This window comes from Anser cygnoides, chromosome 30 (genome assembly GCF_040182565.1).
Source record: "Anser cygnoides isolate HZ-2024a breed goose chromosome 30, Taihu_goose_T2T_genome, whole genome shotgun sequence".
NCBI lineage: Eukaryota > Metazoa > Chordata > Aves > Anseriformes > Anatidae > Anser > Anser cygnoides.
In genome coordinates this window covers 1,160,015-1,228,039 of record NC_089902.1, presented here as the reverse complement: position 1 = coordinate 1,228,039, position 68,025 = coordinate 1,160,015, and the positions used below count along the sequence as shown (strand labels likewise).

At 51.0% G+C, this 68,025-nt stretch overlaps 6 protein-coding genes across 6 annotated transcripts; 2 read left to right on the top strand and 4 right to left on the bottom strand.

The window, feature by feature from the left end:
- Positions 1 to 3,100: 3,100 nt before the first annotated feature.
- Positions 3,101 to 4,030, bottom strand: LOC125181631 (olfactory receptor 14J1-like). The gene has a single exon (XM_066984911.1). The coding sequence runs from the start codon at positions 4,028 to 4,030 to the stop codon at positions 3,101 to 3,103; it is 930 nt and encodes a 309-aa protein (XP_066841012.1).
- A 15,923-nt stretch (positions 4,031 to 19,953) lies between these two features.
- Positions 19,954 to 20,916, bottom strand: LOC136787598 (olfactory receptor 14C36-like). The gene has a single exon (XM_066984910.1). The coding sequence runs from the start codon at positions 20,914 to 20,916 to the stop codon at positions 19,954 to 19,956; it is 963 nt and encodes a 320-aa protein (XP_066841011.1).
- A 2,501-nt stretch (positions 20,917 to 23,417) lies between these two features.
- LOC136787597 (olfactory receptor 14J1-like) lies at positions 23,418 to 33,899 on the bottom strand. Its single transcript, XM_066984909.1, has 2 exons — positions 32,986 to 33,899; positions 23,418 to 23,553 (listed from the first exon to the last, which is right to left on the bottom strand). Exons 1-2 carry the CDS (start codon positions 33,897 to 33,899, stop codon positions 23,418 to 23,420), a joined length of 1,050 nt encoding a protein of 349 aa, XP_066841010.1.
- An 8,145-nt stretch (positions 33,900 to 42,044) lies between these two features.
- LOC136787596 (olfactory receptor 14J1-like) lies at positions 42,045 to 42,629 on the top strand. Its single transcript, XM_066984908.1, has one exon. It carries the CDS (start codon positions 42,045 to 42,047, stop codon positions 42,627 to 42,629), a length of 585 nt encoding a protein of 194 aa, XP_066841009.1.
- Positions 42,630 to 48,438: 5,809 nt separating this feature from the next.
- LOC136787595 (olfactory receptor 14A16-like) lies at positions 48,439 to 49,401 on the bottom strand. The gene has a single exon (XM_066984907.1). The coding sequence runs from the start codon at positions 49,399 to 49,401 to the stop codon at positions 48,439 to 48,441; it is 963 nt and encodes a 320-aa protein (XP_066841008.1).
- A 15,750-nt stretch (positions 49,402 to 65,151) lies between these two features.
- On the top strand, positions 65,152 to 65,721 carry LOC136787594 (olfactory receptor 14J1-like). Its single transcript, XM_066984906.1, has one exon. It carries the CDS (start codon positions 65,152 to 65,154, stop codon positions 65,719 to 65,721), a length of 570 nt encoding a protein of 189 aa, XP_066841007.1.
- The last annotated feature ends 2,304 nt before the right edge of the window (positions 65,722 to 68,025 follow it).

Genomic DNA, 68,025 nt, shown 5'->3' with positions numbered 1-68,025 from the left:
ACCCCAAGAAGAGCCCTGAGCCAGACGTGGAGGTGCAGGATCTCCCCTCCCAGGCGCTGGGGTCAGGCCTTGGCCCTTCTGCTACACCGAAACCAACCAAGACTTTTCTCAGCACAGCGCTTTGCCTGTCTGCAATCATGGCCTCCAATTATGTGCCCTAACAAGTCCCTGGGGAGGCTTTGTTAGGAACAGCCCTCAGTGGGGCCCATTAATACTCCAAGTCACTTCAACTTTTCCTCCTGACTTTACTTTCTCAAGCAGTTGCATCATTCTCCTCTCAGTACCTGAGCTTCATAGGCTGAGCACCAAAATACACCATGGAACTCATTAAAATGCAGAACGTCCTAAGCAGCCATATCTCTCCGATAATTTTCTTCACGTCTTCAAGACTTGTAGAGCTAATTGGAGAGCTTTCATGGTGTAGTTAAGGAGGAGGATTTCAAAGAGCATCTAATAGAAATCTTTCCTCATTTTAAAGGATGAATTTTGTTGCATTTCACTTTGGAGCATCATTTTCCTAAAGATAGTGGTCTAGGGTTACTCCTTCGAAGCCCTGCTTAGGTAGGAAGAGTAGGGTTTTTTGTATTAAAAAAAAAACAAAGAAACAAAAAAAAAACCAACACAGGAAATCATGTTGCAATTTAAAAAAAAAAAAAAAAAAGAACAAAGTTCAAGTTCTTCATTTTGTTGCCTCCAGTGACGTTTACCTTCCCAAAAGGATGATGGTACTTGATGTATTTTACACTGATTAATAGAAAATTTAAAATCATAGTGTTAGTATTAATCCATATCTTACTAATTCAATGATAAATGATGAGTTTCTTGCTAAGGAAACCATTAGACAGACTGCTGAGAGATGGGCGAGCTGGAACTCACTGAAACTCAAAGCAGCAACTGGGTTGGTGAGGGCGGTCTGAATGATCCAAGAGTAAGGGGAGGGCAAAGCAGGAGAACCCCTGGGGAGTGCATAGGTCCAGACAGGCAGCTGGAAAGGCGGCATTCAGCAGGGTCTTTGTAATGAAGACGGCTTTTGAGCCTGGAAGATGAGGGAGCACACCATGATAGACAAAGTGATGATAATGGAAGTACAGGTGAACACCAGTATTTCTCCTCCTGTAATGAATACACATCCTGAAAATTAACATTTCATCATGATAGAAATTATCGTTCACGTGAGACATTTAATGGAAGGGGTTGAATCATTTGAGCTGAAGAGTAGTTGCTTTATTAGTTAAGTACTAAAAAAATTACTGGGTATTGAGGCAGAGCTTTGCTGTCTGACCATAAGCATAACCAGGGAAAACCTCCTGTGGCCCCGTTGTGTTTGAGGCACTTCCCTGGACCAGCAGATGTCAGAAAAGACCTGCAGGAGACCGGAGCCCTTTGGGAAAATCAGGTGGAGCCAGGTGGAATTCCCAAGGCACCTCCACTGTCAGCAGTGGTCTTTGTCCCTGTAACTGCAGCCCAGCACAGCACAGGAAACCCCTTCAAAGACAAACCCCTTCTTCAGTGGGTTCCTGGGATTGACCTAGATTTGAAATGGCCTTTGGAAACCTGAGATACTTTCCCTTATTCGTACTAGACACCTAAACATCCATTTACCGTCCTGGGTCATCTTTAGCAAACTCAGGATGAAAAACTCAACTATAGCATGCTTCAAATGGCTGAGCCAGAACCCATCAGCTGCCCCACTTTGGGGAATCATCCCCTTCCAACTAGGGATATGAAAGTGAAAAATGTGAAATGACCCGTCAGGTCAATGCACAGAGTAAGGGAAAGTCACACATATTGTGCTGCAGTGTCAGAAGGCAAAAAGCACTGCACTGTGCCTCAGAGTAATCAAGGAGACCTAATCCAGTTCATCTGTGAGATAAAGCAGAGTGAAGGACGTTGAGTTGTGTCCTAATATGAAGAAGGATGTACATCACTGGTGAAGGAGCTGTCTTTTTGTGCCATCACCAATGCAAATTACACAAGAACTACATCAAATAAAGGTAACTTGTCCCACCCTGGCCCTGTCACACCACAGGGCAGGGGAGGGACCTTTTTCACTTTCAGCCTCTTCTTCAGAGAGGCTTTGCCCTCTCCCTGCGCACCACGGGGCACAGCCTGGCCCTGGACGCTGCGTGAGTGCCGTGCAGGTCGTGGCAGGCTGCGGTGAGGGGACGAATGCCCTGGGCCCCCTTCCTGCTCTGCCCAGGCCAGCAAGGGCCCCGAGCGGCCTCGTGTCCCCTGCCCCTGCAGCTCGGGGCTCCCTTCCCCAGCCCTGGCTCTGCAGCACCAAGCCCTGCTGGGAGCCCTCCCCTGCATGCTGCCACCGCTCCCTGACGCTGCTGGTGCCCTCTGCCGGGCACTGCCCAGCCCAGCCCAGCCCCTGCCCACCTCTCCCCAGCCCCCGGACCTTGCCTGGTCACCCAGTCTTGGCCCTTTCCTACTGTTCACTGAAGGCCTCTGAGACCTTTGTGCTGTGGCCTCGCTGTGTGTCCTGGCATTGCAGAGCTCCCATCAGCCCGTGCATCCTTTGGCTTAGCTTTACTGTGAAGACCCACTCGCTGCCCACCCAACACAAGGCACACAACATCCCAGGAGAACCCTTAGGATATCCTGGTGGCTCCCGATACCTCCCTGATGCCGCCAGCCCTCTCACGTTTCAGTCCCAGGAAGCTGCTTCTTGACCAGTCAGGGCCTCCAGGGGCACTGGGCATCCACCAGTGACAACTCAGTCCAGCCCTGACTCCCTCACCCAGCACCCCGTGCCCTCCATCCCCTGTGTCCAGGTGGCACCCAAGCACAAGAGTGAGGCCTTGATCATGGCATTCCCTGAGCGCCTTCTGCACTCCAGTTTGGGAAGAAGAGCCCTGAGCAATGAGCAACTTCACTTTTATTGACAAGATGCCACAACAGAGGCCAGGTCTCATTTAGGAATAAACACATTCAGAGAAAGCCTCTGGGTCACACAGAGGGTTGGTCATCTGGAAAAGAGGAATGAAAACAAATATTTAACTGCAAACAAAATTACAATCAATACTATACATAAAGGTCAAAAATTGCCTGAGATTAACCTCAGTTAAACAAGAAAAGTGAGACAGCCAATTCATTGCTAAGTAAATATTACCACTAGAATCATTTTCTTCAGTGTGTCTTTGAGGTCCTGGTTCCTCATGCTGTAGATGACGGGGTTCACTGCTGGAGGTACTACCACATATAAAACTGCCACCACCAGGTCCAGGGATGGGGTGGAGATGGAGGGGGGTTTCAGGTGTGCAAATATGATAGTGCTGATAAAGAGGGAGACCACGGCCAGGTGAGGGAGGCACGTGGAAAAGGCTTTGTGCCGGCCCTGCTCAGAGGGCATCCTCAGCACAGCCCTGAAAATCTGCACATAGGACAGCACAATGAAAACAAAACAGCCAAATGCTAAACAAACACTAAACACAAGTGCCCAAACTTCCTTTAGGTAGGTGTCTGAGCAGGAGAGCTTGAGGATCTGGGGGATTTCACAGAAGAACTGGTCCACAGCATTGCCTTGGCAGAGGGGCAGGGAAAATGTTGTGGCCGTGTGCAGGACAGCATTGAGAAAGCCACTGCCCCAGGCAGCTGCTGCCATCTGGGCACAAGCTCTGCTGCCCACGAGGCTCCCGTAGTGCAGGGGCTTGCAGATGGCAACGTAGCGGTCGTAGGACATGACAGTGAGAACTGAATATTCTGCTGATATGAAGAAGAGAAAGAAAAAGACCTGGGCAGCACACCCTTGACAGGAGATGGCCCTGGAGTCCCAGAGGACATTGGCCATGGCTTTGGGCAGAGTGGTGGAGATGCAGCCCAGGTCGAGGAGGGCGAGGTTGAGGAGGAAGAAGTACATGGGGTTGTGGAGGCGGTGGTTGCAGGCTACGGCGGTGAGGATGAGGCCGTTGCCCAGGAGGGCAGCCAGGTAGATGCCCAGGAAGAGCCCGAAGTGCAGGAGCTGCAGCTCCCGTGTGTCTGTGAATGCCAGCAGGAGGAACCCGCTCACAGAGCTGCTGTTGGGCATTTGCTGGTTCTTGGCATGCGTTTCTGTCCCAGGGGGATAAAAAGCATTAATAAATCCAAAAACTTTTATGAGAAAATCTTTTTCTCTTTCTCAATTAATCCAATGTAATGACTGTCCTCTTTCAGGATTACAGTTGGCAGGTGCCTTTCAGGAGGTCTTACTGACACTGCCTGAGGATATCCCACTGAATAGGGGATTCTGCTGTGAGCAACACGAGGCAGTCCTGCCCAACAACAAGAGGTTAAGAGGAACATTGGCTCATTTCACATTCAAGTCACCTGCTAATAAGGAGCTTTTTCATATTGTTGCTCACAATTCATCCATTTGCAGAGCATGGCTGTGGGGATTTATTTTTGTATTTTTTTTTTATTTTTTTATTTTTTTATTTTTTCTAGCTGCCCACCCCAATCCTGAGGACTTTTTCTAAGGCAGAAATCCTGGGCATTTCTGCTGCAATCCAAGAGAAAACCTGTGGATCATCAGAGGCAAAGGGACTGTCCCTTCAATACAGAGTGTTCTTTAGAGAGGCCAGCCAGTCTGTCCATCACAGCTGGTCACAGCTGCCCTGTACTGGCATCCACCTGAGATGCAGGACAATTGCACTCAGAGGTTCATAGAGTCATAGACTCATAGAATATCCTGACTTGGAAGGGTTCCACAAGGATCGTCAAATCCCACCCCTGAATCTGTATATAAGCACCCAAAAATTGGTCCACATGCCTGAGGGTGTTGTCCAAATATTTCTTAAATTGTCATAGCCTCAGTGCTGTGACCACTTCCCTGCGGTGTTTGCTCCTGTGCCTAAAAAACCTGGACACTTCAGGGAGCAAAAGAATCCAGGCTCAACGTGCCCATCTCCAGACCCCTCACCCTGTCCCCGTACTCCCCTTCCCCCAAGCACCCCGAGGGCTCACTCCATGGGCAGGTGAAACCCCCATCCCCAGGCAGCCTGGGAACAAGAGCAGCAGCAGCACGGCCAGGTGGAGAAGCCAGGAGGAATGGCAGCGTGCTGCTGCCAGGGGAGGCAAGGCCAGGGAGGGACAGACGGACACTCAGCACACCCTCCTGTGCTGCAGCTCTGCCTGCAGAGGAGGCAGCTCCTGCTCATTGCAAACTATCTCTGCTCCCCTCAAGCCCCCAGACACCACCCAAAGGCAGGGCACTGGGCATCGGAGGGTTTGCAGCTCCTAAAGATCAGCTAGGATAAAGTCTGAGAGGACCACAATGATGATGTTGGTGCAGTCTGTGGGCTGAGGAGTGGGAAGGGACTTTATGATAAAGTTCATTGATGGCATATTGGTCCCTCACTGCAATGCTCTAGGAGTCTCAGTCTCCTGTACAATCCTGACAAACCATTACCATGGAACCTGCCTCCCCTCCACCGCAGGATTCTTCAGGCACAGAGTGCAAAAAAGCCTTGCCTTTCTGGTAGCCCCTGCCTTGATCTTTCTCTTGAAAAATGCAATCATAAATGCCATTCACTAAAGCATTTTCTACTCCTCGCTGGAGAAACAGTGAGACCCATCCCAACAGATGCTATCAACCATCGGATGTTCCAGCTGTAGAAGACCCCTATGGCAACCCCACCTGCACGACCCTGCTGCCACAGACTGACGGTGCCAAGAGCCTGCAGATCTGTCCTGCCACACGCTGCCCTCTGTTGCTGCGCTCCTCACTGCCTCCAAGCCCTCTCTCCTTCTCTCCTGTCCCCGTGCCAGCTGCGGTCAGAGCCCCCAGCCCTGCTGCGCTGTGCACAGGAGCTGCTCCTGGGCACAGCTGTCTCTCTGCACCACGGCCCTCTTGCCACGAGCTCCCTCTGTCCCACGAGCCCGGCCCAGCTCAGCACCAGACGCCCAGCCCAAGGCATTGGAATCCCCCCTTGGGGGGCTTTGGTGAGGAGCCCACGAACCTCAGGCACTGAGAGACAATTGAAGACATCTCTCAACAAGTCCAAGTCAGAGGCAAGTTTCCTGCAGTGTCCCCCCGAGGGCCAGCACTGACACAGCCTCCCTTGGAGCTCGTTAGAGCAGAGCATTGGAGGCAGTGAGGACAAGGAGGCAAAGGCACTGTAAAGGTGACCCTGATGTGTAGGAAAACTGGATGTGTTTCACTAAGCACAAGGGCCCAGACAATAGTGAATGATTGAAAATTTGAAAAGACAGAAAAAGGAGTTAAAACAGTAATAATAACAATAATAACAATAACAAGAATAACAATAATATGTACAAAGCAAGTGATGCACCATGCAATCCCTGAGAAGCCCCTCACCGATGCTCAACCTGTCCCTGAGCATTGGTCCCCCTGACCCTGGCCAGCCTGCAGCAGGATCTCTTGTGCACGTCCCTTCACCTTCATTTCTTTTACTGCAAAATCAGCTTTCAGAGGAATTTGGAGTATTTTCTTCCCTTTCTCAAACACTTCCTCTGCTGTGTCACCCCACACAACAATGCCATCGATGTACTGCAGGTGTTCAGGAGCTTCCTCCTCTTCCAGGGCACTCTGGATCAGTCCATGGCAAATGGTAGGGCTGAGTTTCCTGCCCTGGGGCAGTCGATGCCAGGTTGAAAGCAAGCTGTGACCTTCCATCTGCTGGTAAACGCATGGAGAAAAATGCATTAGCGACATCAGTTGTGGCAAAACGCTTGGGTGCCTTTGATCCCAGTGTGCATGGAAGCTCTAGCGTGTCCGGCATGGCAGCACTCAGCACTGCATGACTTCCTTCAGGCCACGACAATCCTCTGTCCGCGGACTCGGTTGGTGCTCTACTGACTGAGGTGCACGGCTGTGGCAGTGATTGGCACCAGCTGTCCTTCAGCCCTCATCAACCCCACAACAGAAGGGTCCTGTGAGAGATCAAGGCAAGGCAGACAACAGCATCATGTCCTCCGCATCCAAGGCAGCTGTGCCAAAAGCCCACCCATACCCTTTTGGGTCTTTGAAATATCTCTCCTCTCCTGAAGCAGTCTCTTCCAAGGATGCACAGAGTCCGGGGCCAGTCCCAGTGGGGTGCTTTTGCCACTCCTTCCCACTGAGACTCACTTCAGCCTCCAGTACAGGTCAGTGTTGGCATCCCCCTGTCACTCCAGACATACAAATGGGTTCACCCCTCCACAGCTTGATGGCACTAGGGTACGCTGTGCAGTGGTGTCCACTGGAGCCTGAGACTTCTGGGGGCCTGATGTGCAAGGCCATCGAATCCACACAGTCCAATACAGCCGATCGTCCCCTTCCTCCCCCTGGCTGGAGGCAGGGCCCCTCTCGTCCTGCTCATAGTATTCCTTACTGTGTCTGCAGGACTGCCCGCTGGAAAGTGGAGCAGCAGTTCTCTAAGAACCCCTTTTAGGGATTGTTTTTCCTTGCCACTCACATACCCGTGCCTCTAGGGTTGAGGCAGATTTTCCATCCCACTTTCTCATGTCCTCTCCATGGTCACACAGGTGAAACCACAGGGTGACACATCGTGTGTACCCACCATCTCTCCTTTCCTGCCCTCTGAGTCCAGGGAGGGGCCCCGTTTCTCCCAGCACCAGAGCAGCATAGGGATAGGGATCGCGTGGTTACTGATGCTCTTAGGACCTCTTCCTCTTGGTCCTCCTACTCACATGATGGCCCAGCTTTTCTGAAGCCTGCCTCATCTTCTTTCTCCTCCTTTCTTGTCTGGGTAGGAGTTTCTCTCCTTTCTTAAAAACAAACAAACAAACAAACAAAAAACAACCTGACTTTCATATCTATTTTTTTTTCTTGCATATAGGAGCAACTGATACAGACACAGGTTGCTTCTCTGGCCCAGACACAGGGCCCATAAAGGGAGCTGGAGTTGCTGCAGGGCATTTTGCAGATGCTGTAGTGGCTGCAGGGTCTGTCAGAGGGGTTGGAGTGGCTGCAGGGCTTGTCACAGGGGTTGGAGTGGCATTGATTGTGGCTCTGTAGGCATAGGCCGAGACCCAACACACTGCAGTGGTATGTGTCTCTTTGGAAATGCCAGGGTGATAACACCACTTTTCCAAGCATTTAACCATTTTTTTTAGGGTTCTACCTTTGCTCAGAGGTGAAGTTCCAAAGCACTGGAGGTGCCCCCTGCTCTAGGTGCCTGCCCAGATCCTCCCACTCTCCCTGCCACTCCTAACTCTCCTGTCTCCATACACATCTGTGGATGGCATGCTTAAGTGGTTGTTTGACATCAAACAGAAGCTGAAACACACTCAGGAGACATAACAATAGGAACATGCTGGTTTGGCCATCCCAAGGATATTCAAAGCTTTGAAGAGCTATTGTAATTAGCGGGGAGGAGAAGGGGGAGGTGAAGGAGAAAGGGAGAGTGAAGAAGTGGGGAAAGGCCTCCCCCACTGTCCATACCAGTTCCACCCCCCCACCTCCTGCCCCACCCCACATAGATTTACTCCCTGAGGAGAAAAGGCAAAAAGTGTAAAAGAGTGCAATTATTAAGAGTTTCTAAGAGATGGAGAGATGGTTCCCGAGGTACAGAGGTGGCAATAATTTTATCCTATCAGAAGTCAGTGTTATCCAATATAGCAAAAGATTAACCTTAAACCTGCCCCCAGAATTGATGAACAGCATGACATGGAAGACAGACTCTTAGCAATGTGCTATACAACACAATTCTGAAAACAAGCACAACAGACCCCAGATCAAAAAGATCGACATTGTGATCAGCAACTGCTAAACTGATCTAATGCTTATTACAACTTACTTTTAAAGCGCTGTGGTCAGATCTGTCGTCTCAACCTTTGTGCTCCACGCTAGGCACCAAGAAGACTTGCAGTGGTCTGACCCGGCAGGCAGCTCAGCACTACAAAGCTATTCATCCACTGGGATGGAGGAGAGAACTGGGAGGAAAAAAAAATGTAAAAGTTCACAGGTTGAGATAAAGGCAGTTTAATAGGACACAGAAGGTATTTTTATTATTATTATTATTGTTGTTGTTGTTGTTGTTATTGACACCAATAGACTAAGGTCATATTTTTATGTGCATATCAAAAGACAGGAAAGGTGGTGGTGATTAATTAGAAAATGTCAGACCTGAGCATGACAGAGACAGTATGGAATAAGTGGTGGATATTGTCCTAGTTTTGGCTGTGATAGAGTTAGTTTTTCTTCCTAGTAGCTGGTATGGTGCTGTGTTTCATATTTACAGAATTACAGAACAGTTTGGGTATGAAAGAACCTTAAAGATCACATCATTCCAACTCCCCTGCCATGGGCAGAGACACCTTCCACTAGACCAGGTTGCTCAAAGTCCCATCTGGCCTTGAACACCTCCAGGGATGGGGCATCCACAAGTTCTCTGGGCAGCCTGTTCCTCCCCACCCTCTGAGTAAAGAACTTCTTTCTAATGTCTAATCTGAATCTACTCTCTTTCAGTTTAAACCATTACCCCTAGTCCTATCGCTACTCTCTTTGATGAAGAGTCCCTCCCCAGCTTTCCTGTAGGCCCCTTTAGGTACTGGAAGACCGCTGTAAGGTCTCCCCGGAGCCTTCTCTTCTCCAGGCTGAACAACCCCAACTCCCTCAGCCTGTCTTCACAGGAGAGGTGCTCCAGCCCCTTAATCATCCTCGTGGCCCTCCTTTGGACTCATTCGAATAGATCCATGTCCTTCTTGTGCTGGGGGCCCCAGAGCTGAGTGCAGTACTCAAGGTGTGGCCTCACCAGGGCTGAGCACAGAGGGACAATCACTTCCCTACTCCTGCTGGCCACAGTATTCCTGGTACAAGCCCGGATGCTGTTGGCCTTCTTGGCCACCTGAGCACACTGCTGGCTCATATTCGGCCAACGATCTACCACTATCCCCAGGGCCCTTATCACCAGCCAGCTGTCCAGCTTCTCTGCTCCCTGTATGGGTGGGGTTGTTATTCCCCAAGAGCAGGGCTCAGCACTTGGGCTTGTTGAACCTCAGAGAGTTGGCCTCAGCCCATGGGTGCAGCCTATCCAGATCCCTCTGCAGAGCCCTCCTACCCTCGAGCAGATCAACACTCTTTCTGAACTTGGTGTCACCTGCAAACTTACTGAGGGTGCACTCGATCCCCTCATCCAGATCACTGTTAAAGATATTGAAGAGAACTGGCCCCACTACTAGGCCCTGGGGGACACCACTAGTGACTGGCCTCCAGTTACCTTTGGCTCCATTCACCACAGCGCTTTGGACTTGGAGACTCAGACAGTCTTTAACCCAATGAAGTCTACGTCCATCCAGGCCTTGAGTTTCTCTGGGAGAATGCTTTGGGAAGTGGTTTCAAAAACCTTATTGAAGCCTAGGTAGCCAACATCCACAGCCTTTCCCTTGTCCCCTGACCACATCACCTTGTCATAGATTGAGATCTGACTTGTCAAGCAGGGCCTGCTTTGGTAAACTCATGCTGACTGGGCCTGATCACCTGGTTGCCCTGGAAAAGTGTTGCGTGATGGTACTCAAGATAATCTACTCCATGAGTTTACCTGGCAAAGAGGTCACACTGACAGGCCTGTAGTTCCCCGGATCATAACAATCAGGGTGAGCCATCTGCCTGCAGACACTAACAGCTGACAGAATGGAGCAACTGTCCAGGGGAACCTTGAGAAACTGCAGGATTTTGCCTACAGAAACATCTTGACATTTAAAAGAAGGAGAGCCCAGTCCCGCACCAGAGGAAGAGGAACCCCACACATCAGGGCAGACTGGGACCCTGCTGAGTGAGCAGTGCCCAGGAGGAGGAGGGCCTGGGCACCACGAGGGATGCCATACGAGCAGTGGTGCTGCTCCCCAGGAACCAGGCCAGCTCCCTACAGAGCTGCCTTACGAGGAGCATGGCCACCAAGAAGATCTGACTTAACATACTCAGCTCAAATTCAGTGAGACACCACCACACAGTGGTCTACATGAGCAGATAACGAGTTACAGGTCTGGGATTCCCTAGGACAGCCTGGTATGGAGAGGATCAAGGATTCTACCAAGGTTGAGAGTCCCAACAGGACCCAGGGCTTTGTGTCCATGGCTCTGGCTGTTGTCTCTGCCACTGAGGCCCAGGAGGAGACAGCTTATCGTGAAAGCACCAGGGCCTCATTGCCTCCTCGCCCCCACCCATGAACCAGGCAGGGCTCGTACCATTCTCCTGCTCTTGGCCATGCACATCCCCATCTCCTCCTGCCCCAGGAAGAGCCCTGAGCAGGGTGTGAAGGGAAAGAATCTCCCTTCCCAGGGGCTGGGGGTCAACGCCTGACCCTTGTGCTTGGTGACACACATCCAGTTTTCCTACACATTAGGGTCACTTTCACACTGCCTTTGTCTCCTTGTCCTCACTGCCTCCAATGCTCTGCTCTAACGAGCTCCAAGGGAGGCTGTGTCAGTGCTGGCCCTCAGGGGGACACTGCAGGAAACTTGCCTCTGACTTGGACTTGTTGAGAGATGGCTTCAATTGTCTCTCAGTGCCTGAGGTTCGTGGGCTCCTCAGCAATGCCCCCCGAGGGAGGATTCCAATGCCTTGGGCTGGGCGTCTGGTGCTGAGCTGGGCCGGGCTCGTGGGACAGAGAGAGCTCGTGGCAAGAGGGCCCTGGTGCAGAGAGACAGCTGTGCCCAGGAGCAGCTCCTGTGCACAGCGCAGCAGGGCTGGGGGCTCTGACCGCAGCTGGCACGGAGACAGGAGAGAAGGAGAGAGGGCTTGGAGGCAGTGAGGAGCCAACAACAGAGGGCAGCGTGTGGCAGGACAGATCTGCAGGCTCTTGGCACCGTGAGGCTCTGGCAGCAGAACATGTAAATGGGATTTCCAAAGAGTTTTTCTGAAGCCAACACATCTCATGGCTGATAGCATGTGACAGGATATATCTCTGTGTTTCTCCAATATGAGGTAGACGCTGCCATTCCTCCTGGCTTCTTTACCTGGCCATGCTGCTGCTGCTCTTGTTCCCAGGCTGCCTGGGGATGGGGGTTTCACCTGCCCATGGAGTGAGCCCTCGGGGTGCTTAGGGGAAGGGGAGTATGGGGACAGGGTGAGGGGTCTGGAGATGGGCACTTGGAGCCCTGATTCAGCAGTGTCCTGGTTCTTTTCAGGTGAACATGTAGTTATCCTGCAGCTCATAGACATGCCAGCAGAAGAGACCAGCCTTTTTTGACAGACTGGCTGTCCCCTTGGAAGGGCAGTCTGCACTAAAGGGACAGTCCCTTTGTATCTGAGGATCAACAAGGTTTCACTTGGAGTACAGAAGAAATGAAAATATATATATAAAAAAAAAAGAATTTCTCACAGCTCTGCTATGCAGTTGAGTGAATTTGGAACGGCAATGTGGATAATCACTTGATATCAGGAGTGAATTTAATCAGGGATTACCGCATGTTCCCCTTTCCTTATTGTTATAGGTGAGGACTGGTTACTACACTGACCACAGCAAAGTTCCCTTATTCCAGGGACACCCTCACTCAGCGTCAGTTAAAACTCATGAAAGGGACCTGACCAATGTCTGCTTGAGAGGACAAAATGGAATTAGTTATTATCAGGTAATTCTGTACTATCCTACTGTGCTTTTGCTCCTTTGGCAGGACCCCATGCCCAGAAGCAGGAAATGCCCAACAGCAGATCTGTGCCTCCTGCTGGCATTTGCAGACACGCACGAGCTGCAGCTCCTGCACTTCGGGCTCTTCCTGGGCATCTACCTGGCTGCCCTCCTGGGCAACGGCCTCATCCTCACCGCCGTAGCCTGCGACCACCGCCTCCACACCCCCATGTACTTCTTCCTCCTCAACCTCGCCCTCCTTGACCTGGGCTGCATCTCCACCACTCTCCCCAAAGCCATGGCCAATTCCCCCTGGGACACCAGGGTCATCTCCTATCAAGGATGTGCTGCACAGGTCTTCTTTTTTGTCTTCTTCATTGGAGCGGAGTATTGTTTTCTCACCATCATGGCCTACGACCGCTACGTTGCCATCTGCAAGCCCCTGCACTACGGGAGCCTCGTGGGCAGCAGAGCTTGTGCCCAGATGGCAGCAGCTGCCTGGGGCAGTGGCTTTCTCAATGCTGTCCTGCACACGGACACTACATTTTCCCTGCCTCTCTGCCAAGGCAATGCTGTGGACCAGTTCTTCTGTGAAATCCCCCAAATCCTCAAGCTCTCCTGCTCAGATGCCTACCTCAGGGAAGTTGGGGCACTTGTGTTTAATGTTTCTTTAGTCTTTGGTTGTTTTGTCTTCATTGTGGTGTCCTATGTGCAGATCTTCAGGGCTGTGCTGAGGTTGCCCTCTGAGGAGGGCCGGCACAAAACCTTTTACACGTCTCCCTCACCTGGCCGTGGTCTCTCTCTTTATCAGCACTATCATGTTTGCACACCTGAAGCCCCCCTCCATTTCTTCCCCATCCCTGGACCTGGTGGTGGCAGTTTTATATGTAGTAGTACCTCCAGCAGTGACCCCCTCATCTACAGCATGAGGAACCAGGACCTGAAAGCCACACTGAAGAAAATGATTCTAGTGGTAATATTTACTTAGTAATGAGTTGGCTATCTCACTTTTCTAGTTTTATTCAAGTTAATCTGAGCCAATTTTTGACCTTTATGTGTAGTATTGTTTGCAATTCTGTTTTCAGTTAAATGTTTGCTTTCATTCCTCTTTTCCAAATGACCAACCCTCTGTGTGACCGAGACGTTTTCTGTAAACATGTTTATTCCTAAATGACACCTGGCCTCCACTGTGGCATCTCGGTACTAAAAGTGAAGTTGCTCAGTGCTCAGGGCTCTTCTTCCCAAACTGGAGTGCAGAAGGCGCTCAGAGAATGCCAGGCTCAAGGCCTCACTCTTGTGCTTGGGTGCCACCTGGACACAGGGGCAGGAGGACACGGAGTGCTGGGTGAGGGAGTCAGGGCTGGACTGAGTCACCACTAGTGGATTCCCAGTGCCCCTGGAGGCGCTGACTGGTCAAGAAGCAGCTTCCTGGGATTGAAACGTGACAGGGCTGGCGGCATCAGGGAGGTATCGGGAGCCACCAGGATACCCTAAGGGTTCACCTGGGATGCTGTGTGCCTTGTGTTGGGTGGGCAGCAAGTGGGTCTTCACAGTAGAGCTAAGCCAAAGGATGCACGGGCTGATGGGAGCTCTGCAATGCCAGGACACACAGCGAGGCCACAGCACAAAGGTCTCAAAGTCCTTCAGTGAACAGTAGGAAAGGGCCAAGACTGGGTGACCAGGAAAGGTCCGGGAGGTGTGGAGAGGTGGGCAGGGGCTGGGCTGGGCTGGGCAGTGCCCGGCAGAGGGCAGCAGCAGCGTCAGGGAGCGGTGGCAGCATGCAGGGGAGGGCTCCCAGCAGGGCTTGGTGCTGCAGAGCCAGGGCTGGGGAAGGGAGCCCCGAGCTGCAGGGGCAGGGGACACGAGGCCGCTCGGGGCCCTTGCTGGCCTGGGCAGAGCAGGAAGGGGGCCCAGGGCATTCGTCCCCTCACCGCAGCCTGCCACGACCTGCACGGCGCTCACGCAGCGTCCAGGGCCAGGCTCTGCCCCGTGGTGCGCAGGGAGAGGGCAAAGCCTCTCTGAAAAAGAGGCTGAAACTGAAAAAGGTCCCTCCGCTGCCCTGTGGTGTGACAGGGCCAGGGTGGGACAGCTTACCTATATTTGAGGTAGTTCTTGTGTAATTTGCATTGGTGATGACACAAAAAGAGTCCTTCTGCAACAATGTACATCCTTCTTCATGTTAGGACACAACTCAACGTCCTTCACTCTGCTTTATCTCACAGATGAACTGGATTAGGTCTCCTTGATTATTCTGAGGCACAATGCAGTGCTTTTTGCCTTCTGACACTCCAGCACAATATGTGTGACTTTCCCTTCCTCTGTGCATTGACCTGACGGGTCATTTCACATTTTTCACTTTCAAATCCCTAGTTGAAAGGGGGTGAGTCCCCAAAGTGGGGCAAGCTGATGGGTTCTGCCTCAGCCCTTTGAAGTGTCCTGCTCTTGAGTCTTTCAGGCTGAGTTTTCCACACATGACCTAGGATGGTAAATGGATATTTAGGTGCCTACTAGGAAGGAGGGAGAGTGTCTTGGGATCCCAATGGCCATTTCAAATTTAGGTCTATCCCAAGAAAGAGCTGAAGAAGGAATTTGCCTTGAAGGGATTTCCTGTGCTGGGCTGGGCTGCAGTTTCAAGGAGAAACACCACTGCTGGCAGTGGAGGTGCCCGGGAAACATCACCTGTCCCCACCGTATCCACCAACGGGCTCTGGTCTCCTGCAGGTCCTTTCAGACAGCTTCCATTCCAGGGAATTACTGTGATTAAATGTGATTTCAAGGAAATATTTCAAAAGTGTGTAAACTACTCTGAAGACCTTGGCACTGGTTGCTTATGGTCAGACAGCAAAGCTCTGCCTCAATACCCAGTATTTTCTTCAGTACCTAAGTCATAAAGCAACTACTCATTACCTCAATTGATTCAATCCGTTCTGTAAAATGTCACACAGTGTAGTTTCTCTCATGAAGAAATAGGCATTTTCAGGATGTATTTTCATCACAGAAAAAGAAATACTGGTGTTCACCTGTACTTGCATTGTCATCGCTTTGTCTATCATGGTGTGCTCCCTCATCTTCCAGGTACATCCACCCATCTTGATTAAACAGTCCATGCTGAATGTCCCCTTTCCAGCTGCGTGTCTGGACCTATGCACTTTCCATAGTTCTCCTGGCTTGCCCTCCCCTTCCTCTTGGATCACTCAGAGCGCCCTCACCAACCCAGGTGCTGCTTTGAGCTTCAGGGAGTTGAAGCTTGCCCAGCTATCTGCAGTCTGTCTAATTGTGTCCTTAGAAAGCTCATCATCATTTATCATTGAGTTAATATCATATGGATTAATTCTAATCTTAACACTTATAATTTCCGGTCTGTCAGTATAAAAGACTTCTGGTCCAGTCATCCTTTTGGGAACATAAACCTCACAGGAGGCATACAGGATGAGGAGCTTGCTTTGCTTTTGGAAGATTGCTGCATGTTTTCCTGTTGTTTGGTTTGAAATAAGGAGAAACCCTTCTGCGCCTGTGTGCATCCAGGTCTCTAAGGCAAGCAGGAGGGAACTGGTGCAAAGGAGCTGTAACATCCAGCTGCAGACCTCTGTGCCAAAGTCTGGTGGAAGGAGAAGTGATGCAAGTGCCAAAGAGAGAAATGTCAGGGCTGGGGTGGTGAGGAGCAAGGTTCTCCATGCAGTGTCAGACCTCAAGAGTCTGTTTTTCCTCCCTGTGCAGATCTCCAAAGGAGACACCCTGGACCAGTATCACTTAGAGAATAATGCTCCAAACTGAAATTCCACTAAACACATCCTTTAAGATGAGAAAAGATTTTTTTCAGGTGCTTCTTGATATCTTCCTCCTTAACTACACCATGAAAGCTCTCCAATTAGCTGTACAAGTCTTGAAGACATGAAGAAAATTCTGGGAGAGATATGTCTGCTTAGGACGTTCTGCATTTTAATGAGTTCCATGGTGTATTTTGGTGCTCAGTCTATGAAGCTCAGGTACTGAGAGGAGAATGATGTAACCGCTTGAGAAGGTAAAGTCAGAAGGAAAAGTTGAAGTGACTTGGAGTATTAATGGGCCCCACTGAGGGCTGTTCCTAACAAAGCCTCCCCAGGGACTTCTTAGGGCAGATAATTGGAGGCCATGATTACAGACAGGCAAAGCGCTGTGCTGAGAAAAGTCTTGGTTGGTTTTGGTGAAGCAGAAGGGCCAAGGCCTGACCCCAGCCACTGGGAGGGGAGATCCTGCACCCCCACGTCTGGCTCAGGGCTCTTCTTGGGGTCTGTATGATGTGGTGGGCAGCGTGATGCCACGAGAACTTCATTATGACAACTCCCCAACCCTGCACAGGGTATCAAGGAAGCAGTGAGGCCCCATTGCAATGACTCTATCTCGTCTCCTCACAAGCTCTAGGCAAAGGGACAAAAACGTCAGGGCTGTTGGGGCCTTCCATTCCTGCCAGCACCCTCTGCCTTCTCCTCTGCAGGCTTTCCTATGCTGTTCCACACTTTGCCCTATTTCCTTGAAGTCTGCAGACACCCATCTCTGTCCACCACCTTGCTCTCATCCCGGCATTTCCATCATCTCACCCATGTCTCTTCAACCTTAACCAGCTTTCCTTGAAACTCAAAGCCATGGTGTGATCACAGATACTCTTTGGGTGACCTCTGTCACTACAGCACTACACTTTGAGGGATATTTTTTCCTCTATGTGGCCAGTGCCACCCTTCCAAGGTGCACTTTGTGGCAGTTTCTCTCTCCTGCTCTTTCCTAATACCAAAGAAAGGTCCATCAGGGTGGAAACCACTCCTAAAGTAGGCATCCCAACCCATCAGGCTCCTTGCGGCCTGTCAGCCAAGCAGACAGAAGTCACCTCACCAGCATCTCCCAAGGCCTGGGCCTGCTGCTGGCCTTGCAGCTTCTTGGCTAGACACAGCCAAGCCTTGTGCCTCCTGCTGTCCAGTTCTGGCCTCAAGCAGAAGGGACAGGACAACCCCTGTGCGGGCATTCTTTCTGTCTGGGTCGTCCTGGGGATGGAGGCAGAGGGGATCCCACAGGCAGCATGCCAAGCAGGGGCCTTCTGCTGGCCTAGCAGGGCCACTGGCAGATGTCAGTCCTAAAGTGCACATCCCAGGGAGAAGCCAAGGGTGACCTGCCACCTCCAGACACAAGGGACCTCACAGTCCCTTTGCGTGACACGTTCCTGCTGCTGCCCTATCAGCTGCAGAGACAGAAGTGACCTCCCAGTCACTGCCCCAGTCCCATTCCTCCTGCTGGGGCAGGAGATCCTGAGGCAGAGCTGAGCTCATCAGAGCATTCCTACCCATCTCCTCCTTGTGGCCCACAAGCTGATCAGATCCATGGCCCCTCACATCCATCTCTGAATGCCATGTGACTGTACGACATCCTCACGGTTCCTGCATTACCCCAAGGGAAAAAGAACCTAAAGTTAAGAGTTAGGTGAGTGGTTGGAGGTGAAGATGTTAATGCACAGGAGGACAGGGTTTGGATGTTAGTTGTTCATGTATGGCATTAGGGACTACGGAGAACATTTCTGGGTGAGAGCTTAAGCAACTATTGAGTGGGAGGGTTTGGTGTTGGGCTTGGGGTGTCAGATCTGTGGTTAGGGTATGGGCAAGCTCTTTGGTTTAGCATTTTGTTTAGGTCTGCAAGAATACTAGATTTTATTAGAGCATTTAAATGCTAATGTTAAGGGCAGGGATCAGGGTGAGCAAGAGAGTAAAGGTAATGGAAATGGTGTTATGACTAATTTTGGCTTCAAGGGATATTGTGGTCAAAAATTAGAGCAGTGGATTCCTGTCAGGGTGTGGAGTGGCATTTCGATTAGGGTATTAATGTTACAGGTTAAAACAGGGCCTCACATGACTCCTTTAAGTCTGCGTTATTGTGGGATCGACATTACCTGAGCATTTTTACCTCTCCAAAATCATTAGCTTCTGCTGGCCAAGATCTTCTTCCCTCCCCCAAATCTCACATCTCTCCTGGCCAGGCTTCTCCTGACTTCTCCATATCAGTCATCTTCTCAGGGGCAGCTTTCTGATGGCTTTCATGAACTCAGAGTATCTGTCTCACCTTGGTTGGCTACTCTGCTCCTGAGAAAGAAGCAGCTCACAAGCCAGCATGGAGAAGCACACAAAGGCTGTAGGAGCACCCTGCACAATGTGCCCAGCAGCTCTGCACCACCACAAAAGCAGCCCTGAAAGATGAGTTCAGGGAAAAGCGGATACCTCTGACATGACAACCCCAATTCAAGACCTCTTCCTCTATGGGGCCTACCAGCTACTTAGGAAGAGAGGGTCTCACAAACTGTGTGCAGAGCAGATGCATCTGGTGGCCTATCATGGAGACCAGCAGATGTGAGCCTAAAGGCACAGATCCCAGCCAGGAGTCCAAGGATGACCTGTCAGCTGCTTCAGAAAAAAGTCACCTCACCGGCCACTTAACAGCCATTAGCTTCCTATTGGACTTGGAGCTTCTGAGGCACCACTGCCCTCGTAATACCACACCTACAAAACACCCCCTTTTTGGGCCAGAATCTGCCCAGGTAGAAGTGATCTGGTTGTGATCCTTCCAGCCCATGGCACAGCTCCTGGGCTCCCAGCCTCTCTGACACACAGGAGCCAGTGCCGTGCCAGTTCTGGGAGGTGCTAGGGCAGGAGGGACCTTGCAGTCAAATCACTCGCCAGACTCCTTGGCTGGGGCTGCTGCGTGCCCTGGGGCTGCAGAGCTCTCCTCTGCCTGCTCACAGCAGATTGAGCCCTTGAGCTGTGGTGAGTCCACCTTGGAGGAGATCCCCCCTTAGGAGGGAAGTGCTGCAGCGCAGGCCGGCTGTGCCACTGCCGTGCCCACTGCCTGTCCCTGCCTGCAGTCCCAGCACAGCCCCACAGCAGCACTGGCACCAAGCTACAGGAGCAGCCGGGCCTGACCCCACCAGCAGGGCTCAGCACCAGAGGGGGGCAGTGGCAAGAGAGCAGCTCGGCATGCCCCAAGCGCTGGTGCTCCCTGCCCGTGCTGCTGGGATGGGACTCGTTTCCTCTGCAGCCCTGCACATGGCACTGCCCCTGCAGAGCCAGAGCAGCTCTCAGAGGAAGGACGTCACACAAGGAAGGCAGTGCAGGCTCCTTCACTTTGTTTATGTTCACAGAGAGACGTTTCTCTTCATGTAGAGAGTCTCAGTATATACATTCAACACGTACATACTGAAATGGAAGTGGAACAACAGGCTCCTTTCTTTTATTTACATTCACAGAGGGCCTGGCTCCTCATATACAGAATCTCTGAGGTTGAATGAGATGAATCATATCATTTTAATGGGCAACTTTAAATGTATTAAAAAAAGAAAGTTCTGTTATGAAAACACTCATAAATACACAAACACACACAAAAATAATTATATATATAATACTAGTTGTTCTTCTAGTCATTGATATTACTAGTCATCTGCAGAGGTAGAATGGAAATTTATTGCTTCTGAAACACATCTAGTCATTAATTTCCACAGCGCTTGCTTAAGCTCCTTGTTCCTCATGCTATAGATGAGGGGGTTCACTGCTGGAGGCACCACCGAGTACAGAACTGCCACCAGCGGGTCCAGGGATGGGGAAGAGATGGAGGGGGGCTTCAGGTAGGCAAACAGGGCAGTGCTGACAAACAGGGAGACCACGGCCAGGTGAGGGAGGCACGTGGAAAAGGCTTTGTGCCGGCCCTTCTCAGAGGGCATCCTCAGCTCCGCCCTGAAGATCAGCACATAGGACAGCACAATGAAAATAAAGCAACCAAAAAATAAAGAAACACTACACACAAGTGCCCCAAGTTCCCTGAGGTAGGCATCTGAACAGGAGAGCTTGAGGATCTGGGGGATTTCACAGAAGAACTGCTCCACAGCATTGCCTTGGCAGAGGGGCAGGGAAAATGTAGTGGCCGTGTGCAGGACAGCATTGAGAAAGCCACTGCCCCAGGCAGCTGCTGCCATCTGGGCACAAGCTCTGCTGCCCACGAGGCTCCCGTAGTGCAGGGGCTTGCAGATGGCCACGTAGCGGTCGTAGGACATGATAGTGAGAAGGGAATATTCAGCTGACATCAAAAATACAAACAGAAAGACCTGTGCAGCACACCCTTGATAGGAGATGGCCCTGGTGTCCCAGAGGGCATTGGCCATGGCTTTGGGGAGAGTGGTGGAGATGGATCCCACGTCGAGGAGGGCGAGGTTGAGGAGGAAGAAGTACATGGGGGTGTGGAGGCGGTGGTCGCAGGCTACGGCGGTGAGGATGAGGCCGTTGCCCAGGAGGGCAGCCAGGTAGATGCCCAGGAAGAGCCCGAAGTGCAGGAGCTGCAGCTCCCGCGTGTCTGCAAATGCCAGCAGGAGGAACTCGCTCACAGAGCTGCTGTTGGCCATTTGCTTACTCTGGACACTGTTGTCTGTTGAAAAGGAGAAGGCAGAAAACATTTAGAACAGAATTCTCTGAGGAAAACCTGTTGCAGGTCTTACAGCACTCTCATCCCAACCCTCTCTCTTTGCAGGAGTACCTTTCTGCAGCTCTCCTGCTTGAGCTGCGGCTGGTGCTGTCTGAGAATGGCACTGGGAGCAGGGGCTGCTGTGGGCTCCAGAGCAGTCCTTCCTGCAGTGCAGCAGGAGGGAGGCAGGAACATGGGGGAAACTCAAGTTCAATCCACTTATGAGATCTATAAACTTTGCAGTGTTGTTCCAAAGAACTCATGCAACCAATGTACAGCAAGGCAAATATTCCTATGCTTAGGACAGTGATCACACTCTTGTGTTTCCCAATAAGTGGAGACTGCTTAAAGCAGAGAAGCCCCAGTCCCAGTTCATCTGGACAGAATTCTCACCTTGTCTCTTGGTGCCTGAGCAGGATCTCAGCTCTTCCCTCCTATCCAGGGCTGCAGAGGCCTCACTCCAGCTGCCCACAGGCAGCCATCCAGCAGCACGGACATGGCCTTAGCACAGAGGTGTCTCCTCCTTGGAGCACCTGGATAACACAAGGATGCCACGAGAGAGCTGCATCCTGCTGGAGAGCAGCCTGCAGGCCAGGAGGATGCCCCACAGACAGACATGAATATCCGCAAGCTGGGGCGTCCCAATATACCATCTGCATCCCCTGCAGTGTCTGAAGGAGGCTTGGCCACCCACTCTTGGCTGACCAGGGGCAGCTGGGTTCTGACACTCAAAGGGGCTTCTGCCAGACTTCCTCACCTCGCAGTGCCATCCAGCAGGACTCCCAAAGCCTACTGCATTGCCCACTGCCCTCCCAGAAACGAGACCCAGCAGGAGACCCTTCCAGGACGTGCAGCTGCATGGCCCTGCAGCCAGAGACGTACCTTGTCAAGGGCTGTGCAGATTTCTCCTGCAGGCAGCTCTCAGCATCCTCCCACTGCCAATTGCCTCCAAGCCCTCTCTCCTTCTCTCCTCTCCCCGTGCCAGCTGCGGTCAGAGCCCCCAGCCCTGCTGCGCTGTGCACAGGAGCTGCTCCTGGGCACAGCTGTCTCTCTGCACCAGGGCCCTCTTGCCACGAGCTCTCTCTGTCCCAGGAGCCCGGCCCAGCTCAGCACCAGGCGCCCAGCCCAAGGCATTGGAATCCCCCCTCGGGGGGCTTTGCTGAGGAGCCCACGAACCTCAGGCACTGAGAGACAATTGAAGACATCTCTCAACAAGTCCAAGTCAGAGGCAAGTTTCCTGCAGTGTCCCCCTGAGGGCCAGCACTGACACAGCCTCCCTTGGAGCTCGTTAGAGCAGAGCATTGGAGGCAGTGAAGACAAGGAGACAAAGGCAATGAGAAGGTGACCCTGATGTGAAGAAAAGCTGGATGTGTTTCACCATGCACAAGGGCCAGGCCTTGACCCCCAGCTAACATAAGGAGGGTCAACAAGTCCAAGTGCAAGGTTCTGCACCTTGACCCCCAGCTCCTTGGAAGAAAAATTAAGTCTATCCCAGCTAAAACTCAGACTATATCCACCCCTTACTCCATACCATTGTTCCTATGTCATACTCAGGTCTGACACTTTCTAAATAACTATCACCATCTATCCTCTCTTTTGATATACGCACAGAGATGTCTTGCCCTTAGTCTATTTGTGTCCTGGTTTTGGTTAGGATTCAGTTAATTTTCATCCTAGTATCATAAAATCGTAGAATGGCTTGGGTTGGAAGGGACCTTAAAGATCATCTAACTGAACTCCCCCCAGATTCCACCCACTAGATCAGGTTGGCCAAGGCCTCATCCAGCCTGGCCTTGAACACCTCCAGGGACGGGGCATCCACAACTTCTCTGGGCAACCTGTTCCAGTACCTCACTACCCTTACACTGAAGATTTTCCTCCTGATGTCTAGTCTAAATCTAAAAGACCATTCCCACATCCTCCTGTCATTGTCTACCCGAGTAAAGAGTCCTCCTCCATTGTTTTTAAAAGACCCCTTTAAGGATTGAAAAGCTGCAAGGAGGTCTCCCTGGAGCCTCCTCTTCTCCAGGCTGAACAAACCTAACTCCTTCAGCCTGTCTTCACAGGCGAGGTGCTCCACCCCTCTGATCATCTTTGGAGCCCTCCTCTAGATGTGCTGTAGGTGCTCCACATCCTTCTTGTGCTGGTGGCCCCAAACCTGGACACAGTACTCCAGGTGAGGCTTCACAAGGGCAGAGCAGAGGGGGACAGTCACCTGCCTCTATCTGCTGGCCACTCCTGTCTTGATGCAGCCCAGGATGCAGTTGGCCTTCTGGGCTGCCAGCACACACTGCTGGCTCATTTCAAACTTTTCATCCAGCAGAACCCCCAAGTCCTTCTCTGCAGGGCTGCTCTCAATGAGTTCTTCTCCCAGCCTATCCCCATGTCTGGGATTTCCCCGGCCCACGTGCAGCACCTTGCACTTGGACTTCTTGACCCTCCTTAGGTTAACTTGGGCCCAAATTTCAAGCTCGTCCAGGACCCTTTGGATGGCATCCCTTCCTCTGTTGCATCAACTACACCACTCAGCTTGGTGTCATCTGCACACTTGCTGAGTGTGCACTTTATCCCACTATCCCTGTCATTGATAAAGATATTAAACAGTACCGGTCTCAGGATATACCCCTGAGGGACGCCACTCATAACCAGCCTCCACTTGGACATAGAACTATTGACCATGACTCTCTGCATGTGACCTTCAAGCCAAACCTTTATCCACTCAATGGCGCACCCATCAAATGTGTATCCCTCCAATTTGGAGACCAGGATGTCATGGCGGACTGTGACATCACAATTCCAAGTAGATGACATCACTCGGTCTTCCCTTGTCGTCTGATGTAGTCACTCCATTGTAGAAAGCCATCAAATTGGGCCAGCATGATTTACCCTTTGGTGAAGCCATGCTGGGTGTCTCGGATCACCTCTTTCTCTTGCATGTGCATTGATATTGATTCCAGGAGGATCTTTTCCATGATCTTACCAGGCACAGAGGTGAGGTTCACCGTTCTCTAGTTCCTTGGATCCTCCTTTCTACCCTTTTTAAAAAGGGGAGTGATGTTTTCCTTTTCTCAGTCACCATGGACTTCATTCGACTGCCAGGACTCTTCAAATAGGATGGAGAGAGGCTTGGCAACTACATCGGCCAGTTCCCTCAGGACCTGGAGTGCAAGTTATCATGCCCCATAGACTTGTACTTGTTTAGTTTCATCAGGTGGTCTCAAACCTGCTCTTCACTTACAGCAGGTGGGACTTTGACCCCCAGTCTCCATCTCTGGGTTCAGGGAAATGAAAGACTTGGGAAGCCTGACTGGCAGGGAAGACTGAGGAGAAGACGTTGCTGAGTCCCTCAGCCTTCTCCATGGCTGTCATTACCAGTTCACCCTTCTCATCCATCAGAGGGGGTACACTCTCCCTGGCCTTTCTTTTCTGAGCCATGTATCTGTAGAATCTCTTCCTGTTATTCTTTGCTTCACTTGATAAGCTCAGTTCCATTCATGCCTTGGCTTTCCTTATCCCATCCCTGCACATCCGAAACAAAACCATGTGTGAGGGCCTGGAAAAAGGAACCATGGACCATAGAAGCCATTTCGAAAACAAAACTTGTAGGTAGGAAGCGCAGTTTTGCGGAGGTGCAGAGCTGATGGGCACATTGTGCAGGATGCTCCTAAAGACCTTGTGCCCTTTTCCCTCCTGACTACTACTGTCTCAAGACTAGAGTAGCTAACAGAGGTGAGACAGATACTCTGGGATCATGAATGTCATCAGAAAGCTGATCCCAATAAGATATGGGGAGGTCAGGAGCAGCCTGGACAAGAGAGATGTGAGATTTTGGGGTAGGAAGCAGAGCTTGGTCAGCAGAAATTAATGATTTCGTAGAGGTAAGAGGGGTCATGTAATGTTGATGCTGCAGTAACACTGACTTAAAACAGTCACGTATGGCCCTTCCCTTTCTTGATCCAGTAATTTTAATCCCTAAACCTAAATGCTACTACAATACTCTGACAGGAATCCATTTTCTCTCTTGTTCATCCTGATCCCTTTCCTTAACACTAGCATTAAAATGCTCTACTTAACCGTAGTATCCTTGGTAGACCTAAAAAACCCTAAACCACAGAGCTTGTCCATACCTTAGCCACAGACCTGACAGCACAAGCAGAACTCCAAACACTCCCACTAAAACTGCATTTCATCTCTAACCCAGAAAGTTAAAACAGGTATCGAGGGGGCTAGAGAGAGGTCAGCCCTGCCTCAGGATCTCCTGCCCCAGCAGTAGGAAGGGGACTGGGGCACTGACTGGGAGGTCACTTCTGTCTCTGCAGCTGATAGGGCATGTCCTGGTTCCAGTTAGGACAGAGTTAATTTTTCCTCCTAGTAGCTGGTAGGGTGCTATGTTTTGGATTAGGGTGAGAAGAGCTCTGATAACATGCTGATGTTTTAATTGTTGCAGAGCAGTGTTTACACCAGGCCAAGGACTTTTCGGCTTCTTGCTCTGTCCTGCCAGCGGGCAGGCTGGGGGTGCAGCAGGAGCTGGGAGGGGACAGACCCAGGACAGCTGACCCAAACTGGCCAAAGGGGTATTCCATACCATCTGACGTCATGCTAAACAATATATAGGGGTGGCTGGCCGGGGTGGGGGGGCCAGCTGCTCAGGGATAGGCTGGGCATCGGTCAGCGGGTGGTGAGCAATTGCATTGTGCATCACTTGTTTCTTACACATTACTATTATTAATACTATTATCATGATCACTATTATTATTATTATTGTTATTATTATATTCCTGTCTCAATAAACTCTCTTTATCTCAACTCACCGGCTTCACTTTCCCGTTTCTCTCCCCCATCCCAGAGAGGGAGGGGGGAGGGTGAGCGAACGGCTGTGTGGTGTTTAGCTGCCAGCCGGGTTAAACCACAACAGTCCTTTTGGCGCCCAACATGGGGCTCAAAGGGTTGAGATATCGACAAATTTGACCAGAGTGTGTTAAACTAAAATTGGTATAAGTATTGGACCTGCTTAATAGTTGCTAGTCACGATGTTGATTGCCTTAATCTCCAGTCTGCTGTGCCTGTTTTCCAAATTGAGTTTTATAGCGCATTACTTTCTGTATGTGCTCCCTGTCGCACTGTTTATCCTTTCCGGGCCCTGGTTTAAGATCGTTATGGTACTGTGTGGTGTAACAATGGCTTATGAAATGATGAAATATCTGGTCATGACTCTAACCTGGTATTTGTACTCAGCACTGATGTCGACTCTATACTTTGGAAACCATATCTTGGAAACTATTATCAATTACACCTATTGCCTGTTTTCGTTAGGGAGCCAATCTGTGAAGGGGACAGGGGAAGACATGTTTCCCTACTTGTTCACTCTCCCTTTCTCCTTCACCACCCTCTTATCCCCCGAGCTAGTTACGGTGGTTCTCCGAGATGTTGAATATCCTTGGGATACTCAGACCAGCCTGCTCTTGTTGTTATGTCTCCTGAATGCGCTTCAGGTTTTGTTGAGGGTTAAACAACTACTTAGGAATCTCATCCAGAGATCTGTCTTGAGGCGGGATAGTTGCGAGTGGCAGGGAGTGTGGGAGGATATGGGCAGGTTTCTAGAGCAGTGGTCACCTCCAGTGTTTTGGACATTCACCCCTGAACAACTGCAAAATCCTAAAAAGCTGGCAGAATGCTTGAAAAAAAGGTGTCATGACTCTGGCAGTTCCAAAGTGACACAAATCACTGTAGCGTGCTGGGGTCTGGCTTGTGCCTATCGAGCTGCAATTGATGCTACTAGCAACCTAGCTCCAGCTCCTGCAGCCGCTCCTGCTCCTGCAGCCATTCCAGTTCCAGCTCCTGCAGCCGCTCCAGCTCCTGCAGCCGTTCCAGCTCCAGCTCCTGCAGCCACTCCAGCTCCTGCAGCTGCTCCAGCTCCAGCTCCTGCAGCCGCTCCAGCTCCTGCAGCCGCTCCAGCTCCAGCTCCCGCAGCCACTCCAGCCCCTGCAGCCGCTCCAGTTCCAGCCCCTGCAGCAGCTCCAGCTCCTGCAGCTGCTCCCACTCCTGTGGCTGGGTCAGAGAAACGAGCTGTAGCAGTGCAAGTTGACCCCGCAGAGGGTATTCCAACCCCTGTGGCAGACCCTGTGTCTGGGTTAGAGAAACGAGCTGTAGCAGTGCAAGTTGCCCCTGTAGGCAAGGTGAAAAAATGGTATAGAGGCTCAGGTCGTTTAGAACGCAGACAGTCTTCTGCTAAGTCTGGGCATAGTGAAGACGAGGCTGGGCCATCAAAGGTGCAGGAGACTGAAGATGAGGATGAGGATGTCGAAAAATCAACAGTAACTACCCGGACTCTATACCAGCGTGAGCTACGAGATGTGCGAAAAGATTATGGTCGCTGTATAGGTGAGCAGCTTGTCACCTGGCTGCTCCGGTGCTGGGACACCGGAGCCAATTATGTGGAATTAGAGGGCAAGGAAGCCAGGCGGCTGGGATCCCTTGCTAGAGACGCATGCATTGACAAAGCAATTGGAGATGGAGCACGATCTCGCAGCCTCTGGAGGCGTCTCCTGTCAGCTGTGAAGGAAAGGTATCCCTTCAAGGAAGAACTTGTATGTCTACCAGGCAAATGGACCACCATGGAGAAGGGAATTCAGTACCTGAGGGAATTGGCCGTACGGGAAGTAATTTATAAGGACCTAGACGACGTACAAACATCCGCAGATCCAGATACAGTCCGGTGTACACTACCCATGTGGCGGAAGTTTGTACAGAGTGCACCATCATCATATGCCAGCTCATTGGCAATACTAGCCTGGAAAGCGGAGGAGACTCCCACAGTGAATGAAGTGACTAAAATACTCCGGCAGTACGAAGGAAATCTCTCCTCTTCCCTAAAGGCCTGTGTCTCAGCTGTGGAGAAACTCTCTGAAGAGGTCCACCAACTTAAGGAGAATTTATCTTCCCCTCCACCTGAACGAACCAGTGTCCACCAGCTAAAAGAGAATGCTTTGGAGAAACTCTCTGAAAAGATCCACCAACTTGAAGAAAGATTATCTTCCCCTTCACCTGAACAAACCAGTGTCCACCAGCTAAAAGAGAATACTTTGGAGAAACTTTCTGAAAAGATCCACCAACTTGAAGAGAGATTATTTTCCTCCCCACCTGTACAAACCAGTGTCTCAACTATTAGGGGTAAACGTTCATCTATGCAAGGAAGACAATATGGTGGGCACACACACCGCGCCACCCTGTGGTTTTACCTACGTGACCATGGAGAGGACATGAGAAAATGGGATGGAAAATCTACTGCGACCCTAGAGGCACGGGTACGTGAATTGCAAAAGAAAACAATTGGGAAAAAGGGGTTCTCTGAAAAGTTTGCGGCTCCAACTTCCAGCAGGCAGTCCTTTAAACACAGAAACGAAGATTCTGACCAGGACTAGAGGGGCCCTGCCTCCAGCCAGGGGGAGGAAAGGGACAATCGAGTTTATTGGACTGTGTGGATTCGATGGCCTGGCACGTCAGACGCACAGAAGTATAAGGCTTTAGTAGACACCGGTGCACAATGTACTCTAATGCCATCAAGCTATAAAGGGGCAGAGCCCATCTGTATTTATGGTGTGACGGGGGGATCCCAGCAGTTAACTGTATTGGAGGCTGAAGTGAGCCTAACCGGGAATGAGTGGCAAAAGCACCGTATTGTGACTGGCCCAGATGCTCCGTGCATCCTTGGCATAGACTATCTTAGAAGAGGATATTTCAAGGACCCAAAAGGGTTCCGCTGGGCTTTTGGCATAGCTGCCTTGGAGACAGAGGACATTAAACAGTTGTCTACCTTGCCTGGTCTCTCAGAGGACCCTTCTGTTGTGGGGTTGCGGACGGTTGAAGAACAGCAAGTGCCGATCGCTACCACAACTGTGCACCGGCGGCAATATCGCACCAACCGAGACTCCCTGAGTCCCATCCATAAGCTAATTAGTCAACTGGAGAGCCAAGGAGTGATCAGCAAGACTCATTCACCTTTTAATAGTCCCATATGGCCAGTGCGAAAGTCTAATGGTGAGTGGAGACTAACAGTGGACTATCGTGGCCTGAACGAAGTCACGCCACCACTGAGTGCTGCAGTGCCGGACATGCTAGAACTCCAGTATGAACTGGAATCAAAGGCAGCCAAGTGGTATGCCACAATTGATATCGCTAATGCATTTTTCTCCATCCCTCTAGCAGCACAGTGCAGGCCACAGTTTGCTTTCACTTGGAGGGGAGTCCAATATACTTGGAATTGGCTGCCCCAGGGGTGGAAACACAGCCCTACCATTTGCCATGGACTGATCCAGTCTGCGCTGGAGCAGGGGGAAGCTCCTGAACACCTGCAGTACATCGATGACATCATTGTGTGGGGTGACACAGCAGAAGAAGTTTTCGAGAAAGGGAAGAAAATAGTCCAAATCCTTCTGAAGGCCAGTTTTGCCATAAAACAGAATAAAGTTAAAGGACCTGCACGAGAGATCCAGTTTTTAGGAATAAAATGGCAAGATGGACGTCGTCAAATCCCAATGGATGTGATAAACAAAATAACAGCTATGTCTCCACCAACTAGCAAAAAAGAAACACAAACTTTCCTAGGTGTCGTGGGGTTTTGGAGAATGCATATTCCAAATTACAGTCTGATTGTAAACCCGCTCTACCAAGTAACCCGTAAGAAGAATGCTTCTGAATGGGGCCCTGAGCAACGACAAGCCTTTGAACAAATTAAGCAGGAAATAGTTCATGCAGTAGCCCTCGGGCCAGTCCGAACAGGACCAGATGTAAAGAATGTGCTCTACACCGCAGCCGGGGAGAATTGTCCCACCTGGAGCCTCTGGCAGAAAGAACCTGGGGAAACTCGAGGTCGACCCCTGGGGTTTTGGAGTCGGGGATACAGAGGATCTGAGGCCCGCTATACTCCAACTGAAAAGGAGATATTGGCAGCATACGAAGGAGTTCAATCTGCTTCGGAAGTGGTCGGTACTGAAGCGCAGCTCCTCCTGGCACCCCGACTGCCGGTACTAGGCTGGATGTTCAAAGGAAGGGTCCCCTCTACACATCATGCAACTGATGCTACATGGAGCAAGTGGGTTGCACTGATTACTCAGCGGGCTCGAATAGGAAACCCCAGTCGCCCAGGAATCTTGGAGGTGATTATGGACTGGCCAGAAGGCCAATACTTTGGGATATCATCAGAGGAGGAGGTGGTTCGTGCTGAAGAAGCCCCGCTGTACAACAAGCTACCGGAAAAAGAGAAGAAATATGCCTTGTTCACTGACGGGTCCTGTCGTATTGTGGGAAAGCATCGGAGATGGAAAGCTGCTGTATGGAGTCCTACACGACGAGTTGCAGAAGCTGCTGAGGGAGAAGGTGAATCGAGTCAGTTTGCAGAAGTGAAAGCCATTCAGCTGGCTTTAGATATTGCTGAACGAGAAAAGTGGCCAGTTCTCTATCTCTATACTGATTCATGGATGGTAGCAAATGCCCTGTGGGGGTGGTTACAGCAATGGAAGCAGAACAACTGGCAGCGCAGGGGCAAACCTATCTGGGCTGCGGCATTGTGGCAAGATATTGCTGCCCGGGTAGAGAACCTGGTTGTAAAGGTACGCCATGTAGATGCTCATGTGCCCAAGAATCGGGCTACTGAAGAACATCAAAACAACCAGCAGGTGGATCAGGCTGCTAAGATTGAAGTGGCTCAGGTGGACCTGGACTGGCAACATAAAGGTGAATTATTTATAGCCCGATGGGCCCAGGACACCAGGCCATCAAGGTAGAGATGCAACATACAGATGGGCTCGTGATCGAGGGGTGGACCTGACCATGGACACTATAGCACAGGTTATTCATGATTGTGAAACATGTGCTGCAATCAAGCAAGCCAAACGGTCCAAGCCTCTTTGGTATGGAGGACGATGGCTGAAATATAAATATGGAGAGGCCTGGCAGATTGATTACATCACACTCCCTCAAACCCGCAACGGCAAGCGCCACGTACTTAACAATGGTGGAAGCAACCACCGGATGGCTGGAAACATATCCGGTGCCCCATGCCACCGCCCGGAACACTATCCTGGGCCTTGAAAAGCAAGTCCTATGGCGACATGGCACCCCAGAGAGAATTGAGTCAGACAACGGGACTCATTTCCGAAACAACCTTATAGACACTTGGGCCAAAGAACATGGTATTGAGTGGGTGTATCACATCCCCTATCATGCACCAGCCTCTGGAAAAGTTGAACGATACAATGGACTGTTGAAGACTACACTGAAAGCAATGGGTGCTGGGACATTCAAAAATTGGGATACACATTTGGCAAAGGCCACCTGGTTAGTCAATTCCAGGGGATCTGCCAACTGAGCTGGACCTGCCCAATCGAACCTGTTACGCACTGTAGAAGGGGATAAAGTTCCTGTAGTGCACGTAAGAAACATGCTGGGAAAAACAGTCTGGGCTACTCCTGCCTCAGGAAAAGGCAAACCCATTCGTGGAATTGCTTTTGCTCAGGGACCTGGATGCACTTGGTGGGTAATGCAAAAGAATGGGGAGGTCCGGTGTGTACCTCAAGGGGATTTGATACTGGGTGAGAATAGCCCATGAGTTGAATTGTAGTATGCTAATTATAATATAATAATGTATGTCATCACTACCATGATTGCTATATATCATAGATGAAAATGGTGATTAATTAGAATGTATTGGACAGAGTGTAACCTGAGCATGACATAAATGGTATGGAATAAGGGGTGGATATCTGTCCTGGTTCCAGTTAGGACAGAGTTAATTTTCCCTCATAGTAGCTGGTAGGGTGCTCTGTTTTGGATTAGGATGAGAAGAGCGCTGATAACATGCTGATGTTTTAATTGTTGCAGAGCAGTGTTTCCACCAGGCCAAGGACTTTTCAGCTTCTCGCTCTGTCCTGCCAGCGAGCAGGCTGGGGGTGCAGCAGGAGCTGGGAGGGGGCAGACCCAGGACAGCTGACCCCAACTGGCCAAACGGGTATTCCATACCATCTGACGTCATGCTAAACCATATATAGGGGTGGCTGGCTGGGGTGGGGGGCCGGCTGCTCGGGGATAGGCTGGGCATCGGTCAGCGGGTGGTGAGCAATTACATTGTGCATCACTTGTTTTCTTACACATTATTATTAATAATACTATTATCATTATCACTATTATTATTATTATTGTTATTATTATATTCCTGTCTTAATAAACTGTCTTTATCTCAACTCACCGGCTTCACTTTCCCGTTTCTCTCCCCCATCCCAGAGAGGGAGGGGGGAGGGTGAGCGAACAGCTGTGTGGTGTTTACCTGCCGGCCGGGTTAAACCACAACACTAGCACAGCCCCAGCCCCTCGCAAGGCACCGCAGCTGCTGGCACAAAGGCGGCTCTGGGCCTCCCCAGCAGCCCCCGCGCTGGGGCCAGCCACGGCTCAGGAGATGGAGGGCCGTGAAGCTGCAGGAGCCCTGCTCTCCTGCCTGGGACATCCCCAGCACAGAGTGCCTGTGCCCCGCAGGGCCAGCCCCACTCCCTAGCCCAGCACAAGAGGCCTGGCCCAGGCACAGAGCAGCTCCAGATTCCTCTCCAGGACGCCATTTGCCATCAGACCCAGCACCACTGGGACAGTTCCAGGCAGATAATTCAAAGGCCAGTTGTTGTTTGCTGGGCCATAGGCAAGCAAGAAGGCACCTCCCAGTCCAGCCCTTGGTCCTTCACTGATCACTCTGGGGTTCTGATCCATTGTGAGGCCCAGAAAAGCAACGGGTCTGTTCAGGAAGCAGCTCCTTGGGTGTATTCCTGAAACCAGGTTTGCAAGAGGCATGCAGAGACATTGAAGAGATGCCAATGTAGGGATAACAGGACTGTCACCAACATACATGAGATCTCAGGGCTTATCCAAATACAAGAAGCACAATGTGGAAGCAAAAGAGAGCAGCAGTGAAAAGGCCACGTCCTGCTGCTGGCCATGGCCATGGCTCCAGGGAAGCGGCAGCCCCGACCCGAAGAGTTTCTTCACTGCCTCCTTGAGGTCCTGGTTCCTCATGCTGTAGATGAGGGGGTTCACTGCTGGAGGCACCACCGAGTACAGAAATGATACCACCATGTCCAAGGATGGGGAGGAGATGGATGGGGGCTCCAGGTGGGCAAACACAGCAGTGCTGACAAACAGGGAGACCACGGCCAGGTGAGGGAGGCACGTGGAAAAGGCTTTGTGCCGGCCCTGCTCAGAGGGCATCCTCAGCACGGCCCTGAAGATCTGCACATAGGACAGCACAATGAAAACAAAACAGCCAAATGCTAAACATGCACTAACAACCAGAAGTCTAAGTTCCTTTAGGAAGTCTGAACCTGAGCAGGAGAGCTTGAGGATCTGGGGGATTTCACAGAAGAACTGGTTCACAGCATTGCCTTGGTAGAGGGGCAGGGAAAACGTAGTGGCCGTGTGCAGGACAGCATTGAGAAAGCCACTGCCCCAGGCAGCTGCTGCCATCTGGGCACAAGCTCTGCTGCCCACGAGGCTCCCGTAGTGCAGGGGCTTGCAGATGGCAACGTAGCGGTCATAGGACATGACAGTAAGAGTATAATATTCTGCTGATATAAAGAAGAGAAAGAAAAAGACCTGTGCAGCACATCCTTGGTAGAAGATGGCCCTGGTGTCCCAGAGGGCATTGGCCATGGCTTTGGGCAGAGTGGTGGAGATGCAGCCCAGGTCGAGGAGGGCGAGGTTGAGGAGGAAGAAGTACATGGGGGTGTGGAGGCGGTGGTCGCTGGCTACGGCGGTGAGGATGAGGCCGTTGCCCAGGAGGGCAGCCAGGTAGATGCCCAGGAAGAGCCCGAAGTGCAGGAGCTGCAGCTCGCGCGTGTCTGCAAATGCCAGCAGGAGGAACTCGCTCACAGAGCTGCTGTTGGCCATTTCCTGAATTTGGACACTGCTGTCTGTTGAAGAGGAAAAGGCAGAAAAAGGTTAGAACAGACTTATCTCAGGAAAACCTATTGCAAGTCTTAGAGCACCCCCACCCAAGCCTCTCTCTTTGCAGGAGAACCTTTCTGCATCTCCCCTGCTTGAGCTGCAGCTCGTGCTGGCTGAGAGTGGCACTGGGAGCAGGGGCTGCTGTGGGATCAAAGAGGAGTCCTTCCTGCTGTGCAGCAGGAGGGAAGCAGGAACATGGGGGAAACTCAACTCCATTTGACTAGTCGGTTCCTGCAAACAAGTCATCTGAACGCAGAGCTGAGCTGTAGGGATTTTGTTTGCTTTATTTTATCCCAGTAGGCCCTGTAATGCTTAGGATAGGTATTGGATGGTTGAATGCCCTCACATTTCCTGGACACTCCTGCTGATATTTTATGGGAGTGTCCATTATGAAGACCGAGAAGAGCCCTTCTGTCCACCAGTCCTGTTCTCAGCTGCCTTGTTTCACCCCTCTCTGAGCTGCGCTATCATAAGATTGAGGTGTTTCCCTGAGAAGAAAGAGGAGAATTCTGCTGAGGAAGAAGGGCCACAGCAAGCCAGATGGAGCTTGGGAGCTTCTCTTCTTTCCATGGCTGCAGGAGCTGCGGGGCAGCTGGCAGAGAGCCTGGGAGTGCCAGGCAGTGCAGGGTGTTCTGGTCTGACCAGGGGCACCTGGCTTAGGGCACTCCAAGGGGCTTCTGCCAGACTTCCTCACCTCGCAGTGCCATCCAGCAGGACTCCCAAAGCCTACTGCATTGCCCACTGCCCGCCCACAAACAAGACCCAGCACGAGACCCTTCCAGGACATGTAGCTGCATGGCCCTGCAGCCAGAGACGTACCTTGTCAAGGGCTGTGCAGATTTCTCCTGCAGGCAGCTCTCAGCATCCTCCCACTGCCAACTGCCTCCAAGCCCTCTCTCCTTCTCTCCTCTCCTGTCCCCGTGCCAGCTGCGGTCAGAGACCCCAGCCCTGCTGCGCTGTGCACAGGAGCTGCTCCTGGGCACAGCTGTCTCTCTGCACCAGGGCCCTCTTGCCACGAGCTCTCTCTGTCCCACGAGCCCGGCCCAGCTCAGCACCAGACGCACAGCCCAAGGCATTGGAATCCCCCGTCGGGGGGCTTTGCTGAGGAGCCCACGAACCTCAGACAATTGAAGACATCTCTCAACAAGTCCAAGTCAGAGGCAAGTTTCCTGCAGTGTCCCCCTGAGGGCCAGCACTGACACAGCCTCCCTTGGAGCTCGTTAGAGCAGAGCATTGGACGCAGGGAGGACAAGGAGACAAAGGCAATGTGAAGGTGACCCTGATGTGTAGGAAAACTGGATGTGTTTCACGAATGAAAAGGGCCAGGCCTTGACTCCCCATCCCTGGGAATGGAGATCCTTTCCCTTCACACACTGCTCAGGGCTCTTTCTGGGGCAGGAGGAGATGGGGATGTGCATGGCCAAGTGCAAGAGAATGGTACGAGCCCTGCCTGGTTCATGGGTGGCTGCGAGGAGGCAATGAGGCCCTGGTGCTTTACCGATAAGCTGTCTCCTCCTAGGCCTCAGTGGCAGAGACAACAGCCAGAGCCATGGACACAAAGCCCTGGGTCCTGTTGGGACTCTCAGCCTTGTCACAGCCCTTTCTGCTCTCCACAACAGGCTAACCTAGGCACTCTCAAAGCTGCACATCTTTCCCTGATGGATGTAGACATTTGTCCCTCTGGTGTCTCACTGGATCTGAGCTGAGTCTGATAACTAAGATCTTCTTGGTGGCCATGCTCCTCATAAGGCAGCTCTGTAGGAAGCTGGCCTGGTTCCTGGGGAGCAGCACCACTGCTCGTATGGTATCCCTCGTGGTTCCCAGGCCCTCCTCCTCCTGGGCACTGCTCACTCAGCAGGGTCCCAGTCTGCCCTGATGTGTGGGGTTGCTCTTTCTCCATTGCACGACCTCACTCCTCCTGTGAGTGTCAAGAGGTTTCTGTAGGCAAATTCATGCAGTTTCTCAATTTGCCCCTAGACAGATGCTCCATTCTGTCAGCTGTTAATGTCTATATGCAGATGACTCACCGTAATTGTGCTATATTTGACAAGACAGCAGCATCAGGTGCTGCAGCGAAGTTTGGATAATAACGGAGTTACCAGCTGAATGGAACTGCAGCACAGAGTCACAGAATGGTAGGGGATGGAAGGCTGCCAGGTCCCAGCTTTTCTCTGTTTCCTTGTCACACATGCTCTCTTTTTGCCTGGAGCGGTGTCCTAAATGTTGTGAGGCTGTGCAAGGCAAAGTTAGAAGGGCTAAAGCTCTAGTCTCACTCAGTCTGGCTATTAGTTTCTAAGACAGTAAAAAAGTTTTCTAATAAATAAAAAATTAAAAAGGAAGATTAAGAAGTGTCTTCGACCTTTATTGGATGTGGGAGGAAGCCTAGTGAGAAGTGATGAGGAAAAGGCTGAGTTACTTAATGACTTCTTTGCCTCAGTCTTTATCAGCTGGACCATTTGTTCCCCTGGTACTCAGCCCCCAGAGCTGGTAGATAGGGACACCAAGAGGGCAATGGGGGGACACTTTTCTCCACTTCTTCACTCTCCATTTCTACTTCACCTCCTCCTTCTCCTCCAGGATAATTACGCTAGCTCTTCAAAGCTTTGAATATCCTTGGGATGGTCAAACCAGCATGTTACCATTGTGATGTCTCCTGAATGTGTTTCAGGCTTTGTTTAACATTAACCAACTTATTATTAATGCCCTCCAGAGATCTGCCCCAAGGCAGGAGAGCTAAGAGTGGCAGGGATTGTGGGAGGATACGAGCAGGCACCTTGATCAGTGGGCACCTCCAGTGCTTTGGAACTTCACTCCTGAACAAGTGCAGAATTCTAGAAAAAATGGTGAAATGCTTGAAAAAGGGTTGTCATCAGCCTGGCAATTCCAAAGAGACACAAATCACTGCAATGTGCAACTTGGCCTGTGCTTACTGAGCTGCAGTCAGTGCCACTCCAACCCTTGTGACAGGCCCCACAGCCGCTGCAACTCCTCTTAATGGCCTTGCAGCCACAGCAACTCCTACAATGGGCCGTGCAACCACTCCAAACCCCTGCAACAGGCCATGCAGCCTGAACAAGTCCTGTGATGGGCCCTGCAGCCCCAGCAACTCCTGCAACAGGCCCTGCAGCCACTCCAACGGCTGTGATGGGCTTCAGGTCTGGGCCAGAGAACCAACCTGTGCCACTATTGATTGCTCCTATATGTGAGAGAAAACAATGTATGTGAAAGTCAGGGTTTTTAAAAAGGAAAGAAACTCCTACCCAGACAAGAAAGGAGGAAGAAGATGTGGAATGTTACGGTAAAGTTGGGCCATCCTGGAAGCAGAAGGGCAAAGAGAAAGAGATCATAACAACATCAGTAACCACAGCATCTCTATTCCAGGGTGAGCTAGGAGATTTGTGGAAAGATTTCAGCCATCATCTAAGTGAGCACATTGCCACCTGGCTGCTGGGAGAAAGGGGCCAATAGCCTGGAATTAGAGGGCAGGGATGCAAAGCAGCTGGGATCCCCCTCTAGGGAAGGGGTGACTGACAAACAATTGGAAAATGGGCAGAAGGAACATACTCCTGTCAGGTGTGAAGGAAAGGTATCCCCTGAAGGAAGATCTTGTATGTCAACCAGGCAAGTGGACGACAGTGGAGTTGGGTATCTGGTGCCTGATAGAATTAGTCATGCTGGAGGTGATATATAAAAACCTAGCCAATGAACAACTATCCAAAGATCCTGATGAAGTAAAGTGTACATGACCCATGTGGTGGAAGTTTGTATAGAGTGCACCATCCTCATATGCCAACTCATTGGCAGAAATGACTTGGAAAGGCCAAGAGAAACCCAGAGTGGATGAATCAGCTAGCCAACTCTGGCAGTATGAAGAAAGTCTCTCTTCTTCCTCATGGGCCTGCATTTTAGCTGTGGATAAACTTTCTCAAGAGGTCCAGGAAGAACAAGAGAATGCATCTTTCTCCCTACCTGTAGAAACCAATATGTAAGCAGCCGGGTGTAAGTAAAAGAACGTTGCTCAAGAAAGAGAAATGAGTGGGTACACACCATGTGCCAACATGTGGTTCTGCCACGGAGAGGACATGAGAAAATGGGATGGAAAATCTACCTCCATCCTAGAGGCACGAGTCCATGAATTGCAAGGAAATGCAATCACAAAAAGGGGTTCTTCTGAGAAAATTGCTGTTCCAGTTTCTATCAGGCAGTCCGCCAGACAGAGTAGTCATAGAATCATAGAATGGTTTGTGTTGGAAGGGACCTCAAAGATCTTCAAGTTTCAAACCCCCTGTCATAGGCAGGGTCACCACCCACTAGATCCGGTTGCTCAGGGCCTCATCTAACCTAATGAATGAATACTATGAGCAGGACTAGAGGCACCTGGCCTCCAGCCACAGGGAGGGTAGGGACAATCGGGCTTATTGGACTTTGAGGATTCCATGGCCTGGCACATAAGACCCACAGAAGATATAAGGCTCTAGTGGGCACCGGTGCACAGCATACCCTAAAAACCTACTCCACTGTGGTACACCATGGGCTGCCGGGGACAGCCTGCTTCACCATGGACCTCACCACGGGCCACAGAGGACTTCTGCTCCGGCTCCTGGAGCACCTCTCCCCCTCCTTCTTCACTGACCTTGGTGTCTGCAAGGCTGTTTCTCACTCCTCTCTCTCTCCCAGATGCTATTCCCCAGCACTTTTTCCCCTTTCTTAAATATGCTCTCACAGAGGCGCAAACAACATCACTTATTGGCTCAGGTCTGGCCAGTGTCAGGGCCCTTATCTGACATGGGGCAGCTTCCGGATTCTTCTCGTAGAAGCCACCCCTATGGCTCCCCCGCTACCAAAACCTTGCCACGTAAACCCACTACAGGCCCAGAACAATGACAATCCTTTGAACAAATTCAATGGAAGATAGTTCCTGCCGTAGCTCTGGGGCCAGTCTGAGCAGGACAGGATGTAAAACTTGTGCTCTACACAGCACCTCAGGAGAATCGCCCTGCCTGGAGCCTCTGGCACAAAGTACCAGGGGAGATGCGAGGTTGACCCCTAGGGTTGTGGAGTCAGGGACAGTGAGGATGCAAGGCCCACTATACTTTGCCTGAAAAGTGATGCTGGCAACATATGAAGGGGTTGGGGCTGCTTTGGAATTGGTTCATACTGAAGCACAGCTCCTCTTGGCACTCTGACGGCTGGCACTGGGTTGGAAGTTCCAAGGGAGGGCCCCTTCTACACATCATGCACCTTATGCTCCACGGAGTGAGCGGGTTGCACTGATTACACAGCAGGCTCCGATAGGAAACCCCAGTCTTGGAGTCTTGGAAGTGATCATGGACTGTCCAGAGGACAGGGACTTGGAAATGTCGCCAGAGGAGGAGGTGACTAATGTTGAAGAGGCCTTTCTGTCTGATAAACTCCCAGAAGATCCCAGAATATCATGCTCACTGATGGCTCTGCTCAAATAGTGGAAAAGCCATCCCTCTAAAATGTCTGTTGAGTTCAGTCAGTCCATGAATTTGGGCTCCATCTGTCATCACAGTCCTTCACAGCAACAGCGGTGGTGTGTGGTGTCGCATTGTTGTATGCTGAGGCCAGCTCTGGTTCCATCACTGCTGCGCTTCTCGGGTGCTGTCACCACTGCCACTTACCTGGTTTTCCTTCTCTGGGCCCTTCTGCTTGGTGAAACACATCCAGTTTTCCTACACATAACTGTCACACTCACATTTCCTTTGTCTCCTTGTCCTCACTGCCTCCAGTGTTCTGCTCTAACGAGCTCCAACAAAGGCTATGTCAGTGCTGGCCCAGGAGGAGGAGGGCCTGGGCACCACGAGGGATGCCATACAAGCAGTGGTGCCTGCTCACCAGGAACCAGGCCAAGTTCCACCAGGGCTGCCTTACGAGGAGCATGGCCACCAAGAAGATGTGAGGTACCAGACTCAGCTCAGATCCGCTGAGATACCACACAGGTAAGGGTCTAGAGCCAGCAGGAAAAGATGTGCAGGTCTGGGAGTCCCTAGGACAGCCTGGTGTGGAGAGGAGTAAGGGATGTGACAAGGGTGAAAGTCCCAACAGGACCCAGGGCTTTGTGTCCATGGCTCTGGCTGTTGTCTCTGCCACTGAGGCCTAGGAGGAGACAGCTTATCGGTAAAGCACCAGGGCCTTATTGCCTCCTCGCCCCCACCCATGAACCAGGCAGGGCTCGTACCATTCTCCTGCACTTGGCCATGCACATCCCCATCTCCTCCTGCCCCAGGAAAAGCCCTGAGCAGTGTGGGAAGGGAAAGGATCTCCCAGGGGCTAGGGGTCAAGGCCTGACCCTTGTGCTTGGTGACACACATCCATTTTTCCTACACATCAGTGTCACCTTCACATTGCCTTTGTCTGCTTGTCCTCACTGCCTCCAATGCTCTGCTCTAACGAGCTCCAAGGGAGGCTGTGTCAGGGCTGGCCCTCAGGGGGACACTGCAGGAAACTTGCCTCTGACTTGGACTCCTTGAGAGATGTCTTCAATTGTCTCTCAGTGCCTGAGGTTCGTGGGCTCCTCCCCAAAGCCCCTCGAGGGGGGATTCCAATGCCTTGGGCTGGGCGTCTGGTGCTGAGCTGGGCCGGGCTCGTGGGACAGAGAGAGCTCGTGGCAAGAGGGCCCTGGTGCAGAGAGACAGCTGTGCCCAGGAGCAGCTCCTGTGCACAGCGCAGCAGGGCTGGGGGCTCTGACCGCAGGTGGCATGGGCAGAGGAGAGAAGGAGAGAGGGCTTGGAGGCAGTTGGCAGTGGGAGGATGCTGAGAGCTGCCTGCAGGAGAAATCTGCACAGCCCTTGACAAGGTACGTCTCTGGCAGCAGGGCCGTGGGGCTGCACGTCCTGGAAGGGTCTCCTGCTGGGTCTTGTTTCTGGGAGGGCAGTGGGCAATGCAGTAGACCTTGGGAGTCCTTATGGGTTGCACTGTGAGGTGAGGAAGTCTGGCAGAAGCCCCTCGGAGTGCCCTAAGCGAGGTGCCTCCTGTCAGCCAAGAGCGGGGTGGCCCAGCCTCCATAAGGCACTGCAGGTGATGTAAATGGGATATTGGGATACCACAGCTTGCGGATATTCATGTCTGTCTGTGGGGTGTGCTTCTGGTCTGCAGGCTGCAGCTCTCTCGTGGCATCCTTGTGTTATCCAGGTGCCCCAAGGAGGAGATACCTCCGTGCTAAGGCTATGTCCGTGCTGCTGGATGGCTGCCTGTGGGCAGCTGGAGTGAGGCCTCTGCAGCCCTGGTGAAGAGGGAAAAGCTGAGATCCTGCTCATGCAAGACAAGGTGAGGATCCTGTCCATCTACACTAGGACCAAAGCTTTTCTACTTTAAGCAGTCTCCACTTCTTTGGAAACACAAGAGTGTGATCACTGTCCTAAGCATAAGAATATTTGCCTTGCTCTACACTGTGGTTGGATGAGTTCTTTGCAACAACACTGCAAAGTTTATGGATCTCATAAGGGGACTGCACTTGCGTTTCCCCTATGTTCCTGCTTCCCTCCTGCTTCACAGAGGAAAGACTCCTCTGGAGCACACAGCAGCCCCTGCTCCCAGGGCCACTCTCAGAGAGCATCAGCTGCGATTCAAGCGATAGAGCTGCAGAAAGGTTCTCCTGCAAAGAGGGAAGCTTGGGATGAGAGTGCTCAAACAGTTGCAATAGGTTTTCCTCAGAGAAGTCTGTTCTAACTTTTTTCTGCCTTATCTTCTCCAACAGACAGCTGTGTCCAAAGTCAGGAAATGCCCAACATCAGCCCTGTGAGCGAGTTCCTCCTGCTGGCATTCGCAGACACGCGGGAGCTGCAGCTCCTGCACTTCGGGCTCTTCCTGGGCATCTACCTGGCTGCCCTCCTGGGCAATGGCCTCATCCTCACCGCCGTAGCCTGCGACCACCGCCTCCACACCCCCATGGACTTCTTCCTCCTCAACCTCGCCCTCCTTGACCTGGGATCCATCTCCACCACTCTGCCCAAAGCCATGGCCAATGCCCTCTGGGACACCAGGGCCATCTCCTACCAAGAATGTGCTGCACAGGTCTTTTTCTTTCTCTTCTTTATATCAGCAGAATATTTTACTCTTAATGTCATGTCCTGTGACCGCTACGTTGCCATCTGCAAGCCTCTGCACTATGGGAGCCTCCTGAGCAGCAGAGCTTGTGCCCAGATGGCAGCAGCTGCCTGGGGCAGTGGCTTCCTTGATGCTCTTCTGCAGACTACCAACACATTTTCCCTGCCCCTCTGCCAAGGCAATGCTGTGGACCAGTTCTTCTGTGAAATCCCCCAGATCCTCAAGCTCTCCTGCTCAGATGCGTACCTAAAGGAAGTTAGACTTCTGGTGGTTAGTGCATGTTTAGCATTTGGTTGTTTTCTTTTCATTGCGTTGTCCTATGTGCAGATCCTCAGAGCCGTGCTGAGGATGCCCTCTTCTCAGGGCCGGCACAAAGCCTTTTCCACTTGCGTCCCTCACCTGGCCGTGGTCTTGCTGTTTATCAGCCCTGCCTTATTTGCCTACCTGAAGCCCCCCTCCATCTCCTCCCCGTCCTTGGACCTGATGGTGGCAGTTCTGTACTCGGTGGTGCCTCCAGCAGTGAACCCCCTCATCTACAGCATGAGGAACCAGGAGCTGAAAGCCACACTGAAGAAACTGATTCTAGTTGTAGTATTTACTTAGGTAGGAACTGTCTTTCTCTGTTTTCTAGTTTAACTCAAGTTAATCTCAGGCAAGTTGTGACCCTTAGGTATAACATTTGTCCTGCTTTCAGTTAGGACATAGTTAATTTTCCTCCTAGTAGCTGGTAGGGTGCTATGTTTTGGATTAGGATGAGAAGAGCGCTGATAACATGCTGATGTTTTAATTGTTGCAGAGCAGTGTTTACACCAGGCCAAGGACTTTTTGGCTTCTCGCTCTGTCCTGCCAGCGAGCAGGCTGGGGGTGCAGCAGGAGCTGGGAGGGGACAGACCCAGGACAGCTGACCCAAACTGGCCACAGGGGTATTCCATACCATCTGGCGTCATGCTGAACAATTAATATGGGGGGGCTGGCCGGGGTGGGGGGGCTGGCTGCCCGGGGATAGGCTGGGCATCGGTCGGTGGGTGGTGAGCAAATGCATTGTGCATCACTTGTTTGTACACGTTATTATTATTATTATTATTATTATTATTATTATTGTCATCATCATCATCATCATCATCATTATTCTTTATTTCCTGTCCTAATAAACCCTTTCTATTTATCTCAACCCACAAGTTTTCATTTCTTACTAATTCTCTCCCCCCATCCTAGAGAGGTAGGGGGAAGGATGAGCGAACCTCTACAATGGTTTCGTAGAGGTAAGAGGCTTCAGGTAATGTTGATGCTGCTTTAACACTGAATTGAAACTTTGATGTAAGGCCGTTATCCAGCTTTAAAGAGTAACCTAAATCCCTAAATCTAAATGCTACTCCAACACCCTGACAGGAATCCACTAGTCTAATGTTTTAACTCAAACTGTTCCATGAAGCAAAACTCAGCCCATAGCTCATTCCCTTGCCTTTACTCTGGTGCTCACCCTAATCCCTACCCTTAACACTAGCATTAAAATCCTCTATTAAACCTAGACTTCTAGGCAGACGTAGAACAAAAAACTATTCCACAAAGCTTGCCCATAACCTAACCACAGACCTGACACCCTAAGCAGACCAACACATTTGCTAAATTTCTAACCCAGAAAAGTGAGCCCTAGTCCCACAGAGACTAGAGAGGTCAGCTCTGCCTCAGGATCTCCTGCCCCAGCAGGAGGAATGTGACTGGGGCAGTGACTGGGAGGTCACTTCTGTCTCTGCAGCTGATAGGGCAGCAGCAGGAACGTGTCACGCAAAGGGACTGTGAGGTGCCTTGTGTCTGGAGGTGGCAGGTCAGCCTTGGCTTCTCCCTGGGATGTGCACTTTGGGGCTGACATCTGCCAGTGGCCCTGCTAGGCCAGCAGAAGGCCCCTGCTTGGCATGCTGCCTGTGGGATCCCCTCTGCCTCCATCCCCAGGAGGACCCAGACAGAAAGAAGGCCTGCAGAGGGGTTGTCCTCTCCCTTCTGCTTGAGGCCAGGACTGGACAGCAGGAGGCACAAGGCTTGGCTGTGTCTAGCCAAGAAGCTGCAAGGCCAGCAGCAGGCCCAGGCCTTGGAAGATGCTGCTGAGCATCTATGATCAGACCAAGCGTTCTGTTTCAAGGAACAGCTAGTTAGGGTTGACAAGACATTGACGAAACGATAGAAAGTCCTGGATGAGAGCAAGGTGGTAAACAGAGATGGGTGTCTGCAAACTTCAAGGAAATAGGGCAAAGTGTGGGACAGAACAGGAAAGCCTGCAGAGGAGAAGGCAGAGGGTTCTGGCAGAAAGGGAGGCCCCAACAGCCCTGACGTTTCTGTCCCTTTGCCTAGAGCTTCTGAGGAGACGAGATAGAGTCATTGCAATGGGATCCCTTTGCTTCCTTGATACCCTGTGCAGGGGTGGGGAGGTGTCCTAATGAAGTTCTTCTCGTGGCATCACGCTGCCCACCACATCAGACAGACCCCAAGAAGAGCCCTGAGCCAGACGTGGGGGTGCAGGATCTCCCCTCCCAGTGGCTGGGGTCAGGCCTTGGCCCTTCTGCTTCACCAAAACCAACCAAGACTTTTCTCAGCACAGCGCTTTGCCTGTCTGCAATCATGGCCTCCAATGATCTGCCCTAAGAAGTCCCTGGGGAGGCTTTGTTAGGAACAGCCCTCAGTGGGGCCCATTAATACTCCAAGTCACTTCAACTTTTCCTTCTGACTTTACTTTCTCAAGCAGTTGCATCATTCTCCTCCCAGTACCCATGTTTCACTGACTCAGCACCAAAATACACCACAGAGCTCATTAAAATGCAGAATGTCCTAAGCAGCCATATCTCTCCCACAGTTTTCTTCATGTCTTCAAGACTTGTGCAGCTAATTGGAGAGCTTTCATGGTGTAGTTAAGGAGGAAGATTTAAAAGAACATCCTGTCTCATTTTAAAGGCTGAATTTTGTTGCATTTCATTTTGGAGCACCATTTTCCCACAGATATTGGTCTAGAGTTGCTCCTTTGAAGCCCTGCTGAGGTAGGAAGAGCAGGGTTTTTCCTGTTTAAAATCAAAAAACAGGAAATCATGCTGCAATTTAAAAACAAAAACAAACAAACAAACAAAAAAAAGTTCAAGTTCCTCAGTTTTTTCACGTTCCTCATTTTGTTGCCTCCAGGGAAGTTTACCTTCCAATAAGGATGACTGTACATGGTATATTTTACACTGATTAATAGGAAATTTAAAATAGTAGTGTTAATATTAATCCATATCATAGTAATTCAATGATAAATGACGAGTTTCTTGGTAAGGAAACCATTAGACAGAGTGCTGAGAGATGGGCGAGCTGGAACTCCCTGAAGCTCAAAGCAGCAACTGGGTTGGTGAGAGTGGTCTGAATGATCAAAGAGTAAGGGGAGGGCAAAACAGGAGACCCATGGGAAGTGCATAGATCCAGACAGGCAGCTGGAAAGGGGGCATTCAGCAGGGTCTTTGTAATCAAGATGGGTTTTGTGCCTGGAAGATAAGGGAGCACACCATGATAGACAAAGCAATGACAATGCAAGTACAGGTGAACACCAGTATTTCTTCTCCTGTAATGAATACACATCCTGAAAATTAACATTTCATCATGATAGAAATTACACTTCACGTGAGACATTTAATGGAAGGGTTTGAATCATCTGAGCTGAAGAGTAGTTGCTTTATTTGTTAAGTACTAAAAAAATTACAGGGTATTCAGGCAGAGCTTTGCTGTCTGACCATAAGCATAACCAGGGAAAACCTCCTGTGGCCCCGTTGTGATTGAGGCACTTCCCTGGACCAGCAGATGTCAGATAAGACCTGCAGGAGACCAGAGCCCTTTGGGAAAATCAGGTGGAGCCAGGTGGAATTCCCAGGGTACCTCCACTGCCAGCAGTGGTCTTTGTCCCTGTAACTGCAGCTCAGCCCAGCACAGGAAACCCCTTCAAAGACAAACCCCTTCTTCAGTGGGTTCCTGGGATTGACCTAGATTTGAAATGGCCATTGGGAACCTGAGTTACTCTTTCTTATTCCTATGAGACACTTCAACATCCGCCTACCTTCCTGGGTCATCTCTAGCAAACTCAGGCTGAAACACTGAAGTATAGCATGCTTCAAGTGGCTGAGGCAGAACCCATCAGCTTGCCCCACTTTGGGGAATCATCCCCTTCCAACTAGGGATATGAAAGTGAAAAATGTGAAATGACCTGTCAGGTCAATGCGCAGAGTAAGGGAAAGTCATAGGTATTGTGCTGGAGTGTCAGACGGCAAAAAGCACTGCACTGTGCCTCAGAGTAATCAAGGAGACCTAATCCAGTTCATCTGTGAGATAAAGCAGAGTGAAGGACGTTGAGTTGTGTCCTAACATAAAGAAGGATGTACATCACTGCTGAAGGAACTGTCTTTTTGTGCCATCACCAATGCAAATTATACAAGAACTACATCAAATAAAGGTAAGCTGTCCCACCCTGGCCCTGTCACACCATGGGGCAGCGGAGGGCCCTTTTTCAGTTTCAGCCTCTTTTTCAGAGAGGCTTTGCCCTCTCCCTGCGCACCATGGTGCAGAGCCTGGCCCTGGACACTGCGTGAGCGCCGTGCAGGTTGTGGCAGGCTGCGGTGAAGGGACGAATGCCCTGGGCCCCCTTCCTGCTCTGCCCAGGCCAGCAAGGGCCCCGAGCGGCCTCGTGTCCCCTGCCCCTGCAGCTCTGGGCTCCCTTCCCCAGCCCTGGCTCTGCAGCACCAAGCCCTGCTGGGAGCCCTCCCCTGCATGCTGCCACCGCTCCCTGACGCTGCTGGTGCCCTCTGCCGGGCACTGCCCAGCCCAGCCCAGCCCAAATCCTGCCCACCTCTCCCCACCTCCCTGCCCTTGCCTGGTCACCCAGTCTAGGTCCTTTCCTACTGTTCACTGAAGGCCTCTGAGACCTTTGTGCTGTGGCCTCGCTGTGTGTCCTGGCATTGCAGAGCTCCCATCAGCCCGTGCATCCTTTGGCTTGGCTTTACTGTGAAGACCCACTCGCTGCCCACCGAACACAAGGCACACGGCATCCCAGGAGAACCCTTAGGGTATCCTGGTGGTTCCTGATACCTCCCTGATGACGCCAGCCCTGTCACGTTTCAATCCCAGGAAGCTGCTTCTTGACCAGTCAGGGCCTCCAGGGGCACTGGGCATCCACCAGTGACGACTCAGTCCAGCCCTGACTCCCTCACCCCCCACCCCGTTTCTTCATTGTGTCTTTCAGGTCCTGGTTCCCCATGCTGTAGATAAGAGGGTTCACTGCTGGAGGTACTGCCATGTACAGAAACGAAACCACCAGGCCCAGGGATGGTGAGGAGATGGAGGGGAGCTTCAGGTAGGCAAACATGGCATTGCTGACAAACAGGGAGCACTTTTTTATTTTTTTTATTTTTATTTTTATTTTTTATTTTTATTTTTATTTTTATTTTTATTTTTATTTTTATTTTTATTTTTATTTTTATTTTTATTTTTATTTATTATTGTTTTTATTATTTTTATATTTTTTATTTTTTAATTTTTTTTCTTTTTTTGTTGTTGTTTGTTTGTTTTCTTATTAGACTGACTTTACCTCAACTGATGAGTTCTTGTACTTCTTCTGTTTTCGATTCACATGGTGGCAGTGAGCTAACGGCTCTGTGGTTTTCGCTGCCTGCCAGGTGCAACGAACAGCAGATGAGTCCTTGCCGAGCCCTCATTCCCTACAAGACTGTGCTGTGACCCTGATTTCAGCACATGGATCTAGTGGAGGAACACGAAAGGCAAATATCCTCTTTGTTGTCTATTCCTTGGAAATGTTCTTGACCACAGTTTTTTAAGAAGACATCAGCCTTCAGGCAGAGCCCTGAGGAGATTCTTTACGAGTACTGAAATGTTTCTCTGGAGGCCGGCTGTGCCACTGCCGTGCCCACTGCCTGTCCCTGCCTGCAGTCCCAGCACAGCCCCACAGCAGCACTGGCACCAAGCTACAGGAGCAGCCGGGCCTGACCCCACCAGCAGGGCTCAGCACCAGAGGGGGGCAGTGGCAAGAGAGCAGCTCGGCATGCCCCAAGCGCTGGTGCTCCCTGCCCGTGCTGCTGGGATGGGACTCGTTTCCTCTGCAGCCCTGCACATGGCACTGCCCCTGCAGAGCCAGAGCAGCTCTCACAGGAAGGAAGTCACACAAGGAAGACAGTGCAGGCTCCTTTCTTTTGTTTATGTTCACAGAGGGCCTGGCTCCTGATATGCAGAATCTCTGAGATTGAATGAGATGAATCATATCATTTTAATGGGCAACTTTAGACGTATTAAAACAAAGAAAGTTCTGTAATGAAAACACTCATAAATACACAAACACACACAAAAATAGTTATATATATAATATTCGTTGTTCTTCTAAACATTGATATTACTAGTCATCTGCAGAGGTAGAATGGAAATTTATTGCTTTTGAAACACATCTACTCATTAATTTCCACAGCGCTTGCTTAAGCTCCTTGTTCCTCATGCTGTAGATGAGGGGGTTCTCTGCTGGAGGCACCACCGAGTACAGAAATGACAACACCAGGTCCAGGGATGGGGAAGAGATGGAGGGGGGCTTCAGGTAGGCAACCACACCAGTGCTGACAAACAGGGAGACCACAGCCAGGTGAGGGAGGCACGTGGAAAAGGCTTTGTGCCGGCCCTGCTCAGAGGGCATCCTCAGCACTGCCCTGAAGATCTGCACATAGGACAGCACAATGAAAACAAAACAAACAAATACTAAAGAAACACTAAACACAAGTGCCCCAACTTCCCTGAGGTAGGCATCTGAGCAGGAGAGCTTGAGGATCTGGGGGATTTCACAGAAGAACTGGTCCACAGCATTACCTTGGCAGAGGGGCAGGGAAAATGTAGTGGCCGTGTGCAGGACAGCATTGAGAAAGCCACTGCCCCAGGCAGCTGCTGCCATCTGGGCACAAGCTCTGCTGCCCACGAGGCTCCCGTAGTGCAGGGGCTTGCAGATGGCAACGTAGCGGTCGTAGGCCATGATGGTGAGAAGGGAATACTCTGCTGATATGAAGGAGAGAAAGAAAAAGACCTGTGCAGCACATCCCTGACAGGAGATGGCCCTGGTGTCCCAGAGGGCATTGGCCATGGCTTTGGGCAGAGTGGTGGAGATGGATCCCAGGTCAAGGAGGGCGAGGTTGAGGAGGAAGAAGTCCATGGGGGTGTGGAGGCGGTGGTCGCAGGCTACGGCGGTGAGGATGAGGCCGTTGCCCAGGAGGGCAGCCAGGTAGATGCCCAGGAAGAGCGCGAAGTGCAGGAGCTGCAGCTCCCGCGTGTCTGCGAATGCCAGCAGGAGGAACTCGCTCACAGAGCTGCTGTTGGCCATTTCCTGAATTTGGGAGCAGTTGTCTGTTGAAAAGGAGAAGGCAGAAAAAAGTTAAAGCAGACTTCTCTGAGGAAAACTTATTGCAAGCCTTACAGCACTCTCATCCCAAGCCTCTCTCTTTGCAGGAGAACCTTTCTGCAGCTCTCCTGCTTGAGCTGCAGCTGGTGCTGGCTGAGAGTGGCACTGGGAGCAGGGGCTGCTGTGGGCTCCAGAGGAGTCCTTCCTGCTGTGCAGCAGGAGGGAGGCAGGAACATGGGGGAAACTCAAGTTCAGTCCACTGGTCAGACCAGGAGATTTGCAGTGTTGCTTCAATGAAGGTATCCAACCACAGTGTAGAACAAGAGGCATTTATTTGCTTTATGTTCTGGTAGCTACGCCTGTAATGTTTAGGAAGAACCATCTATTCGGTGTTCCCCTGAGAAGAAACTACCGACAGCTGAGAACAGAGAAGCCCCAGACCAAGTGCAGCTGGACAGGATCCTCACCTTGTCTTGAATGAGCAGGATCTCAGCTCTTCCCTCCCAGACAGGGCTGCAGAGGCCTCACTCCAGCTGCCCACAGACAGCCATCCAGCAGCACGGACATGGCCTCAGCATGGAGGTGTCTTCTCCTTGGGGCACCTGGATAACACAAGGATGCCACGAGAGAGCTGCATCCTGCTGGAGAGCAGCCTCCAGGCCAGAAGAATGCCCCACAGACAGACATGAATATCTGCAAGCCAGCCTGTTCCAATATCCCATCTGCATCCCCTGCAGTGTCTGGAGGAGGATTGGCCACTCCAATCTTGGCTGACCAGGGGCAGCTGGGTTATGACACTCCAACGGGCTTCTGCCAGACTTCCTCACCTCGCAGTGCCATCCAGCAGGACTCCCAAAGCCTACTGCATTGCCCACTGCCCTCCCAGCAACAAGACCCAGCAGGAGACCCTTCCAGGACCTGCAGCTGCATGGCCCTGCAGCCAGAGACGTACCTTGTCAAGGGCTGTGCAGATTTCTCCTGCACGCAGCTCTCAGCATCCTCCCACTGCCAACTGCCTCCAAGCCCTCTCTCCTTCTCTCCTGTCCCCCTGCCACCTGCGGTCAGAGCCCCCAGCCCTTCTGCGCTGTGCACAGGAGCTGCTCCTGGGCACAGCTCTCTCTCTGCTCCAGGGCCCTCTTGCCACGAGCTCTCTCTGTCCCACGAGCCCGGCCCAGCTCAGCACCAGACGCCCAGCCCAAGGCATTGGAATCCCCCCTCGGGGGGCTTTGCTGAGGAGCCCACGAACCTCAGGCACTGAGAGACAATTGAAGCCATCTCTCAACAAGTCCAAGTCAGAGGCAAGTTTCCTGCAGTGTCCCCCTGAGGGCCAGCACTGACACAGCCTCCCTTGGAGCTCGTTAGAGCAGAGCATTGGAGGCAGTGAGGATAAGCAGACAAAGGCAATGTGAAGGTCACACTGATGTGTAGGAAAACTGGATGTGTTTCACGAATGAAAAGGACCAGGCCTTGACCCCCAGCCCCTGGGAAGGGAGATCCTTTCCCTTCACACAGCCAGAGCCATGGACACAAAGACCTGGGTCCTGTTGGGACCCGGCCCAGGTGCAGCACCTTGCTCTTGGACTTGTTGAACCTCCTTAGGTTCACATGGGCCCAAATTTCAAGCTTGTCCAAGACCCTTTGGATGGCATCACTTCCTCTGTTGCAATAAACTACACCACTCAGCTTGGTGTCATCTGCACACTTGCTGAGGGTGCACTCTACCCCACCGTCCCTGTCATTGATAAAGATATTAAACAGTACTGGTCCCAGGATAGACCTTTGAGGGACACCACTCATCACCAGCCTCCAGTTGGACATAGAGCCGTTGACCATCGCTCCTGGGTGTGACCTTCAAGCCAACTCCTTATCCACTCAATGGTCCACCCAGCAAATGCGTATCCCATCTATTTGGAGACCAGGATGTCATGTGGGACCGTGTCAAAGGTCTTACAGAAGTCCAAGTAGATGACATCGGTCGGTCTTCCCTTGTCTGATGTGGTCACTCCATTGTAGAAAGCCACCAGATTGGTCAGGCACAACTTACCCTTTGGTGAAGCCATGCTGGCTGTCTTGGATCACCTCTCTGCCTTGCATGTGCCTTGACATTGATTCCAGGAGGATCCTTCGCATGGTCTTGCCAGGCACAGAGGTGAGACTCACCAAGTTCCTTGGATCCTCCTTTCTCTCCTTTTTGAAAATGGGAGTGATGTTTTACTTTTTCCAGTCACCGGGGACTTCACCTGACTGCCAGGACTTTTCAAATATGATGGAGAGAGGCTTGGCAACTACATCAGCCAGTTCCCTCAGGACCTGGGGTGCAAGTCATCAGGCCCCATAGACTTGTACGTGTTTAGTTTCATCAGGTGTTCCCAAAGCTGCTCTTCACTTACAGTGCGTGGGACTTTGCCCCCCAGCCTCCATCTCTGGGTTCAGGGAAATGAAAGACTCGGGAAGCCTGACTGGCAGGGAAGACTGAGGAGAAGACGTTGTTGAGTCTCTCAGCCTTCTCCATGGCTGTCATTACCAGGTCTCACTTCTCATCCATCAGAGGGGGAACACTCTCCTTGGCCTTTCTTTTCTGAGCAATGTATCTATAGAATCCCTTCCTTTTATTCTTTGCATCCCCTCCCAAGCTCAGTTTCATCTGTGCCATGGATTTCCTTATTCCATCCCTGCACATCCAAAACAAATCCATGCATGAGGGCCTGGAAAAAGGAACCCTGGACCATAGAAGGCATTCTGGAAACAAAACTTGTAGGTAGGAAGCGCAGGTTTGTGGAGGTGCAGAGCTGATTGGCACATTGTACACGACACTCCTAAAGACCGTTTTGCCCTTTTCCCTTCTGAGTACAACGCCACTTCTGTCTCAAGACTAGAGTAGCCAACAGAGGCGAGACAGATACTCTGGGATCAAGAATGTCATCAGAGAGCTGATCCCAATAAGATATGGGGAGGTCAGGATCAGCCTGGACAAGAGAGATGTGAGATTTTGGGGTGGGAAGAAGAGCTTGGCCAGCAGAAATTAATGACTTCGTAGAGGTAAGAGGGTTCATGTAATGTTGATGCTGCAATAACACTGACTTAAAACAGTCACGTATGGCCCTTAACTTACTTGAACCAGGAATTTTAGTCCCTAAACCTAAATGCTACTACAACACTCTGAAAGGAATTCATTTTCTCTCTTGTTCAACCTGATCCCGTCCCTTAACACTAGCATTAAAATGCTCTATTTACCCGTAGACTTCTTGGTAGACCTAAAAAACCCTAAACCATAGAGCTTGTCCATACCTTAACCACAGACCTGAAAACCACAAGCAGAACACCAAACACACCCACTAAAACTTTGCTTAATCTCTAACCCAGAAAGTGAAAAATAGGTACCGAGGGGGCTAGAGAGAGGTCAGCTCTGCCTCAGGATCTCCTGCCCCAGCAGGAGGAATGTGACTGGGGCAGTGACTGGGAGGTCACTTCTGTCTCTGCAGCTGATAGGGCAGCAGCAGGAACGTGTCACACAAAGGGACTGTGAGGTCCCTTGTGTCTGGAGGTGGCAGGTCACCCTTGGCTTCTCCCTGGGATGTGCACTTTGGGGTGACATCTGCCAGTGGCCCTGCTAGGCCAGCAGAAGGCCCCTGCTTGGCATGCTGCCTGTGGGATCCCCTCTGCCTCCATCCCCAGGAGGACCCAGACACAAAGAAGGCCCGCACAGGGCTTGTCCTGTCCCTTTTGCTCGAGTCCAGGACTGGACAGCAGGAGGCCCAAGGCTTGGCTGTGTCTAGCCAAGAAGCTGCAAGGCCAGCAGCAGGCCCAGGCCTTGGAAGATGCTGGTGAGGTGACTTCTGTGTGCTTGGCTGACAGGCTGCAAGGAGCCTGATGGGTTGGGATGCCTGCTTCAGGAGTGGTTTCCACCCTGATGGAGCTTTCTTTGGTAGTAGGAAAGAGCAGGAGAGAAAAAACTGCCACAAGGTGCACCTTGGAAGGGTGGCACTGGCCACAAGGAGGAAGAAATGTCCCTCAAAGAGTAGTGCTGTGGTGACAGAGGTCACCCAAAGATCAGACTCTAGCTTTGTGTTTCAAGGAACAGCTGGTAAAGGTTGACAAGACGTCAGTGAAATGATGGAAATGCTGGGATGAGAGCAAGGTGGTAAACAGAGATGGGTGTCTGCAGACTTCAAGGAAATAGGGCAAAGTGTGGGACAGGATAGGAAAGCCTGCAGAGGAGAAGGCAGAGGGTGCTGGCAAGAATGGAAGGCCCCAACAGCCCTGACCTTTTTGTCCCTTTGGCTAGAGCTTCTGAGGAGACGAGATAGAGTCATTGCAAAGGGGCCTCACTGCTTCCTTGATACCCTGTGCAGGGGTGGGGAGGTGTCCTAATGAAGTTCTTCTCGTGACATCACGCTGCCCACCACATCATACAGACCCCAAGAAGAGCCCTGAGCCAGACGTGGGGATGCAGTATCTCCCCTCCCAGTGGCTGGGGTCAGGCCTTGGCCCTTCTGGTTCAACAAAACCCCATAGACTTGTACTTGTTTAGGTTCATCAGATGGTCTCGAACCTTCTCTTCACTTACAGCGGGTGGGACTTTGCCCCCCAGTCTCCACGTCTGGGTTCAGGGAAATGAAAGACTTGGGAAGCCTGACTGGCAGGGAAGACTGAGGAGAAGATGTTGCTGAGTCCCTCAGCCTTCTCCATGTCTGTCATTACCAGTTCACCCTTCTCATCCATCAGAGGGGGTACACTCTCCTTGGCCTTTCTTTTCTGAGCCATGTATCTGTAGAATCTCTTCCTGTTATTCTTTGCTTCACTTGATAAGCTCATCTGTGCCTTGGCTTTCACAGAATCACAGAATCACAGAATCGTCTAGGTTGGAAGAGACCTCCAAGATCACCCAGTCCAACCTCTGACCTAACACTAACAAGTCCTACACTAAACCATATCACTAAGCCCAACATCTAATCGTCTCTTAAAGACCTCCAGGGATGGTGACTCAACCACTTCCCTGGGCAGCCCGTTCCAATGCCTAACAACCCTTTCGGTAAAGAAGTTCCTCCTAATATCCAACCTAAACCTCCCGTGGCACAACTTTAGCCCATTCCCCCTCATCCTGTCACCAGGCACGTGGGAGAAAGACCAACCCCCACCTCTCTAGAGCCTCCTTTAAGGTACCTGTAGAGAGTGATAAGGTCGCCCCTGAGCCTGCTCTTTTCCAGGCTGAACAATCCCAGCTCCCTCAGCTACTCCTCGTAAGACTTGTTCTCCAGACCCCTCACCAGCTTCGTCGCCCTTCTCTGGACTCTCTCAAGCACCTCCATGTCCTTCTTGTAGCGAGGGGCCCAAAACTGAAGACAGTACTTGAGGTGTGGCCTCACCAGAGCCGAGTACAGGGGGACAATCACCTCCCTAGACCTGCTGGCTTCGCTGTTTCTTATACAAGCCAGGATGCTGTTGGTCTTCTTGGCCACCTGAGCACACCGCTGGCTCATATTCAGCCGACTATCAACCAGTACTCCCAGGTCCTTCTCTGCCAGGCAGCTTTCCAACCACTCATCTCCCAGCCTGTAGCACCTGTAGCCTGACCCCCGAGGGACACCACTCATCACCAGCCTCCACTTGGATATAGAGCCATTGACCATCACTCTCTGGGTGTGACCTTCAAGCCAAGTCCTTATCCACTCAATGGTCCACCAGCAAATGCGTATCCCATCTATTTGGAGACCAGGATGTCATGTGGGACCGTGTCAAAGGTCTTACAGAAGTCCAAGTAGATGACATCGGTCTGTCTTCTTTTGTTGTCTGATGTGGTCACTCCATTGTAGAAAGCCACCAGATTGGTCAGGCACCACTTACCCTTTGGTGAAGCCATGCTGGCTCTCTCAGATCACCTCTTTGTCTTGCAAGTGCCTTGACATTGATTCCAGGAGGATCTTTTCCATGATCTTGCCAGGCACAGCGGTGAGGTTCACCATTCTGTAGTTCCCTGGGTCCTCCTTTCTGGGTGACCCTTTCGGTGACAAACTGGAGCTGATTGATACGGCGGTGCACTAAGGCATAGAGTGGTAACCAGGCTAGAATAAGAGAAAGTAGGAACCAATAAGAAGGAGTTGTTAGGTTCAAACGGGCCTATAGAGGGCTACGTGTGATCAAAAGGAATGCACCAATCAGAAGTCTGTAACTACGTTTGGCAGCCACGTGCAGCGCATGTAGGGGCTCAGAAAAGCTATATAAGATCTGGCATTGGGACAATAAAGGGTCTCCATTTCTCGACTATCTTGGAGTCTGTGTCGTCATTCCCTTCAAATGGTGACCCCGATGTGATAAGGGGTAGAGCAATGCTGCACGAGCATCCGGAGGGAACCCAGCCGAACGAATCAAGCTCGCAGCTGGACTGCAGCTTCAACCCCGGGACATCGCCTGAAGGACAGGTGAGCGGCTGGGCATTCACAATGGGAGCCAATCTCTCATGAGAAGAAGAAGCAATAGTAACATTATTAACGCTATTATTAACCAAAAGGGGTGTAAAATATGACCCATTTAAGATAAAGCTACTATTAAAGTTTTTGCAAAAACAAGGGGTCCCCTCGATGGCCTCAGCTATATTCGATGTAGAGACTTGGGAACAAGTGGGGGAGAAAGTGTGGGAGGCAGCATCAAGCGGGGATGTGACCGCAGCTGAGGTTATGACCACGTGGCGCCTGGTAATGGAGACTTTAAGAGCGTGGCAGGCGGAAAAGAAGGTACAGAGCGCCACCGCCTGGGCGATCCTGATAGCAGCTCCGGGATCGGAGTCTGATGAGCCACCAGAGCAGGACAATTTAATAGACGTGGGGGACGATCAAGAAGAGTGTTGCGAACCAGCACTGCTTAGCCCTACTCCGCGAGCTCCCTCAGCTCCCACATTGCTCCATCTTAATAATGCCTCCGTGGGAATTCGAGTTTTTGATCCACGGGAGTGATGGGAGCAGGTATGCCGGAAAGCTTTAAAGGACGGGGACCCAATAGGAATGGCTTTCCCGGTAGAAGTGCGTGCCAATGGTCCAAATGAGTATCACGCTTTTCAGTGGGATTTAATTAAAGAATTACGAAAGACGGTGACTACGTACGGGTTGCATGCACTGTTTACACAGTCATTGTTAGAGAACGTCATGACTGGTCAATTGTTAGTGCCCTATGACTGTCGCCAGATTGCTGCAATGATTTTAACAGGTAAAAGATATAGCGCGCTCCTGTTGGGGTGCTCAAGCACCACCTTGACAGGATTTTTTGTACTGCCTGGAGTTATTGATGCTGATTATGAAGGGGTCATACAAGCCATGGCCCGGACTCCCTCGCCACCGGTGCTTGTGCCAAAGGATACCAGAATTGCCCAGTTAATATTATTTAAAGCAACGGTTCCCCAAGCAGAACAGTGCGAGTGACGTGACAGGGGTTTTGGGTGAACAGGATCCCCGTCAGTCTTCTGGGCCTCGACCATTGCCACCAAAAGACCTATATTGACCCTGACACTACATCACCCGACTGCTGACCCCCCGAATGCGTCACGGTGTTAATGGATACAGGGGCAGATGTAACAGTAATAGTCCTAAAGGACTGGCCTAGCAGATGGCCGTTGGATTCAACTGCAAAAGGCCTCATGGGGGTGGGTGGTGTTTCCAATACTTGTCAAAGTAAATATATGCTTACCATTAAAACTCACGAAGGTTCGGCATACCACGTTCGGCCATATGCTGCCCCAATACCTGTCAGCCTCCTGGGGAGAGATGTGATGGGGCAGGGCAATTTCATCCTGAGCTCTCCGGAAAATTTTCGATAGCGGCCATTGACAAGCGACCACTCATGAAACTCACCTGGAAAACTGAGAAGCCAGTGTGGGTGGATCAATGGCCGCTTCCAGTGGAAAAGGTCGCTGTGCTCCAAGAACTTATTAAAGAGCAATTGAAATTAGGACATATCACCCCCACAACTAGTCCTTGGAACTCACCAATATTTGTGATCAAAAAGAAAAATGGGAAATGGTGACTGCTCCATGACCTGCGTCAGATAAACAACGTCATGGAAGACATGGGAGCTCTCCAGCCCAGATTGCCTTCCCCTACTATGCTCCCTCGAAGTTGGAATATACTAATTATTGACTTGAAGGATTGTTTTTTTACTATACCACTTCACTCTGAAGATGCTCCCCGATTTGCCTTTTCAGTCCCAAAAATCAACAGGGGTGAACCCATAGACAGATATCACTGGACTGTACTATCCCAAGGGATGAAAAATTCCCCAACTATATGCCAGACATACGTTGCAGAAGCTTTGCGCCCTGTGCGAAGGCAATTCCCTCACGTGTACATTTATCACTATATGGATGGTATATTGCTCTCCAGCCCATCCAAGAGCTTAGCGCAAGAAGTGCTGCCTGTTCTACAGCAGGAGTTGCAAAAAAGAGGGTTACAAATTGCGCCAGAAAAAATCCAGACGGAAGCACCTTGGAAATATTTAGGCTGGAAGATATTACAACAGAGTATTCAACCCCAAAATGTAGCCATCACAATGGAAATCTGCATGCTGAATGATGTCCGGAAGCTTATAGGAAATATAAATTGGATACGAACGCTCTGCGGCATTGATAATCAAACCTTAGCACCATTGTTTGAAATTTTGAAGGGGGACATGGACATTAATGCACCCCGAAACATGACTAATGGGGCCAGAATAGCTTTAAGCAACGTTGAGGAAAAAATTTCAGCCCAACAATGCCAACGATGCGCGGAAAACTTACCCATTCAGCTCTACATATGCAACCAGAATCCGCAACCTTTAGCTATCATTGCGCAATGGGATCCCGCCGCAGCAAATCCACTGTTGTTACTGGAATGGGTATTCTTACCTCATCAACCTACTAAGACATTCGCGACTCGCATTGAAATGTTTGCAGCCTTAATTAAGAAGGGCAGAGAACGTATCGTAGAGATAGCTGGAGAGGAACCAAAAAGCATTGCTATCCCGATAGTTAAGGACTACCTCAACTGGTGCCCCCAGAATAGCATTGAGCTGCAAGCAGCCCTTTCGGGCTTTGATGGTCAATTAGATATACACCTCCCTTCTCACAAAATGTTCACCTTTTATAATAATGTGCAACTCGAGGTTAAACCCCTATATAGATGGCACCCTATCCAAGGACAAACTCTATTCACTGATGGGTCGGGGCGAACAGGAAAAGCAGTAGTTACATGGGAACAAGGGGGCCAGTGGAATCACATAATGGAAAACATTCAAGGCTCCCCACAAATAGTAGAATTGCATGCAATAATATTGGCATTTAAACAATGGCATCAGGTCCCAGTGAATATTGTGTCAGATTCACAATATGCGGTGGGAGTGGTACAACGAATTGAACGATCTCAAATCAGGCACATTCAGAATGAAGCACTATTTGCAAAATTCAAGGAATTGCTATTCCTTGTTGAGCAACTTACCCATCCATACTGCATAATTCATATTAGGAGTCATACCACCTTACCAGGTTTCCTTACAGAGGGGAATGCCCGAGCCGACCACCTAGCTAATGTAACATTGCGAGTCCCGGTACCAAATACACTATCTCAGGCTTGTTTGTCACACCAATTCTTTCACCAGGCAGCGAAAGTATTGTCCAGACAATTTGCCATCCCTATAGTAGAGGCAAAACTCATAGTCCAAACCTGCCCAGATTGTCAACAGCAGACAGGCCCACTGACTACCGTCAATCCTAGGGGCCTGTCCTCCCTTCAGATTTGGCAAACCGACGTTACTCACATTCCCAAATTCGGAAGGTTAAAATATGTTCACGTATCCATAGACACCTTTTCACACGCAGTCTGGGCCACGGCGATGGCAGGCAAGACTAGCCGCCATGTCCAAGCACATTTTCGTGCAGCCTTTGCCGCCCTTGGCATCCCAAAAGAAATAAAAACAGATAATGGCATTGCATATGTCAGCCACTCTACAACGGCATTTTTTCACACTTGGGGTATCACGCACAAGACAGGCATCCCACATTCACCCACAGGACAAGCCATAGTAGAACGAGTACACCGCACAATAAAGGACCTGCTAGCAAAACAAAAACAGGGGGAGACCCAAGAGACACCACAGAATAGGTTAGCTAAAGTAATCTATGTTATGAATCAGTTAACACTACCTTTTCAACACGAAGATGTACCACCCTTTATTAAGCATTTTAAAAGAATGGAATCAGGACTAACATCAGTTAAAACAGGGAAAGCGATGGTTATGATGCAAAACTTGGATACCGGGGGGTGGGAAGGACCATACCAGCTAATAATTTGGGGGCGAGGGTACGCTTTTGTCTCCACAGGACAAGGACCACGATGGCTGCCAGCCCGTGGCGTGCGGCCTTGGTTGGGACCACTGCCCTCCTCCACCTCTGCAGTTTCGGCGCAGCATGGGTCAAAATCCAGCCCAGATGATATTTCAACAGCTTAAAAAACTGAAAGAGTTGTCTGATAAGCTAACAACAAGCTCACTGGGATTGGAGCCTTGGCTAAAGGGATTAGGAATAACCGGGTGGCTAACGGAGTTGGTAAAAGATAATGATTATTTTGTTTATCGCGTTTGTTGCAATTATAATAGTTATACCAAGCCTATTGCAATGTTTGCAAAAAATGATTAAATGTTCGTTGTGCATGATTTGGCTTGTAGAAACAAAAAAAGGGGGAATTCTGGGTGACCATTTTGGTGACAAACTGGAGCTGATTGATACGGCGGTGCACTAAGGCATAGAGTGGTAACCAGGCTAGAATAAGAGAAAGTGGGAACCAATAAGAAGGAGTTGTTAGGTTCAAACGGGCCTATAGAGGGCTACGCGTGATCAAAAGGAATGCACCAATCAGAAGTCTGTAACTACGTTTGGCAGCCATGTGCAGCACATGTAGGGGCTCAGAAAAGCTATATAAGATCTGGCACTGGGACAATAAAGGGTCTCCATTTCTCGACTATCTTGGAGTCCATGTCGTCATTCCCTTCACTCCTTTCTACCCTTAATCAAAAGGGGAGTGATGTTTCCCTTTTCCCAGTCACCAGGGACTTAACCCAACTGCCAGGACTCTTCAAATAGGATGGAGAGAGGCTTGGCAACTACATCAGCCAGTTCCCTCAGCACCCTGAGATGCAAGTCATCAGGCCCCATAGACTTGTGCATGTTTAGTTTCATCAGGTGGTCTCGAACCAGCTCTTCATTTACAGCAGGTGGGACTTTGACCCCCCAGCCTCCATCTCTGGGTTCAGGGAAATGAGACTTGGGAAGCCTGACTGGCAGGGAAGACTGAGGAGAAGACATTGCTGAGTCCCTCAGCCTTCTCCATGTCTGTCATTATCAGTTCACCCTTCTCATCCATCAGAGGGGGAACACCTTCGCCTTTCTTTTCTGAGCCATGTATCTATAGAATCTCTTCCTTTTATTCTTTGCATCGCCTTCAAAGCTCAGTTCCATCTGTGCCATGGATTTCCTTATCCCATCCCTGCACATCCGAAACAAAAACATGCTGGAGGGCCTGGAAAAAGGAACCCTGGACCATAGAAGCCATTCTGGAAACAAAACTTGTAGGTAGGAAGCGCAGTTTTGCGGAGGTGCAGAGCTGATGGCCACATTGTGGACAATGTTACTAAAGACCTTTGTGTACTTTTCCCTCCTGACAACAATGCCACTTCCTCCTCAAGAATGGAGTAGCCAACAGAGGTGAGAGAGATACTCTGTGATCATGAATGTCATCAGAAAGCTGATCCCAATAATATATGGGGAGGTCAGGATCAGCCTGGACAAGAGAGATGTGAGATTTTGGGGTGGGAAGAAGAGCTTGGCCAGCAGAAACCTAGGATTTCATAGAGGTAAGAGGGTTCATGCAATGTTGATGTAAGAGGGTTCATGTAATGTTCATGCTGCGGTAACACTGACTTAAAACAGTCATGTATGGCCCTTACCTTACTTGAACCAGGAATTTTAATCCCTAAACCTAAATGTTACTACAACACTCTAAAAGGAATCAATTTTCTCTCTTGCTAACCCTAATGTCTTCCCTTAACACTAACATTAAAATTTTCTAATTAATTAGAAAGATTAATTAGTTAGATTAATCTCTAACCCAGAACGTGAAAAACAGGTACCGAGGGGGCTAGAGAAAGTGGTGAGCTCTACCTCATGATCTCCTGCCCCAGCAGGAGGAATGTGACTGGGGCAGTGACTGGGAGGTCACTTCTGTCTCTGCAGCTGATAGGGCAGCAGCAGGAACGTGTCACGCAAAGGGACTGTGAGGTCCCTTGTGTCTGGAGGTGGCAGGTCAGCCTTGGCTTCTCCCTGGGATCGGCACTTTGGGGCTGACATCTGCCAGTGGCCCTGCTAGGCCAGCAGAAGGCCCCTGCTTGGCATGCTGCCTGTGGGATCCCCTCTGCCTCCATCCCCAGGAGGACCCAGACACAAAGAAGGCCCGCACAGGGGTTGTTCTGTCCCTTCTGCTTGAGGCCAGGACTGGACAGCAGGAGGCCCAAGGCTTGGCTGTGTCTAGCCAAGAAGCTGCAAGGCCAGCAGCAGGCCCAGGCCTTGGAAGATGCTGCTGAGGTGACTTCTGTCTGCTTGGCTGACAGGCCGCAAGGAGCCTGATGGGTTGGGATGCCTACTTCAGGAGTGGTTTCCACCCTGATGGAGCTTTCTTTGGTAGTAGGAAAGAGCAGGAGAGTTCTTTCTCTGCCACAAAGTGCACGTTGGAAGGTTGGCACTCGCCACGAGGAGGAAGAATTCTCCAGGGAAACAACTGGTCTTCCTCCTAGAGCTTGAGGCAAAGAAGACATTAAGTGCCTAAGCCTTTACCTCATCTCTTGTCACTGGGTTTCCCCCACATCCAGTAAAGGATGATGATTCTCCTTAATCCTCCTTTATTAACATATTTATATAATTTTTTTTTCTTTTTATATTTTGCCTTTTTGACAAAAATCTGTCCATCAGATAGCCTGCTGTGGAGAGGACAGAGGCGTCTGACAAGGCTGAGAGTCCCAACAGGACCCAGGTCTTTGTGTCCATGGCTCTGGCTGTTGTCTCTGTCACTGAGGCCTAGGAGGAGACAGCTTATCGGTAAAGCACCAGGGCCTTATTGCCTCCTCGCCCCCACCCATGAACCAGGCAGGGCTCGTACCATTCTCGTGCACTTGGCCATGCACTTCCCCATCTCCTCCTGCCCCACGAAGAGCCCTGAGCAGTGTGTGAAGGGAAAGGATCTCCCTTCCCAGGGGCTGGTGGTCAAGGCCTGGCCCTTGTACTTGCTGAACCACATCCAGTTTGGAAAAGTGACATCAGGGTCACCTTCACAGTGCCTTTGTCTCCTTGTCCTCACTGCCTCCAATGCTCTGCTCTAACGAGCTCTAAGGGAGGCTGTGTCAGTGCTGGCCCTCAGGGGGACACTGCAGGAAACTTGCCTCTGACTTGGACTTCTTGAGAGATGCCTTCAATTTTGTCTCAGTGCCTGAGGTTCGTGGGCTCCTCAGCAAAGCCCCCCGAGGGGGGATTCCAGTGCCTTGGGCTGGGCGTGTGGTGCTGAGCTGGGCCGGGCTCGTGGGACAGAGAGAGCTCGTGGCAAGAGGGCCCTGGTGCAGAGAGACAGCTGTGCCCAGGAGCAGCTCCTGTGCACAGCGCAGCAGGGCTGGGGGCTCTGACCGCAGCTGGCACGGGGACAGGAGAGAAGGAGAGAGGGCTTGGATGCAGTGAGGAGCGCAGCAACAGAGGGCAGCATGTGGCAGGACAGATCTGCAGGCTCTTGGCACCGTGAGTCTCTGGCAGCAGGGCCATGCAGGTGGGGTTGCCAGAGGGGTCTTCTACAGCTAACACATCCGATGGCTGATAGCATCTGTTAGGATGGGTCTCACTGTTTCTCCAGCGAGGAGTAGAAGATGCTGTAGAGAATGGCATTTATGATTGCAATTTTCAAGAGAAAGATCAAGGCAGGGGCTACCTGAAAGGCAAGACTTTTTCTGCACTCTGTGCCTGAAGAATCCTGCAGTGGAGGGGAGGCAGGTTTCATGGTAATGGATTGTCAGGGTTGTACAGGAGACTGAGACTCCTAGAGCCTTGCAGTGAGGGACCAATATGCCATCAATGAACTTCATAAAGTCCCTTCCCACACCTCAGCCCACAGACTGCATCAACATCATCATTGTGGTCCTCTCAGGCTTTATCCTAGTTGATCTTTGGGAGCTGCAAACCCTCCGATGCCCAGTGCCCTGCCTTTGGGAGATCTTTGCAGGCTTGAGGGGAGCACAGATCGTTTGCAATGAGCAGGAGCTGCCTCCTCTGCAGGCAGAGCTGCAGCACAGGAGGGTGTGCTGAGTGTCCGTCTGTCCCTCCCTGGCCTTGCCTCCCCTGGCAGCAGCACATTTCCATTCCTCCTGGCTTCTCCACCTGGCCGTGCTGCTGCTGCTCTTGTTCCCAGGCTGCCTGGGTTTGGGGGTTTCACCTGCCCATGGAGTGAGCCCTCGGGGTGCCTGGGGGAAGGGGAGTACGGGGACAGGGTGAGGGGTCTGGAGATGGGCACTTGGAGCCTGGATTCCTTTGCTCCCTGCAGTGTCCAGGTTTTTTAGGCACAGGAACAAACACCGCAGGGAAGTGGTCACAGCACTGAGGCTATCACAATTTAAGAAATATTTGGGCAACACCCTCAGGCATGTGGGCCAATTTTTGGGTGCTTATATACAGATTCAGGGGTTGGATTTGACGATCCTTGTGGAACCCTTCCAAATCAGGATATTCTATGAGTCTATGACTCTATGAACCTCTGAGTGCAATTGTCCTGCATCTCAGGTGGATGCCAGTACAGGGCAGCTGTGACCAGCTGTAATGGACAGACTGGCTGGCCTCTCTAAAGAACACTCTGTATTAAAGGGACGGTCCCTTTGCCTCTGACAATCCACAGGTTTTCTCTTGGATTTCAGCAGAAATGCCCAGGATTTCTGCCTTAGAAAAAGTCCTCAGGATTGGGGTGGGCAGCTAGACAAAAAAAATACAAAAATAAATCCCCACAGCCACGCTCTGCAACTGAATGAATTGTGAACAACAATATGGAAGAGCTCTTTATTAGCAAGTGACTTGAATCTGAAATGAGCCAATGTTCCTCTTAACCTCTTGCTGTTGGGCAGGACTGCCTCATGTGTTGCTCACAGCAGAATCCCCTATTCACTGGGATATCCTCAGGCAGTGTCAGTAAGACCTCCTGAAAGGCACCTGCCAACTGTAATCCTGAAAGAGGACAGTCATTACATTGGATTAATTGAGAAAGAGAAAAAGATTTTCTCATAAAAGTTTTTGGATTTATTAATGCTTTTTATCCCCCTGGGACAGAAACACATGCCAAGAACCAGCAAATGGCCAACAGCAGCTCTGTGAGCGAGTTCCTCCTGCTGGCATTCGCAGACACGCGGGAGCTGCAGCTCCTGCACTTCGCGCTCTTCCTGGGCATCTACCTGGCTGCCCTCCTGGGCAACGGCCTCATCCTCACCGCCGTAGCCTGCGACCACCGCCTCCACACCCCCATGGACTTCTTCCTCCTCAACCTCGCCCTCCTTGACCTGGGATCCATCTCCACCACTCTGCCCAAAGCCATGGCCAATGCCCTCTGGGACACCAGGGCCATCTCCTATCAAGGATGTGCTGCACAGGTCTTTTTCTTTCTCTTCTTTATATCAGCAGAATATTTTACTCTGACTGTCATGTCCTGCGACCGCTACGTTGCCATCTGCAAGCCCCTGCACTACGGGAGCCTCGTGGGCAGCAGAGCTTGTGCCCAGATGGCAGCAGCTGCCTGGGGCAGTGGCTTTCTCAATGCTGTCCTGCACACGGCCACTACCTTTTCCCTGCCCCTCTGCCAAGGCAATGCTGTGGACCAGTTCTTCTGTGAAATCCCCCAGATCCTCAAGCTCTCCTGCTCGGATGCCTACCTCAGGGAAGTTGGGGCACTTGTCTTTACTCTTTCCTTAGTGTTTCTTTGTTTTATTTACATTGATCTGTCCTATGTGCAGATTTTCAGGGCTGTGCTGAGGATGCCCTCTGAGCAGGGCCGGCACAAACTCTTTTCAATGTGCCTCCCCCACCTGGCTGTGGTCTCCTTGTTTGTCAGCACTGCCATGTTTGCCTACCTGAAGCCCCCCTCCATCTCTTCCCCATCCCTGGACCTGGTGTTTGCATTTTTGTACTCGGTGGTGCCTCCAGCAGTGAACCCCCTCATCTACAGCATGAGAAACCAGGAACTGAGAAATGCACTAAGGAAATTATTTTCATAGGTACTCCTGAAGCATCAGTAATATCCTCCCCATCCTAACACTACTGAGAGAATTTCTCACAAAATGTTTTCTGAAATTGTTTTGTCTTATTTTTAAAATGTGTGATTATAATATTTTATTTTAAGAAAATTTCTTCTTATCCTCCTACCTGGTAATTTTTATTTTTACCCAGTCATCTAGTCTACTTTGAGAATCAAAATTCCTGTGTAGATGAAGACAATAAAGAAGCTATGAGATATTCAAAGCTCTCAGATCCCATCTCATTCTCTCAACAGAGAAGGGGCTCAGGGCCAAAAGCCCTGCTGTCACATTCAGGAACATCCCTGGTAGTCCTTGGGGCTGCCCATCACTGAGCAGTGGGGCAATCTGGAGCTTCAAGGACTGGAATCTGGATCTGCTCTGTGCCTCGGCCAGGCCTCTTGTGCTGGCCTGGGGAGCGGGGCTGGCCCTGCGGGGCACAGGCACTCTGTGCTGGGGATGTCCCAGGCAGGAGAGCAGGGCTCCTGCAGCTTCACGGCCCTCCATCTCCTGAGCCGTGGCTGGCCCCAGCGCGGGGGCTGCTGGGGAGGCCCAGAGCCGCCTTTGTGCCAGCAGCTGCGGTGCCTTGCGAGGGGCTGGGGCTGTGCTGGCCGTGCCCAGAGCCCTGCAGCAGGCTGCGGTGGGCACTGGCCTGGGGCCAGCCCAGCCTGGGCTGCTGGGCTGGGGAGAGGTCCGGGAGGTGGGGAGAGGTGGGCAGGGGCTGGGCTGGGCTGGGCAGTGCCCGGCAGAGGGCACCAGCAGCGTCAGGGAGCGGTGGCAGCATGCAGGGGAGGGCTCCCAGCAGGGCTTGGTGCTGCAGAGCCAGGGCTGGGGAAGGGAGCCCCGAGCTGCAGGGGCAGGGGACACGAGGCCGCTCGGGGCCCTTGCTGGCCTGGGCAGAGCAGGAAGGGGGCCCAGGGCATTCATCCCCTCACCGCAGCCTGTCACGACCTGCACGGCGCTCACCGAGCGTCTAGGGCCAGGCTCTGCCCCGTGGTGTGCAGGGAGAGGGCAAAGCCTCTCTGAAAAAGAGGCTGAAACTGAAAAAGGTCCCTCCGCTGCCCCGTGGTGTGACAAGGCCAGGGTGGGGCAGGTTACCTTTATTTGATGTAGTTCTTGTGTAATTTGCATCGGTGATGGCACAAAAAGACAGTTCCTTCAGCAGTGATGTACATCCTTCTTCATGTTAGGACACCACTCAACGTCCTTCACTCTGCTTTATCTCACAGATGAACTGGATTAGGTCTCCTTGATTACTCTGAGGCACAGTGCAGTGCTTTTTGCCTTCTGCTACTGCAGCACAATGTGTGTGACTTTCCCTTACTCTGCGCATTGACCTGACAGGGCATTTCACATTTTTCACTTTCAAAACCTCAGATGGACAGGGACCATTTCCTAAGTGGGGCAAGCTGATCGGTTCTGGCTCAGCCATTTGAAGCGTACTCTACTTGAGTTTTGCAGCCTGAGTTTGCTAGAGATGACCCAGGAAGGTAAAGGGATGTTCAAGTGTCTAGTAGGAATAAGGGAGAGTATCATGGGTTTCCAATGGCCATTTCAAATCTAAGTCGATCCCAGGAACCCACTGAACTAGGGTGTTGTCTTTGAAGGGATTTCCAGTGCTGGGCTGGGCTGCAGTTACAGGGACAAAGACCACTGCTGACAGTGGAGGTGCCCTGGCAACTCCACCTGGCTCCACCTGATTTTCCCAAAGGGCTCCGGTCTCCTGCAGGTCTTTTCTGACATCTGCTGGTCCAGGAAAGTGCCTAAAACAGAATGGGGCCACAGGAGGTTTCCCCCGGTTATGCTTATGGTCACACAGCAAAGCTCTGCCTCAATGCCCAGTAATTTTTTAATACTTAACTAATAAAGCATCTACTCATCATCTCAAATGATTCAACTCCTTCCGTTAAATGTCTCACATGAAGTGTAATTTCTATCATGAAGAAATGTGAATTTCCATGATCTATATTAATTGCAGGAGAAGAAATCCTGGTGTTCACCTGTACTTGCATTGTCATCACTTTGTCTATCACAGTGTGCTCCCTCATCTTCCAGGCTCAAAACCTGACTTGATTACAGAGACCCTGCTGAATGTCCCCTTTCCAGCTGCCTGTTTGGATATATGAATTTCCCATGGTTCTCCTGCTTTGCCCTCCCCTTACTCTTGGATCATTCAGACCGCTCTCACCAACCCAGTTGCTGCTTTGAGTTTCCATGAGTTCCAGTTCGCCCATCTCTCAGCAGTCTGTCTAATGGTTTCCTTAGCAAGAAACTCATCGTTTCTCA

What these genes read in the sequence shown, in the direction of transcription:
- LOC136787598 (XM_066984910.1), bottom strand. Translation starts at nt 20,916, where the DNA reads ATGGCCAACAGCAGCTCTGTGAGCGAGTTCCTCCTGCTGGCATTTGCA.
- LOC125181631 (XM_066984911.1), bottom strand. Translation starts at nt 4,030, where the DNA reads ATGCCCAACAGCAGCTCTGTGAGCGGGTTCCTCCTGCTGGCATTCACA.
- LOC136787594 (XM_066984906.1), top strand. Translation starts at nt 65,152, where the DNA reads ATGTCCTGCGACCGCTACGTTGCCATCTGCAAGCCCCTGCACTACGGG.
- LOC136787595 (XM_066984907.1), bottom strand. Translation starts at nt 49,401, where the DNA reads ATGGCCAACAGCAGCTCTGTGAGCGAGTTCCTCCTGCTGGCATTCGCA.
- LOC136787597 (XM_066984909.1), bottom strand. Translation starts at nt 33,899, where the DNA reads ATGGCCAACAGCAGCTCTGTGAGCGAGTTCCTCCTGCTGGCATTTGCA. An exon ending in GCAGTGAAGAAACTCTTCGG is followed by an intron (nt 23,554 to 32,985) that starts GTCGGGGCTGCC and finishes TATCAATGACAG; the next exon opens with GGATAGTGGGATAAAGTGCA.
- LOC136787596 (XM_066984908.1), top strand. Translation starts at nt 42,045, where the DNA reads ATGTCCTGTGACCGCTACGTTGCCATCTGCAAGCCTCTGCACTATGGG.